The sequence below is a fragment of the Felis catus genome, chromosome A3 (genome assembly GCF_018350175.1).
Source record: "Felis catus isolate Fca126 chromosome A3, F.catus_Fca126_mat1.0, whole genome shotgun sequence".
NCBI lineage: Eukaryota > Metazoa > Chordata > Mammalia > Carnivora > Felidae > Felis > Felis catus.
In genome coordinates this window covers 101,285,969-101,357,410 of record NC_058370.1, presented here as the reverse complement: position 1 = coordinate 101,357,410, position 71,442 = coordinate 101,285,969, and the positions used below count along the sequence as shown (strand labels likewise).

Genomic DNA, 71,442 nt, shown 5'->3' with positions numbered 1-71,442 from the left:
TGGTTGCACAAGAGAGCATGGTGTATCCAAGGCACTGCCAGGAGATCCTCCCAGATGGAACACTTAATGGCTGGGGGATGGGGGTTTAAATGGCCTCATCATTGCCATTTTCTTAGTGGTTATTTCATTGGCTTTAGACTACAGAGCTCCTATGCTCCCCACTGCTGCAAATTTTTACTGATTTACTCCTTGATAAGTGTTTGAAAAGTTCTTTGGGTAGGTGGCAGGTGAGGTGGGGTGGGTGGGGTCTCAAGCATGACTTGAATTTAGTCCAGCACTCAGTCACTATGGCCATTAGACAGACACACACTAGCTGTTAGTCAGTTGCTATTAGCCTACATCATACAGATGCCATCTCAGACCACATGGCACTCTGGGATTTGGATAAAATTAGATTAATTTCCCCCAAACCCCTCGCTAAGATTTCTGGGGGTCCTTGGAGGGACTGTACTCCCATAGACACTCTACTCTCTGATACAGACAGTCCCTGACCTATGTTCATCTTGGGAGTTTTTGAGTTTACAATGGTGTGAAAGTGATACTCATTCAATAGAACCCGTACTTTGTGACTTTTGATGCTTTCCCAGGCTGGTGATATGCAGTACGATCGTCTCTTGTGATTCTGGGCTGCAACAAAAAGCCTTGGCTCCATCAGCCATGGGATCGCAAGAGTTAAACAATCCATACACTAACAGCCATTCTGTACCCAGGCAAACTTTTCTGTTTTTCACTTTCAGTACAGTAGTCAATAAAATACATGAGATATTCAATACTATGTCATATAATAGGCTTTGTGTTAGATGATTTTTCCCAGCTGTAAGCTAATGTAAGTATCCCGAGTACATGTAAGGTGGGCTGGGCTAAGCTACGATGTTCAGTAGGTCAGGTGGATTAGACACATTTTTAGCTCACAATGGGTTTGTTGGGATGTGACACCATCGTAAGTTGAGGAAGTTCTATACTGTTTCAACTCCGGCACATCAATCTGGAAATGAAGCTCAGCCCTTCATCATTTTCTATTTGCACATGTATTGATTTATAAATTATAATTTACTGAAGCATTTGAGATAGCTGGGGAGAGAATAAAAAAAAATGGATAGAGATTCACTTTGTGGCCAATGAGCAGCTTCAAATTCAACATTAGCTTTCCTGGAAGCCCTTGGTGCCTCACTGTCACTGGGGGTGTCTTTGTGACCCATCACCCCATACCCACTCAGTGGTTCCCCCTCCTTTTTGCCTGCTGCACTGTTCTTTCCTTTCCCTGATGTCCAGGTGGAGAAAGAAGACACAACCAAGCCTCTCCCTGGGTCCTGCACAACCCAGAAGTCCTTCCCCATCACTACCTTAGCCCTGGTTGACCACAGACCGTAGGTTTCACTCACTCTCTCCCAAGCAGCTTCTTTAGCCATTCACACACACACACACACACACACACACACACACAGTTCATATCAGAGAGGAATTCTGATGCTAATTCTTAAGACACTGGATTTTTGACTTCCTTACATATACATATATAAAATAAAAAATCATTGTCCCACACGGAGGAGATTAGGGTCTACTATGGGCACCCTCGATACAATAAGACATACATAAAGGTACATAATCAAGGTTCAGAACAAGATGAGAGGATGTGCCCGTCATCCTGTGAGCCACTCTCTCACTGCCAGCTAGGTGCAAGGGCATTTGAGGTAGCTAAAAATGCCTGTGAGTTCTGGACATACAAGCCTGCTTAGTGTTCGCCAGGGACCATCCTGACCTGTGGCCTGGAAAGCACTTTGTGTCCTGGGCATTGTCAGTGGAGGAGGACTGAGCAGAGAGGGCAGAGGTGAGCACCTCTCTGCGCTGGAGGGAAAGGTTGACTGGTGTTAGGAGCCACATGATGGCAGGCAACCAGTGCCCTGTGCACATGCCGCTCAGAAGGGAGTGATCTCTCCACAGAAGGGAGGAGGACTTTGACATTGAGCACATGGGCGGATGAGAGGACTTCTCAGGTACTTTGCCGGATCACCATGTCTCAGATTCTGGAGGTTTGGGAGAGGATGTGTGAGGGAGTTGGAAATAACAGAGTGCGCCTCTACTGTGGGCTGACGCACTTGCATGAGTGCCGTGCTCCTCCTTAGGTTTGTCTTCCTGCGTCCTTGGCACGAACCTTCGTCCACTCACCTGTCCCCTGGCTCATCTACAACCAGAACCTGAGGGCTGCTGGGTCTCCAGAGCAGACCCCCAGGAGCCCAGAGTTGGCAGGTGGGTAAGTGAGCATGTAGGCTTCCGGGGGATCGTGCTGCAGACGAGAACAGGCAGGATCTGCTGGCAGGGGAGAGCACTTCCAGGAAACAGAGGACTCTGGCTGTGATCTCCCTGGTGCAGGCTGGAATGGCAGAGTAGATTCTCCTGGTGCAGGAGAAGGAGAAAGAATGGGCAGGGATGGGAAGACAGTGGCTGGCCCTGGGGTCTGGGGTCACATGTTGCCAGCCCTGTTCACCTCCTCTCACACTGGAGATTCATCTAGGCATACATGCCCGGTTACACACACACACACACACACACACACACACACCCTGATCCTGGCTGCCCAGCCCCAGGGTTTCAGTGATTTGAGGGGATAATGGGCCAACCCGACTACTCCATGTTTCTTATTTTCCTTTAACAAGAAGATCCATGGCCTCATTATCCTTTGATGGTTTTTATTTGCTGACTCATCATGAATTGGACGCTTGCTATGTGCCGGGTATTGGGAATACCAAGGAAGAAATGAAAAAGAATACAAAGAGAAATAATCCCAGTAGGATTTGGATGATAGATATTTGTGAAGTGCTCCAGGAGCCCAGATGGTTTATAGAGGAGGTGAACAGGTGGAGGTGAAGGATGGGCAGAGTCTCATCGGGAAAGCAAACCCGGGCATGGGCGCCCTTGACACCTTCAGCTGTCAATATGTACAGCCCAGCACATACTACCTGCTTTCTTTCTCCTACCTCCTCTCTGCCTAATAAAGTGCATCTCAATTTCCATACACCCCATTTCCATGGTTCCCATCTGCCCTTCAGTACGTAGTACTTTGACATCTTTTTTTTTTTAATTTTTTTTCAACGTTTATTTATTTTTGGGACAGAGAGAGACAGAGCATGAACAGGGGAGGGGCAGAGAGAGAGGGAGACACAGAATCGGAAACAGGCTCCAGACTCCGAGCCATCAGCCCAGAGCCCGACGCGGGGCTCGAACTCACGGACCGCGAGATCGTGACCTGGCTGAAGTCGGACGCTTAACCGACTGCGCCACCCAGGCGCCCCAGTACTTTAACATCTTTAAACGAAGACTGACGTGGATTGTGCAGAGCTTACAATTATCAAGAGGATTACCAGAATACAAAATAGCTCTAGGGGCTTATGACAACTTTGTAAAAATTAAGTTTGTGTAATGATAAAAATGGAAGAGATCATAAGGTTATGTAAATAAGATGAAGGTTTTTTGTTCCTTTTTTATTATTATTAGAGAGAGAGGGGGCACAAGTGAGTGAGGGTGGAGAGAGGGACAAAGAGAAGTGAGGCCAGAGGTGAGATTCAAGCTCACGAACCCTGAGATCGTGACCTGAACCAAAGTCAGATGCTTAATGACTGAGCCACCCAGACGCCCAATCAGGTGAAGTTCTGAGTTTAAAGGGGTTCTTTGGTATTTTTCTGTGTATCTACATCTCAAAACACGCGCATGTATATGCACACACTTACATACATATGCACACATACCTGTGCATGCAGGAACATATATGTGTGTACATATATGTAAGCATACATATACACACCAATTTACATTTCATGGAGGATTAGCACATTAAAGTCGCAGGGACTTAGGGCTTTGCACTTGACTGACCTCCACTAATGTTTGCTGAATTAGAGCAAACCACTGCTGTGCCCATCCTGGTTTTTTTATCGTTGACCATTGCTCCTAGCAGTTAATGTTTGAACCTGGCCATAAAGGAGTTGACAGCTGCTGACCTATGGCCAACATTCGAAGCGGAAGGAGCCCCCTATAAATCAGCCCACACTGGACATCGCAACCCACAGAGCTGCAGATCAGCTGTGGAGGGAGCCTCATCGCCACCATGAACTTCTCCGGCAAGTACCAACTACAGAGCCAGGAAAACTTTGAGGCCTTCATGAAGGCAGTCGGTAAGTGCTGGGCGGGACGCCAAGGCTGGGGGTCGTGACGATGAGGGTCTGGCCCTGCCAGGGGTAGCGAATCAGAGTCTCGATGCTGGGATGGGAGGAAAGTTTCAGGCTCTGCACAGGCCAGAGGCCATATGGTGCCTCCTCTGCAGATATCTGTGGCTTGTGCTAGTATCACTCACTGGACGAGGCTACTTCATAGGCAAGTGGAAAGCACCGAGCTAGGGGCTGATCTGGATCGAAGCGATCTCTGCTGGTACCTCACTGTGTGAGCCTGCTCATTCATTCATTCATTCATTCTTCTAACATTGATTCAACTCCAATCATATGCCATGTTGGATGGATACCAGGGAGACAGAACCATGAGCCACATTTCCAAGTCACAGTTTACAGACAGACAAAGAGACAAGATAGATGCAATAAAGTATCCCCTGATGTGTACTGAGCACTGACTCACTGCCAGGCACCGTGCTAGGCCCTTCACATGTAATAAATCCTCACCACAAATCTCTAAGTTGGGTACTAGTATTTTTCCCATTTCACAGTCAAGACAACTGAGGCCTAAGGAGGTTAAGTGATCCTGACCAAGTTCACACAGGCAGGAGTGTCTGCCTTGGGATTTGAAGTAGAGGCTGGTTCCAGAGACCCAACTCTAATCCCCTGTGACTCCCAGAGTCATGTGCAGAAGGATGAGGTGCTCGCGGGAGGGCATGGATGGAAGGCTTGGTGGTGGTGAAGGTGAGCCTAGGCTGGGCCTTGGAAGATGAGCGAATGTCCCCTAGGGGACAGGGAGAGGGGAATGTGCTCCAGGTAGCGGGAACCCTCTGAATAAAGGGTCGATGTGCCAAAGAAGGGTGCCCAGGAGGGACAGGGTGGGGAAGACAGAAGGCAGGAGAGGAGGACCCTCAGGGATAGGCAAGGGCTAGGCTCTTCTCCTATAGGGTGTCATATCATCTCTCTCTTTCGAATCCTTTACCTGGGCCATAGGACACTCCACCCCCACTGACACTGCACGTGGACCTCAATTTGTTTAACAGTATAGATATGGCCTGAAATTTGTGAAGCTCTGTCCCAGGGTGAGGGACTCCCACTGTGCCTTCCTCAAGAGCCTCGACAGCAGAGGCTGAGGCAGGGGTAGGGGAAGGAGGCTTTGTGGACACAACCCCAGCTTGTGAGTGTTGCCCCGGCACCTTATTCGTAGCTGCTCCTCTCACTCTCAGTAGGGACCTGGCTCAGAAAACGAACCGTGAGGTCAGTCTGGGTGTGGAGAATGGCACGCTGACACTCAGAGAGCAAAGTCTGGCGTGAGGAGGGAGAGCGAGCGAGAACCAGGGTGCTCACCAGAGGACAGGTTCTGCGGGACCCAGGAGTGTCCTCTTTACAACCCTCCTGGCAAAACAGCAGACCGTCAGGTCAGACCGAGGCAGGCCACCAACCTTTCCCTTCAGAGGTCAGCCCATGTTGCTCACAGGACTTGGTTCGTGCCTGCGGTCTCTGGGGGGGGAGCACGGTGCCTCCCTCCCTGCCCCGCGCCACAAAGTTTCTCTGTGACCGTCGCCTGGCAATCCCCACCTCTGCTCATCTCTGAACCTCACATGGTTTCCACCAGGTCTGCCTGACGAACTCATCCAGAAGGGGAAGGACATCAAGGGGGTGTCGGAGATCGTGCAGAACGGGAAGCACTTCAAGCTCACCATCACCACGGGGTCCAAAGTGATCCAAAATGAGTTCACTTTGGGGGAGGAGTGTGAGCTGGAGACCATGACTGGGGAGAAGGTCAAGGTAGGAGGTGCCCCCTCGAGCCACCCTCTGGTTCTGGAACTTTCCTTGGAACCTGGCCGCAGGGCTTCATCCCACCAGGCTCTCACCTCACAGTCCCCACCATGGATACCTTATCTCTGAACCCACTTCTGGGCTGGGAGGCAGAAAGACAAGACAGCTCTAGGGAAGAAACTCTAAGAAAACCCTTCCTGTTTTCCTGTGACTGTGTGGGTACTCTGACCCAAGAACCCGAGCTCTCCCATGTGGAGGATATGGGGGGACCAGTCACAAGTTCTCCCAGGCCCAGACAAGCAGGAGTCAGCGAAAAACCCTAAGCAGAGCTGTGATGTCATCCCTGAGCCCAAAGGAAACTGGCCTTGCTGAGCCTAGAGCTGCTGGTCGTGGGGAGAGACTTCCTGGAGGAGGGGCTGGCAATATCAAGAATACCAGAATACCAAGACCCCAGGCAGGCCCTCAGACTGAGTCCGAGCCCCTGGCCTCAGCTACCTCATCTGTAAAATGGGCACAGACACCCTTCCCTGACTGAAGGCAGTGGGCAGGGCACCATCATTCCGCTGGGCTGTGGCTCAGGGTGTGCAGTAAGAGCTGGGTGTAGACTATGGGAGTGGTCAGAAGGAGATGGCAGAGAAATCCAGGGGGCAGGAGGCTCCTCACTAGAGGCCTCTCTTCCCCCCTGGGAAAGTCCACACACCCCAGCACAGCCAACGCCACAGAGCAGCCATCTTTACCCTTCCCCTCCAGACAACTTTATGCATCGGCCTCAGCATGCTGGCCTTTTTACCTCTTCTGATGGCCTCTTATTTCCGCTTCTCCAGATATAACATCACAGCTCAGGAAATCTGTAACAGGAAATTGTCTTGAGAGGCCCATAGTAAGGGGCAAGCCCTTATGGGTTTTACCACAATGTCTTTTTTTTTTTTTTTTTAACGTTTATTTATTTTTGAGACAGAGAGAGACAGAGCACAAATGGGGGAGGGTCAGAGAGAGGGAGACACAGAATCTGAAACAGGCTCCAGGCTCTGAGCTGTCAGCACAGAGCCCGACGCGGGGCTCGAACTCACGAACAGCGAAATCATGACCTGAGCTGAAGTCGGCCGCTTAACCGACTGAGCCACCCAGGCGCCCCCACAGTGTCTTTTTCCAATTGTCCATCCTGGAGGCAAATTTCTAACTTTGGCCAGGGTCTTCTGTTACTTGCTGGGTTTCTGTTGCTTCTTCCTGGACACATAAGGCTTGAAACAGAGACCACGATAGAAAACATAAACGTGCCAGAAGGAATACATACCAAAGCTAAATATGTGTTTTCCCAACTGGCCAGTAGTTGGAATTTTGCTACTACCTCTTTCCATCAGCTTGGACAGTTCAGATTTTACTGATTTTATTTTAGTGCTTGTAGTCGACACCACTTCGGTGTCCTATGTTCATTTCTAGTTCACATATCATAAATCAAAAGTTTTTGGGGCCCCTGGGTGGCTCCTTCGGTTAAGAGGCCGACTTCAGCTCAGGTCATGATCTCACGGTTCGTGGGTTCGAGCCCCGCGTCGGGCTCTGTGCTGACAGCTCGGAGCCTGGAGCCTGCTTCGGATTCTGTGTCTCCCCCTCTCTCTGCCCCTCCTCAGCTCGCAATCTGTCTCTGTCTCTCTCAAAAATAAAATTAAAAACATTAAAAAAAATTTTGAAAAATGAAAGTTTGACAAAAGGAGCCCTGGCATTTTCTTTAGGTTTTAAATTTTTATCTAATTTGTATTTATTTTTGAGAGACAGAAAGAGGCAGAGTGTGAGCAGGGGAGGGGCAGAGAGAGAGAGAGACAGAGACACCGAATCTGAAGCAGGCTCCAGGCTCCGCAAGCTGTCAGCACAGAGCCCAATGCAGGGCTTGAACCCAGGGGAGATCATGACCTGAGGCAAAGTCGGACGCTTAACCAACTGAGCCACCCAGGCGCCCCTTCTTTAGCTTTTAAATGAACCTCCCATCTTCAGAGCTGGAGAACAAGGGGGTATGCTAGGCTGAGGTTGCCGTAAGCAGAGACCCCTGCAGGGGAGGAGCCAGCCTCATTAGCGAGAAGACGCTCCTCACAGGTCATCTCTTCTGTCTCCTGCAGGCAGTGGTTCAGATGGAAGGTGACAATAAGCTGGTGACAACTTTCAAAGGCATCAAGTCTGTGACCGAACTCAATGGCGACATAATCACCAACGTAAGTTGGCCCTCTGAGCTTATGGTTCCCGGTGCTTGAGGGGAGGGGAGAGGTAGAGTGGGGAGGAGCTCTGTCACCTTTCCCGTTGTCAGTCTCTGCTACCACTTACTGAGGACCCGTTATGTTCGGCACTTTACACACATTCTATCTACCCAACAACCCTAAGTTTTCTAAGTGGGGAAACTGAGGCAACACATAGCCAGGGAATGGCAGAACTAGGGTTCCTCCGATCGGGGCCTGTCACACAGGGCCGTCCTCCACAGCTGTACCCTGCACAACCCTACAGGGAGCCACTCCCATTATAGATGGTGTAGACTTGTATTCTTATTACCATCTTGAAGTGCATGTCAGTTAACCGTCTTGTTCTGACAAAACGAGTGCAGTGTATTTGGATAGTTTCCCAGCAGATAGAAGTATAGTATCTTGAGGAAGGGGCGTCCTTTTTTAATTCACCCAAGACCCCCCATGTGTTGGAGGTGGGCCCAGGCTGGTGCTTCTCTGCCTCTCCTGAGTTCCTTCAGTCTGCCCTTCCGTCCCCACTTTACAGGTCGGGGTTAACGCCCCGCCCTTCCTTCTCTCTTCATTGCTGTCTCCTTTCTTCCACCCATACCCCAATGGGATGGGGGAACAAGAGGTGCTTGGTAGGACGAGCCACTGTTCGTGCGTGGCCCACCTTTCTCAGTCGCCACTGGGATGTGGCCACAAGACTTGCTCACAGGCATTTACGAGGAGAATCATATTCATAGCAGCTTCGTGGCAGCTTATCAGAATGGCACACACCAGTTGTGCAATCCTCCTTGGTGCCTGACTGTCGACCATGTCCTATCCCTGATTTGGGGGTGAATAGTACAGTGTTTCTCCTGCAGTTATATTCCCGTGGCTCTTCTTTGCTTTGGGGAGTAACAGAAGGCAGAACACTACCCAGGGAGTCTGTTGCACCCCCGTTCAAGTGGGAAAAATCCCTCAACTAGGGAGGGTGTGAGAGTCAGCCAGGAAACATGTGGTCCCACCCCTGTTGGACACATTCACAGCACATCAGGAAGGCGCCATAGGAGGAAGGGAGATGAGCCTAGACTCAGTTCTGGCCAAAGTCCTTTGATAGGCTTTTTTTGTACTTTGATATGCATTTGATAGCTCCCCTAATCTTTCCCTCTGCTGCGAGGGAGGCAGGCTGAGGGATTTAATAGACAGGCTGACCTGTCCAAGGTCACCCAGCTAATGAGCTATAGAACCATGGTTCAAACCTAGTTCTTTCCATTCTATTCCATTGCTGCTGAAGCTAAGGGGCTCCTTTGTAACCCTGATGACGTTACCCTGTGTCATTGTCACAGACCTGTTCAAGAGAACCAGTGGGGGGCAGTGGTGGTGGGGTCGTGTGGGAGAAAGGAACGTCCCTCAAAAATTCAAAAACTGGTTAATCCGATGGTCCAATGCTTTTATATGCTTCATAGCTCTTTGGGAGGAAAATTTCGCAATACCTACTATGTTCCAGGCTACGTGCTTACGTGTGTTTCCATGCACATGTGCTCTTGGTCCTCAACATGTGTTTGGTACGTAGTAAGCAGGCACTCAATGAAACTGAGAAATCGGACTGGACTGGACCCATTTGGATGGTCTTGCCCTAACCGCCATTGATATAGAAAGGAATTCACTAAAAGGCAGGACAACTCTCCACATGAGGAAGTGAAGTGACCAAGATCTGGCATGGGAGCTTAGAAAAGACCGCCAACCCTTCCTCTGGGCCTATAGAAAACTTCAGGTTGTTTCTCATGCTAGCATATTTGGGATGATTTTGTAGCCTTCATTACCTTTTGCAACTCCACATCAGATGAACATTTTGTGATTTTTTCTTTTTTGACTTTCAGACCATGACACTGAATAACATTGTCTTCAAGAGAATCAGCAAGAGAATTTAGACAAGTCTGCATTTCATATTCTTTTACTGTGTAAAATTAATGTAATAAAGTGAGCTTTGTTTTAAAAAAAAAAAAGTATTTTCTTCTCGACAGCCTGTCATTGATGGCGCTATGAGTATTAGTGTGCATTGACCACCTATATCTTTGTAAACCTTGATCATCTGCAGGTTCCATCCTGCTGGGTCAAGTCTGAAGGGTGATTCTCACCCTGAAAGCGGACCCTAGGCTGCCCACTCAGGTGACCCTACAGGGAACCCAAGATATGGCTGGATGTGTATGGCAGCCCTGGAATGACGTTCCTGGTCATCCAGACAGGCAAGGAGCTGGAGTAAGAGGGTGTGCTGGCTGCCTGTGGGGACAGAGAACAGGAATGCTGCGCAGGCAAAGGGGAGCTATGCCTGTCAGTGTGGTCACGGTGTCCCCGCCCACCAAGGGACATGAACCAAAAGACCAGGCTCTGACCCACCAAATGAACAATTCACTCTCCGGGAGAAGGGCTGATGGAGGAGATTAGCAGGAGGCATCAGAAGTGGACAGAGAAAGGCCAGGTGGACATTCCCTCTGTGCTATGGGCAAAGGCAGAATGTGGAAAAAAGATTTCTCTGAACAGCACTTTGTATCAGGCTCCGGTAGCCGTTATAGGTTGAGTTGCACCCCGCCCCCCTAAAATTCACATGTTGAAGTCCTAACCCCCAGGACGGCAGATTGTGACCTTATTTTGAAATACAGACCTTGCAAATATAATTGGTTAAGTTAAAAGGAAGTCATGCTGGGGGCGCCTGGGTGGCGCAGTCGGTTGAGCGTCCGACTTCAGCCAGGTCACGATCTCGCGGTCCGTGATTTCAAGCCCCGCGTCGGGCTCTGGGCTGATGGCTCAGAGCCTGGAGCCTGTTTCCGATTCTGTGTCTCCCTCTCTCTCTGCCCCTCACCCGTTCATGCTCTGTCTCTCTCTGTCCCAAAAATAAATAAACGTTGAAAAAAAAAATTAAAAAAAAAAAAAAAAAGGAAGTCATGCTGGAGTAAGGGGGACCCCTAATCCATTATGGCTGGTGTCCTTATGAAAGGGAGACATTTGCAGACAGAGACATCCACGCGAGGAGTATGCCACACGGAGATCGGAGTTATGCAGCCACAAGCCAAGGATGTACCAGAATCTAGGAGAGAGACCTGGAACAGATCCTTCCCTACCTCCTTCAGAGGGAGCATGACCCTGTCTTCACCATGATCTCAGACTTCTGGCCTCCAGAACTGTGAAATAATACACTTCTGTTGTTTACGCTGCGCAGTCCGGGGTACTTTGAAATGGCACCCCTAGCAAGCTGATACGGTGCTCATTCCCCACATCCAAAGAACTGCCAAGCCCAGACACGTCTACCTTCATCATGTCTTCCAGCCCCAGAATGGCACCAGCCCACAGAGCACTCTCAACAAAGTTGCCTTAAATATGAATGAACCTGTCACATTTCCCACCTCCTCTCTTCCCACTTCCAGAGTTGAAACCCCGTAACTTGTTATGTGGATGGTTGCACAGGCCCTATGGCATCTCCCCACCTCTCTCTCTCTCTCTCTCTCTCTCAGCTACAAATCTCCACCCTGCTAATAGTCCTCTTCCATAAAAATAGCACTGATCATAAAGCCTCCTAATTCATTGCCTCTCACATGAGTCAAACTCCTCAACCTGCATTCATGTCTCTATATCAGGAGGCAGGAAACCTTTTCTATAAAAAGCCAGAGAGTAAATATTTTCAGCATTATGGGCCATCCAGTCCCTGTCACAGCTGCCCAGTTCTGCTCTTATAGCACAAAGCAGGCCCAGGCAATACACCAACAAATGGGCATGGCTGTGTTCCAACAAAACTTTATGGACACTGACATTTAAATTTCATATCATTTCCGGGTGCCTGGGTGGTTCAGTCAGTTCCATATAGAAACAAGTGGCAGCTGGATCTGACCCATGGACTGTAGGTTGCTGACCCTTGCTTGATTATAGCCTGCCCTGCCTTATTTAGCTTCAACCCTTTCCTATAATATACATTCCAATCAAGCTAAACAATCTCTCATTGCCCTAGCAATTTAAGTGCCGCCTCCTTCAAGAAGACTTCCTGAATTGCACAGCTGAAAGTACTCTTTCCCTCCCTCTGGCATTTTATCTACACCAGTTTATTGGATGAAATTCTTCCTGCCTTGCACTACAGTATTTGACATATGTGGAGTGGGGTCTTAGAAAAAGAGGGAGCCCATAATTTGGGGAACTGAGGCACACTTAAGGAAAGAGCTTCAGAGCTTCAGTAAGAATTCAGAGGTAGGAGATACAAGAAAAATAAAAAACCCTAAAGCACACTACAATATGCCATTCACAAAAATAAGTTCTAGACGAACTAAAGAGCTAAATGAATAAATGTGAAACATTAAAAACAGACATAGTAGATAAGTCAGTATATATTGACGTATAGGTGCAAAAACCATGAAGAAAAAGATTAATCCATATTACAAAGGTTTGTATGAAAAGAGACTATAGACACAGTTTCCAAAACAAGCAACCACGTGGGAGAAATTACTTGTGACTTACATAACAGAGGTTGACACAATAGAAAAACCTCTTCCAAATCAGTAAGAAGCCCAACAAGTCAATGGGAAGGTGGGGTGAGCACATTAATGGGCAATTCACAGTGTGAAACATGCTTAGTCTCAAAGTAATCAGGGAGGAGGGTTTTAAGAGGAGATACCATATTACAAATCAAATTAGTAAAAAGTAAAAGGATTGATAACAAGGAGCGTTTGCAAGGCTATGAGTCAAGAATGGCTCTCCCATCACTGGTAGAGATGTAAACTGTGTAACAGTATCTATTAATATTTTCTAAGTTCCCTAACACCTAGCAATGCCACTCTTGTATGTCTTCCTAGAGAAGTGTTTGAACACATATATAAAAATGCCCATGAGTAAGAAAGGGCTAAACTGTTGCATAGCCATACTCTGAGTTATTGAACCCATGGGGTGGCCCGTGGTCAGGCTGCGTGTTGTGCTTCTCTGAGACTGATGAGGTACTCCTGGGCAACGTGAGGTTGGGGGATTTGTATGTAGTGCTGGGCAGGGAGCGGGCAAGGCAGCTTCCAGAGGTGCTGTTAACCCTCACGCACTGGATGTTATCATCAGCACTGTGCACACCTCAGTCCAAGAGCTTACACCTCTGACTGCCCTCATATATGTTCCTCTTCTCTCTGCCACATGCCCCAACTATGCTGATTCCCTCCTGCATTCTTTTTTTTTCTTTTTTAATGTTTATCTATTTATTTTTAAAATTTTTTTTAACGTTTATTTATTTTTGAGACAGAGAGAGACAGAGCATGAACGGGGGAGGGGCAGAGAGAGAGGGAGACACAGAATCGGAAACAGGCTCCAGGCTCTGAGCCATCAGCCCAGAGCCCGACGCGGGGCTCGAACTCACGGACCGCGAGATTGTGACCTGAGCTGAAGTTGGATGCCCAACCGACTGAGCCACCCAGGCACCCCAATGTTTATTTTTGAGAGAGAGAGAGACAGGGCATGGGCAGGGGAGGGGCAGAGAGAGAGAGGGACACAGAGAATCTGAAGCAGACTCCAGGCTCTGAGCTGTCAGCACGGAGTCCGACATGGGGCTTGAACCCACAAGTCCTGAGATCACAACTTGAGCCGAACGAAGTCTGACGCTTAACCAACGGAGCCACCCAGGTGCCCCAGGAAAGATTTCCTTAATGGCGTTTTTAACTACTCGTTCTGCTACTCGTATGTAGCGGACCACGTTTTTATAGACTGACAACACTACAAATGAATGTGTTCTTTTAAAGTTAAGCCAATTGCCCCGGTATAAATATTCCCACCATGGCCAATACCAAGCTATCGACGTGATGTTGATGAATGCAGAGTTTGGAAGAGATGTGCACAGTCCGCTCTCACAGGCCGGGAAGAGCTGGTTCCCACATACTGCTGCTTGCATCTACCCTTGACCTTCACTTTCCTCTTCGGGGAAGGGACCCTGGACAGCACCATGGCCGGAGTGCCCATGAAACACTTAGGATGAGCCAGGCACCATTCAGAGAGCTTTCACATTTTAAAAGTTTAATTCTCACATCAACTCTGTGTGGTAGGTAGAAATGAGGAAACTGAGGCATGGGTGAAATCACCAGTCCAAGGTCATGCTAACCTTAGGAGAGCTGAGAAAGGAATGTCACTTGTCTCTGCATCCATAATCTTAAAAACCACACTATTCCCTAAAACTGCATTGTCTAATACAGCAGCCAGTAACCACGTTGGCTTTAAAAATGAAATTAGTTGAAATTAAATAAAATTTAAAATTCAGCTCCTCACTCATACTAGACACATTGCTAGAGCTTGAAAGGTGTAGGGGCTAGGGGCTACGGTACTGCACAACACAGATATGGTATATTTTCATCATTACAGAAAGTTCTATCAGAGAGTGCTGCTCTAAACAGACTATCAGAAAGAAAGAAGCCACACATATTTGCTTGGAAATATGGACGATTTAATGGCCTTTGATGACCGCTATAACATAAAAACTCAAAAATACGCAGTGTTACTTGTCTCTTCTGCTCTGAGATGAGCAAAGTCATTCACTTATTCATTCATTCAACGCATATTAACTGAGCACCTAGTCCCAGGACCTGTGCCAGGTTCTGGGGATTGAAAGACAGAGAAAGGGACACAGCTCCTGCCCTCCAGGAGCTCACAATCTGATGGAGGAGGCAGACAAGGAAAAAGGCAATTATTAGTCATGAGGACAGTGCGATGGTGGGGGATTCGAGGGTGATGTGAGAGACTGAGATAGGCAGCCAGCAGAATCCAAGGCACTCAGGGAAGGCTTCACAGAAGGGGTGACTTCCTAACCGGATGCTGAAAGATGAATAGGAGTTGGCAGGTTTCAGATATTTTAGATAGAATGTTTCAAAATTCAAAGAGAGGCCCAGGAGAACATGGGTCACTCAGGGACCCATGAGTGAGTGGGTTTGACTGGAGTCTAGGATGCAGTGGAAGCAAGTAGCTAGAGCAGAAGTCAGTCTGAGGGGCAGATGTGGGGGAGGGGAGAAAGGAAAGAGAAAGAGTTTCGTTTTGGATGTGACGAGGGTGGTGTGCCTGGACGATATTCGAGGGGGTATGTGGGGCTGGAGCTCAAGAGCAAGGTCTGGGAATACAGATTTAACACTATCAGCCTCAAGGTGGTGATTAAACAAAAGGCCTGGCTGGGCTCATGCAGGGAGTGCGCAAAGCAAGATGAGCACGGACCAAGAATGACCAGAAGGAACAAACCCGATCCCAGGAAATACGCCAATGTTTCCGGGGCAGGTAGAGAAATGGGGTCGGGGAAGAAGAGAAACCACACCAGAGGATCATCACAAGAAGTGGTATCCAGATATCAAGGGCTGGGAGTGTCAACTGTGCAAAGAGGCCAAATAATATACAGACTAAGGTACCCGCCCACCAGAGTCGACCTTGGTATGAGCCATTTCAGTGGAGTTCAGGAAGCCAGCCTGCAGTGGGTTCAGGAACAAATGAGAAGTCAAGAAAGGCAGAGAAGAACTATGAGAAACAAGTCTTTTATTTTTTTTAATGGTTATTTATTTTGAGAGAGAGAGCATGCAAGTGGGAGCAGGGGCAGAGAGAGAGAGGAAGAGAGAGAATCCCAAGCAGGCTCCACGCTGTCAGCATAGAGCCTGATGCGGGGCTCGATCTCACAAACCATGAGATCATGACCTGAGTCAAAATCAAGGGTAGGACACTTAACTGACTGAGACACACATGTGCCCTGAGAGATAAGTCCTTTAAAAAAAAGTACTCCGTGGGCTCCTGAGTTAAGTGTCTGACTCTTGATTTCTGCTCAGGTCATGATATGATCGTGAGATTGAGCCCCATGTTGGGCTCTGTCTGCACTGAGCATGGAACCTGCTTGGGATCCTCTCTCTCCCTCTGTCTCTGCCCCTCCCTTGCTTGCACGCTCTCTCTCAAAATAAATAAACATTAAAAAAAATACTCGGCTGTGAAGATTATGATCAAAGAGCCCTCAGCACGTTTGTTGAGGGCATTGAAGAAGGCAGTGGGCAGAGCAATGTCAAGGATCCATGGTGGTGAGGGAATGAAAGGTGAAGCAAGGCCCTGAGGACATCAGAGGAGAAGAAGTCCACAGCACAGGTGGAGAGTTAGCTTTGTGGGAGGAGAGGGGCTCCCGTTCCACGAATGTGGGAAGGAGGAAAAGAAGGTCAAGCACAGACAAGACGTGCATGAATGTGGGAAGAGGATTGAGGGAGTCCCATCTTCTGGCCTCTGTTTCTCCATGAAGCAGGAGATGAGGTTCTGCTGAAAGCAGAGGACTCGAGGACAGGAGCGAAGGCCTCAAATAGCTACTGGGCAAAAGGGAGAGACAGCCAATGCAGAGCACATGAAATACTTCTGGGCTGTGCCCAAAGGCCAGCTGAGGTTGGCAAGGAGTCTGTAGAAGTGCATGTTTTCAGAGAGCCACTGTTCTCTCTGACTGTTCTTAGCATCTCCAGGAGCAGCAGACAGAAAACAAGACAGCCAAATTAATCCAGGGTTGAGACTCTGCCAGGCAGAAAGTGACAATGGGCAGAAGCTTATTTGGAAGGAAGCAAAGAAAGTAGCAGGGTGAAACACTCCAGTATACATGTCATATAGTAATCTGGGGTGGAGAAAAAAGAGAGGCGAAAAGGTAGGAAGCAATGACCAGAAAGTTAAACATCAAAAATGGAGAAATTGAGGCGCCTGGCTGGCTCAGTCAGTAGAGCATGTGACTCTTGAGCTCAGAGTTGTGAGTTCAAGCCCCACACTGCATGTAGAGTTTACTTAAAAATAAAATAAAATAAGAATGGAGAAACTATGGCCAGGAGAGGGTGCTAATGGAAAAACTGGAAAGATATCTGTAACTGAGTAAATAAAGAATTTGTGAAGCAAGAGGACTAGATGATTTTTGTGAGGGGACATTGAAGACACCAAATTTGAGGCAGAGGGGGTGGAAAATAAGACCATGAATATGGGAGCATGACCGGCGGAATGGCAGACGACAGTGACAGAGAAGGGTAGTGGGTGGGGGGCAGGTTTTATAGGACGCAGAAAAGCGATTATTTCAATGTGCAGTTGGGCCCCTGGAAGAATGCTGGTGCCATCTGTAGGTCTGTTGGTATGAAGGCTTGGAAGAATGGCCAATCTTCCTGTGAAAGCTTCTAGAGAAGGGGGTATCCTTGAAGAAGAGCCAAATGCCAGACATGAATATTGTGCAAAGACGTAGCACATTCACAGAGCTTTTGGACAGTTTTTTGGCATATTTGCAGAGCCACTGGAAAGGTTAAGAGGGAGGCAGTGGGTGGTTTTGAGGATGAAAAAGTAGGAACAGAGGAACCAACACTTTAGGCAGAGATGACAAATATGGGGCCTGGAGGCATCGCTTCCAGATGGTTAGAGCTCTGGGGTCAAGGGTGGCCCCGGGTGGTATAGAAGAGTTGGTGACACTCCCCAAATGGATAGCTTTGCTCCAGGATTCCCCCAAAACATTGGTGAGAAGTTTAGGACCCCAGAAGGTAATAGGACAACTAGATTTGGCTGATCCCAAGACCCTAACTCTTGGGTGGAAACCACAGCAACCTCCCAGGAAATGATGACAAGTCAGTCACGTCCCCAAGGAGATCCTAACCTAGGTGTGCAGAGTCCGGATTAGACTTTCCCCCTGGTGAGACTTGCAGAGGCCTCGGGGGATGGGCAGTGAGAGAAATTAAGCAAGAGAAATCATAATTATTCCTTACTAGGAATAGAAATTTGCTCGGGGCCTATGATGACGCCTAAGCCTTACATGTAACCAAATAAAACCTCCCCAAACCAATTCTGCTGAACCCATGACCATCAGGTATGTGTGTTTCCAAGCTTCTCCTTCAGCTTCACCCTGCTAAGACTTCAATCCTGGTTGACCAGTGGCCAATAAAATCTCAGATATTGTTCAAGTAGCACCCACATCACAGGGAATCAAGGCTTGACAGTGAGGATGGGTGGGGGGAGACACTCCCTCTGTGTGTTTTAGAAATAGTTTCAGAATAATACTTGGAATCCAGACTTTAAACTGAGGCCTTGAGTGGTTTGGGCAAAGCCCCACCTATTTCTGCACATTCATCTCATTCTCATATTTACTAAGAGGTTTTGGTTCTCTGAGTAGAACTCAAATGGCCCAAACATCACCCCTTCTTTATAATCCCACACTAATCTGAGGAAACTAGACATCATCCATCCTAGTCGGACAAGACCTGAGTATTCCAGACCATGAGTAAGACCAGCAGTCCCTGAGATACCTGCACAGGTGGGTCAGCAGTCACCTGAGACTCCTGGCACCTGCCACCCTCTTAGCTCAAATATCATCTCCTCCATGACACTCCTCCAAATGCGTGTGCGCACACACACGCACACACGCACACACACACACACACACACACACACACACACACACCAGCCACCTGCCCTCCACTGCATCCCCCCCCATATAGTTTACCATTGCATTTATTATTATACTGTGCTTTAATTGTTTACATTTTGTCTGCCCAGCTACATTTGAAGCCTCTTTATCCCTTGGGTCTACCACCCAATAAATATTTACAGGATAAATTGGGCTAGGCTAGGCTGGGCTGGGGTCGAGTTCAACTGAATCGAACTGAGTTTAAATGGACCAAAATGAACTTAGGAACATAGAGCAGTATACTCCCACAGCAACAAGCGTGAACATGACCCCGACTTCCTCATCAAGGGTCTTCCCAGAAACCTACCACCTCCAGAACGTCTCCCCAGGTCCCCAGCCACGGTGCCCCTCCCCCACCAGGCCGGTCCTCATTGCTTCTTATGGAACAGAGCCGGGGCTGGCTCATTGCTGGGCTCTGCCATGACCTGCATGGGCTGGTTGTTCAGGGCGGCCTCACGCATCTTGTGGTACATGAACTCGTTCTGGCGGAACATGCGCAGCTCCATCTCCGTCTGCATCCGCATGGCCTGTGGGACATAAATACACGATAAACGGTGATGACAGGTCACCAGGACGTATTGGCCTCTGACCTACCTTCGCCCCTTTGGAAAGGGCAGACAATGGGGTAAATGACTCCCAGACTCTGAGATTCAGCTGTTCCCACTCAGAGGACACACAGATACACACACACACACACACACACACACACACACACACACACACACACATCCTCTGGGGGCTTGAAGTTCCGGGAGTGGGCTCGGTTTGCTAGGGAGAGGGAGGCAGACCCCCGAGAAAGTAGCTTGAGGGATTGTTCACAGCAGAGAATGCTTGTTCACAGAAGCTGACAAGTGGGGATTGGGTTTGAACCCTGGATCCTGCACATAGGTCCCAACTAACACTGTGGGACCTTAGGCAAATGACACCTCCTTTCAGACCTCAGTTTCCTCACACATAAAGTGGGTGAGATTCCTTCATACGTCACAATGGAACAAGAAGATTACAGTTTGTGATGCATAGAAAAGCCCCTGTGCTCCCATATTTCCATGCAAGAAACATTTACCAAGGGCCAGGCATCATTGAGGCACTAAGGATACAGCAGTGAAAAAGGCAGAGCCTTTGGCAAACTTAATATACTATACGTAAAGTTAGTCTTCTCAGACATTTTATGACACTGAAGTCTGTCCTCTTTCCCTGTACCATACTGAATGAGGACCGTCCTTTGAACCCTGTCACCCTCAAATAAACCAGCTCTTCCAAACACAAAGGAAACCCCAGCTATTAAGACCAGGCCATTTGCTAGGCACTGTTCTGAGTGCTTTTTACACATTAACTCACTGAACCCTTATCACAACCCTATCCTTTTTCTCCATTTTACTGATGAGGACACTGGGGCCCACACATTCCATGTTTGTACTCACACAGCTAGAAAGTGGTAAAGCTGGAGTTCAGTCTCAGCAGCCTGATTCCAGGGCCTATGCTCCCCAGCTCTGCTCTATGCGGCACAAATTCTAATGCACGTGGCCGCACGCATACTGCTGGTTAGGCTTTCTCAGTCCACACTTGGAGCATCTCAGGGTTCAAACCTCAGCTTTGCCATCCACTCGCGACGTGACCAGAGACAGGTTAATCCCCTTCCCGGGGCCTCAGTTTGCTCGGATGTAAAACAAGGGGGGTGGTGAACTAAAGCAGTTCTGAATTCCCTTCTGCTCCAGCAGACAATCTATGGGACTCCCCAAATGCAGAGTCCAGAACTCTGGGGTCTGCAGCTCCCATCCTTAGAGAGCTCAGACCAGACAAGGACGCCCATCTCTGAGATGCTACTTGCCTCTAAGTCCTTGGTGATTGGGTGGGAGGGTCCATGTGTCACCAGGAGAATGGCATAGGCTTTGCAGATCATCCCGTGCCCCACCTCAATGTTCCCAGCATGCCAGTTGGTCAGCCCTGCCCGCATCACGGCCATGCCCAGCTGGGCATTGTTGGGGTGGTAGAGCTTCCTGTGGGGGCATAGCAAATAATTGTACAAATCATCCCAACCTTCCTGAGAGGTGCACGGTATTTGACAGCTCACCATGTACCCTCATTGATTCAGTCCATCTGCTCTCCCATCAGCACCATGAGGTATCTACAGCCCATTGGGCAGGGCCTGAGCCACAGAGAAGATGGGCAGTGACCGAAAACACCGAATGGTGAGGCTGTGAGAGCTGAGACTCTGACCTGGGCCACCAAGGCAAGTCCTCATGGGGAAATGGGGTCAGGATTGGACTCTGAACTAGAAGACAGGAGGCTGGGAGCTCTCAGGAGCACCCCAGCCTTCTCCCTGCAAAGTAGACATTCAGGGGAATAAAAATAACTTGAATGTCCTTTTTGGGACAGAACTGTATTCTCACCTCCTTGGCACGGTCCTAACAGAGCTTCCTTTTAGCATATTGTACAGTCTTCCTGGCTTTTGTTTATGAGGAACATTCTCTCCAAAAAAAATGTACCTTCTTGTGCCAATATACTCATTTGGTCAAAGATACAAATTCACATGCCAATGTGGACATGGAAGGCAAGAGAAAGACATTGGCAGAGGGAAGGCAGGAACTGTGCATTTTCTAATTTATAAGCAAGGATGGCTAACACCTTTTTTTTTCTTTAATAAAAGAAAGGTCACAGGGTTGCCTGTGCTGACTGCCAGGGGGAAATCCTTTCGAAGCACTTAAAAGCAAGCTGAACTTAGCCTTAAGAAAACCAAACGCAGAAGTGGCCACCCAAGTGGTAGATGTGCTAGAGGATTTGGGAAAGACCAGGGATGACCCATAGGCATCATCTCGGGTACTAACTCTGATCATTCGGTCAGTACCACTCAGAGCACCACAGTAAAAAGACTCAGTTGTAAAGATAAAAAGGACTGGGCCACCTGGGTGGCTCAGTCAGTTAAGCAGCCAACTCTTGATCTCGGTTCAGGTCATAATCTCACAGTTTGTAAGTTCGAGCCCCACATCAAGCTCTGCGCTGACAGTGCAGAGCCTGCTTGGGATTCTCTCTCCCTCTCTCTCTCTCTCTCTCTGCCCCTCCCCAATTCATGCGAACACACATGCTTTCTCTCTCTCTCTCTCTCTCTCTCTCTCTCTCAAAATAAGATAAATAAACTTAAAGATAAAGAGGACCATGGTCGATTACTGATGCCTCCCGTGGGTGCAGGAGGGAGACACAGCAATATGGGTGCCATCTTTGCCATCCCTGGAATAGACACTTTTCCAGGAGACTTTCTGAGACCCAGCATTGTTACCTACATATAGCCATCCACCATCCTCCTGGCGTAGTGCGAGGCCTCCTCAAAGGCCTGGAGGTAGGAGAGGACCTCTGAAACAGTGCTCAGCATCCGCAGCGTGTAGAGGTTGGTGTCGGCAAACACCGGCTCCTGCTTCTGCAGGCACTCCCGGCACAATTTCACAACCTGGAGGAGACACAGGACCTGTCCGTGACCACGGCACCGCAGCATGCACTTAGCTCACATATGGGGGCACCACGATGACACTAGACATTCATTCTTTTAAGGCCGAGGAAATGGCTGACAGAGGTGCAGGAGCACCAGTCTGTGATCTGAATAGCAAAATGGCCCTATTTGGCTACGATGCAGGGATGGAAAGGGTGACAGTGGGAGATATGGCTGACATATGACAAAAATGAGTTTTCATAATCAGTAGGTAGCAGAGAGTTATGAAAGACAGAGAGAGAGAGAGAGAGAGAGAGAGATTGACTGATTGATTGATTGATTGACTCTTACAATAATGCAATGAAATAGGTACTACTAACATTCCCGTTTTACCAGATGAGGAAACTGAAGCACAGAAAGGGTTAAGTGCTTTGCTGAAGTCACGCAGGTGGTAAAACATGGAGCAAGAATTCAAACTAAGCAGCCGGGCTTTATCTGAACCACCACTCCTGGGACTCTCCACCCTGGCTGGGCTCTGGAAATACCTGGAGACATTTTTAAACACAGCAGTGTCTGGACCCTACCCCAGACCAAGTGAAAGCAAATATCTGGGGGAGGGACCCTGGCATCTGTAGGGTGTATAAGCTCCTGGGTGGTCCTTATGCACAGAGAGTTTGGACAATCATTCCCCGATGGAAGCATACAAGATGAGCTGGCAGAAAGGGAGGCTCCCAGGAGGCTGGGAGACCCACCAGGAGGATGTCACCTTGGTTCTGGTAAGGAATAAGATGGGCCTGACCCCACTGAGCTTGGAGTCAGGCTTTTCTGACTGATTCCTGTGTCCACATGGGCTTGGGTTGCATCCTACAAAGTCAGACGGTCTCTAGATTTTAGTTGTTCATTGTTCCCCCTTCGCTTGCCGCTGTCATGGGAGAAATGTCACACAATTCCTTCCATCTCAAATGAGCGGAAACTAATTTTGCTCTGAGACTCTCCCAGAGTCCCATGGGTGGGGGGTGTGACTAACTGTGGACTGACCATCAATCCATCCTGAAGACAATCCTCTTAACCCCACGGGGCCAGTGTCCAGGTCTACACCTGGTCCTGTTAGGTTTGAATGGAAGGGGAGAAATGAGAAGTCAGAAGATTGGAACCAGCGGGGCCCTCCTGATTGCTTCAGCTCCTACATCGTGCCTCTGACATAGGTTTCCCACATTGTACAGTAACACCCTGCTGGCGTGCCTGTCTCCCCACCCATGAGAACTCCTGGGAGACAAGGAGCATGTCTCGCGTTGGTCACCCCACCAGTAAGGGCTCACAAATGTGCAATGAATGAGTAAATGAAGAGGATGAAAATAAAGGAGAAGCAGGTGGAAATGAAAACAAATTCATCTCTCACTGCCATGCCTTGATGGCTTCCAAACCCAGCTACATGCCTGGGTTGTTGAAAGACTGATTCACAGTCGCTGTGTTCTGTTGCAGATTTGACGAATCATATCTTAGGGGGCGAGACACGGGAATCTGCATTTCCAACAAGCTGCCCAGGTAAATCTGATGCAAGTACTCTGCAGGTCAGTGTGTGGCAGTGGGTCTCCATTTTGGGTGCACATTGGAATCACCTGAGAGTTTTAAAAATCCTGACATCTGGGTTTTACCCCCAAAGAGATTTGGGTGAAAATGTCCTGGGTCGGAGCCTGAGCATCAGGAGTGTTCCACGATTCTAGTGTACATCCAGTTGACAATTCCTGCTGCTTCGAGAGCCAGGGCTGAATGCTCAGTTGGTAGAGACTGGAAACTGTAGCCAGGACATGCATTCAATTAGGAAAAAGCAGGCGACCCACTGCCATTTCCATTTCTCCACCTCTGACGCCAACCTGAGATATCACAGACCCCCCAGGACATTTGCCAGGCTGCCTGTGCTCTCCTCAGACCCAGTTTCAGTCGGTTGAGCAATCACTGAGAACATATCCCCAAGAGATGCTAAAGGTTTAAGGGCAAGAAGAGTCATGGTGCAAACCAAGGGCTGTCCTCCAGAAAAACAACCTGCTGGGTAGCCTCCTCATCTCCACCCCTCCCCATGTCCCTCCCATACTAGAGAATCTTTCTGCCCTCTTCCCCACCCCATCCCTATAAAAAGAATTCTTACCTCATGGTATAAACCCTCAGAGCGAGCCTTGTCAATTTTTTCCAGTGTATCCTTGGACAACTGTATCATTTCCTTTACCGCTTCCTGAGAGGGCTGGGAAAAAAGGAACATTGAGTTAGAGACCCCCTCACGAAGCAACCCATTGCATCTTTGAATAGCTGCCATCTTTGACATTCAATGTAGGACAAGATTAACGCTTTCCTCATTCTGAATGCTTCATTTCCATAAATGCTGCTCAAGATCCCTATAGCTTTTCCAGCTCCCTCATCATGCTTCTGACTCACATGCATTTTCGACTGACCAAGCCCCAGCACCTTGCTGCCAGACAATTGTTCCCCACCTGGTGCTCATGCCTGGGTTTTGGAACCCCAGTGCAGAATCTGACATTCTCATTCTAGCACCCAGAATATCTTCCATTATTTGTCTTTACTTCAAGTCAACCACGTGTTCTACAGGTAATGCCCTCGCATTTTAGTCTTCGCACAAGTCATGGATTTAAATACTGACTGGCACAGGACTGAGGACAGAAGCTTACGGCTTAACCAAAAAATCGTGCTCCAGTTTGCCATTGAGCTCATTATAGAAGGGACTTGTGGTTGTGGGCATTCAAACCCTTCCAAAGTATCCTTGCACCCAGTTCCTATTTCTTTGTCTTGACCAAATTATATCATGAGAGAATTTGTCAGCTGTCTCTGTGAAATCTAGACTCATCAGGTTTACCGCATTTGCCTACATGGTCCAGTGATCTTATTTTTCAAAAACCAAGGTTTGATATTTCAGGCAAGGAGGCACCATAATTAAAACCCCACGAGGGCATCATAATTTTGAATAAGAAGTGCCAAACTTCTCAGTGTCCGAAGAAAAAGTTTACTTGCTGGGCTCATCCATATCAGAAACTCTTCTCCGGAATACAAAAATAAGAATTTTTTTCTTTTCCTTTTTTTTTTTTTTTTTTTGCCTACACAAATCTGATAAAACTTTTTTCCAAAATGAAAAAAACTTTGTTATTTATTCCGACCATAAAAATGATATATAGAAGTTGTAAAAAAAAAAAAAAACTAAACTAAACTAAAACACGTGAAAAAAGCATGGAGAAAAAACAGAAATCCTTGGAATCCACCCAAAGATGAACATAGCATTTTGAGGAACACTTTCCAATGCATATATACAGGAATAATATTTAAAATATTTAACAACTGGTACAGGAAAGGCACTGACCAATCAGAACAGACACTGACCATAAGCAGCCACACATTTATACAGCTTTAGCAGTATATCCTGGCTGAACCACCTGTACATGTGCACATGCGTGTGTGTATACGCCAACAGCACCAAATATTTCTTCTAATTGGAACAGTATCAGATTTCCGTCTATAGTCTGTTTCTTTCACTCAGTACGTTATGGATATTTTCCCGTCAATATAAAAATACAGCACCACGCTTAATGATTATAGACTTTTCCACTATATAAAGCCAGAATAATTTATTCAACCAGTTTTCCAATTTTTTCACTGTAAGGAATTGGGTCCAATGGCTCCATTTCGATTTGCTGCTTACGTTGTTTTGTGAGATCATGACCTTCACCAAACCACCAAAAAGTAACAAGAGGATGGGCATCTGTTCCCATAAAAATACAGTCCCTTAATAGATGGAGATCAGGATCTTCCCTTGGTCTCCCAGCTGTCCTGAGCCAGTTCTATACTGAGTATCCACCTTGCAGTATGAGAGGCCCTGGCCAGGACAGCTTGCTTCAGGGTCAGGATCTTCTAAGGAATGGCCTTTGTATTTATTCTTCTACGCACTGCACTTTGGCTTCCGCAGAGTTCTTAACTAACTAAAGTGTTAGTTAACTAACACTACGGTTATGACTACCCTCATTTCCTTCTGCATCTGGCCTCCCTGGAATCCTTCTGCATCTCTGGGGTCTTGCGTGGCCTGACGCCAGCAAGTGTTGCATCCACCAGTGCTGTGATTTCTGCTCACAGGCCTCACTCCTGACCCAACCTTTGTCTTGATCTTTGATGTGGCTCAGATTTCTGGCTTCTGGCTACCCTCTAGCCCCAGAGTACTTCTTCGCCTTCTGTTAACTCGGATCGTGTCTTGGTTCCAGACAGGTCATTCAAGTGCATATCTGCTTTCCTAAACTCATTTGAATCAAGCACCTAAGTAAGAGGGGGTCTATGTCTCATCTGGTTGGGCAGAGTTCTGTAACTGGTAGTCCAGAGGTGTACCATCAATCTGTCAAACCTAGATTTTTCCTTTCATCCATAGCTTTTTGCTCAAATAATGGCGCATTGAAGCACTTCTAGTTTATGAGCACTAATCTCTAATCTACAGTAAGTTCCATCATCTTTAAAACTCAAAATTCGTAGGGAATCTTCTGGAGAAATCAGGGTAGAGCTGGAGAATACCAAGTGGTCAGGTATTAATAAAAGTCTTGTTCAATTTGATGTTGTAAGGAAGAGTGTTACTTCAAGCTTTGGAAGTGAATCAAATTTGCTCAAGGAGGCAACTGCCAAGATTCTCAAAACAACCTGGCTAGTAGGTTGTTAATTGCATGTGCAACATGTGATAAAGCTATTCTGAGAAAGGAAATAGGGCTGTTCCATTTGGCTCCACTTTTCAGAGTAAAGGCAGGAAAGCATGATCTGCAGATAGGATTTTAGCAACCCTGCAGAGAGAGACTCTCCTCCCCGGAAATACAAAATAAATAGAAAACCAGGAGGACAAGAGTAAGGAGCTGGAGCAGAGGGAAACGTCAGTGGAAGAGGAGCCAGAGGAAGAGGAGGAGGAAGACTAGGAGGAAGGGGAGAAGTCAGCAGATGGGGAGGAATCATCAGAAGGGAAGGACCCACTGGAGAGGGAGGAGCCAGAAGTAGAAGAGAAGAGGGAAAGAGGGATACTGGTTCCCCAACGTTGAAAAACTGGCATGTTCCTATCGTGAAAACCAGGGGTGAGAACTGAGGAGACAGAAAAAGAAAAACCTAAGCAATCCAAACAAGGAGGGCCCAAAGCTACAGTTGAGGGGAATGTTAAACATTTTGGTGTTATTTTCGCATTTTGTAAATATTTGGTTTTGACTTTGATCCAGGTTAACATGCGCACACATATTAACGAGTTAACACATACATGTATTAAGGAGTCAGGAGGCATTCTGATGCGAATCAAAAGTTTGAGGAGGAGTCACAAAGCCTGGATTACTGGACAGGGCTTATCAGGCTGAGATAACGCCTTATAAACGCACTTAAAGAAAAGCAGCTTTGACAACCACATAGATAGGATAAGCTTGAAAAAACTGCTAACAGTGCAACTCCCTTTTTACAGATGAGGACACTGGCTCAAAAGGAAGATGCTTGCCCACACTCAGAAATATCCAGTGTCATAGCCCGAACTCTTAACACTGGCCTCCTGGCTCATTTTCCAGTATTCTTTCTACTACATTATAATGGCCTTGAATTTGCCTTAGGATGCACTGCTTTTTAAAAACTTATACTCAATATTTGGGGCACTTGGGTGGCTCAGTTGCTTAAGCGTCCGACTCTTGATCTTGGCTCAGGTCATGATCTCATGACTCGTGAGATCGAGCCCTACACTCGCTGACAGTGCAGAGTCTGCTTGGGATTCTCTTTCTCCCTTTCTCTCTGCCTCTCCCCTGCTCTCTCTCTCAAAATAAACAAGCATTTAAAAAAATAAAAATAAGTTAAACCCAATTTTTTCTAATGAATTTTTTTGGTTGACTAATTTTGGTTTGGGTTACTTTTATTTTGTTTATTTATTTTCATAGAGAAACCAAATTTTACATAAAAACAATAGAAAGCTTTTGCTTTGAATCCAGGTAGGTTCAAGCAGAAATCATCAATCTTTTATATCAGGAGAGACGCCAACTCTGCAATTCCACACTGGAAGACGTGGGCATATCGTCACCAGCTGGTAGCAGCGTATCTCAAGTAAAGAGAGGAGAACCAAGAGCCACATACTGCGTGGTTGTATTCCTAGCCAGGAGCCTTCATTCCTAGGTCTCTTTACCTGAGGCCTTGACCTCTGGAGGCCTCCTTCCAGAGGAGGAGGAGGGAACCTTGAAGACTCTCTCCCCCACTCCAACTTGGTACCCAGTACTTTTCTACCCTTAGCCCTTCCCCCACAGCTTCTTCCACCCTCTCCCCATCTCAGGTCCATAAAACTGCTGAACCCCTTTGGCTGAGCCCCTCAGCAGGGAGAAGACCCCCACCTGAGCCTCCACCTGTGCACTTTTCCATGGGGGAAAATGGAACAAGAGGAGTCCAGTTTTAGCCTTTTGTTTATACCATTGCTGGGCTCTCTCCCAGCTCATCCAAGCTCCTGAAATCCCCCTCAGGAATCCTTTAGCTGCTTGGTGGTCTCACCAGCAACCAGGCAGCAAGCTATTCAGGATTTAAGCATATTACCCAATCCCTACATTGCCCATTTCCATGGGACTAGGAATATCTTTGTGATAACCAGGCAAATAATCTCTTTGCCCATCTGGTCTCAATATATGAAACTCTCAGCATTACTTAACCAGCAAAAGGGCACAGAGAAGAACTAAAATTTACTCAGTGTCCACTCTGTATGCCACTCCCTTTACATTTATCACGTTGTTCAGTCCCCACAGTAACCCCTTCTGGTGGGTGCCGTCATTCCTATTTTACAGATGAGAACACTGAGCAACTTCACCAACGCAAACACCTGGCAAGCGGTGGCCCCAGGATGCTAGCTGGGGCCTTTCCTCTATGCCCTGTCCACCACCCCACAGCACCTTTCTAATAGTCACAGGCTGGTTCCCTGCACGGATGAGCTGTGAAATCCACCCTTGCTGGCTCCCGGAGAAGATGGTCGCAGACGCCCCAGGAGCAGGACTACAAGTACCTTCGGGTCATCTTTCACCCCCAGAAAGAGGTCATCCTTTAGCTTTTTTTGGCAGTGCTCACACGTGCAGTCAAAGTAGTACTGCTTCTTCAGCTGCCTCTTGCGCTCCTCACTGACGTTAAGGAAGTCGATATAGGATACGGTCAGCTCCTCTCCTTCTGAGATCTTGCCCAGGGCCCGGAGCTCAATTCTGGACAAGGTAGAGGAGAGAGTAAATCAAATACAGGGCTCTCAGAGTGGGGTCTCTGCTCTCCAAGGTCTCAGGGAGTTGAGTCTTCAAGACAACTCCCAATCCCACCCCCACCCCCAAAGGACCCAAAGGACAATTTTCTGGATAATTCTGCTCTACACATTATAACAATCAAATCTGCTCCATTCAGTTAATTGCTCTGAAATCCAATTAAATGGATTCCCAGGAGAGGGCTGGGCACAGTCACAAAGCCATACGTAGCTTCCCCGCCTGCAATTATCCCTGTACATTTAGCTACTGGATGCCTGCAACAAAGGAAGGGAGAAATAATAAGGTAAACATTCCAAACAGGAGAAGACTCAACAGTTGCCTCTGCTTAGTTTAGAGACTACTCTTTTGAAAGTACATACATTCAGTTACCCACAATTGTGGCCTGTTCTGGGTTCAACATTAAGCCCTCCCTCACCTACCCCTCAGTCCACTGGTTCTGGTCTACGTTATGGAAAGAGACAGGCCTGGAGATCGCTGATGACGAATAAACAAAGGCTGGCTCTGTTAGCCTGCTGCATTGTTCATTTTGTATTTACCGGGGGACGTGGGTTTTGGTTGAAGGTAGGTAGCAACAGCAGATGGCATTTCAATCCCCTTCCAGCCTAGACCTGACCCTCTCATTACCTACAGCACTACCACCTTACCAGGTAACAGATACAGAAGGTGCTGAGGACAAAAGCCCCACTCACTGCAGAGCTGACATCCAGCTAAGCCAAACAAGCAGAGCAGCTTGTGGGCCTCTCAATCATGCACCCTCCACCACAAGGCCAGGAACTACAGAGAACAACCGGGGAGCCCCGCAAACTGGCTGCCTAGCTGTGCTCTTGTGTCCCCCCAGGATCTTCTCACTGCCCAGTGGGAAGCCATCACCCAGAGAGTGGGTGGCAGGACGCAGAGGGCTGGGGAGAACATCTGCAGACAGGTCTGTGTTTATTTCCGCTACCTCCCAGAGAGGCTGAGTCAGACACCATGTGACTGGCAGCCCGTTCCACACACTCTGAGGTGACAACCAGGTGAGTAACCACTGACTGGAAGTGACAGGCATGTCCAAGTATCTTAGGTGGCCACTTAAGGTAAAAAAGCCTTCTCCCAAATCGGGGTACACTGACATGCCAAATAAACGTGATAATATATACAAACAATTCAGAGGGAGCCTGGCAAAGTCTCAGTGCCTGTTCACGTGCCCATGGGACCCCTTTCTTTTCTTCCTCACCCCAATTTTTGGCAGCAGCTGTTCCCGCCATGGTGAAAGGCAAGAGCGAGAGGTGAGTTGTGTGATTCTCCTCACAGCCCAGCTTAGAATCCTAATAGTCTCAGCTGCAGGGGATCAACGTCCCCATTTCACAAGGGAGGGCACCGCCACCCAGAGAGGGGAAGGAACTCCCCCCATGAGGTCCCACAGCACTTTGGCAACAGTCAAGACGAAAAATCGAGTGCCATTCACACGTCACCTCAATATAATCCTCTCCGTAGAGTGTCCTCAGTCTGCCTCCCAGGTCTGCCATGCACAGGGAAAGAAATGCACCAAAGCCTTTGACTTCAGAGCTCTGCCAATGTTCTAAATCGTTCCATGGGAACAACTTCTGGGCCAGTGTTGAGTGTGGATCTCTGGCATCTGGCCCTGGTAAGGTAAGTAATTCTGCCCCCACCAACCCCACACGGCTCCATTGTGACATATTCCCATTCAACAGTGATTCAATGCCAACTGAGTGAGGATTCCCAACAGCCTTTCTTCCTATCACGGCTCAGTCAGTTCTTGCAAGGTCTCAGAGTATCTCAAATTAGCTCAATTATGTAGAGAATTTTCAAAACCAAATGAACTTAGTGTCCCTTAAATATGAAAATATGCATGCCCCATTTCACCTTACTTGGGATTCGGGGTCAGGGGATGAATAGCAATCATCAGTCCATTCTCCCTTTTCCATCTTTAATGCCTGCAATTCTGGAGTTCAGCTAATTGAGGCACACATATTTAACGTATTTAACGTATTTATAACTTATTTAACGTATTTATTTCTTGAAGAGATTAGAAATGCAGTGCAGAGCCCCAGAGACTTAAAACTAGGAAGGTCCCTAGAGATGTGCTCATCTTGACCTTTGCTTTACAGATGTGGGACCAAACGCCCAAGGGATGACGGGAATCATCCAAAGTCACATGTAATGCAGACCAACGCATACTCCAATGCAGCAACCACTCCTACCCCTGCCTTCCCAGAGCCCAAACTCCCATGCAGAGTTTTGTTCTTAATCTAAAGAGCATTTCAAGTACTTTCAAACCCAGCCTGAGAAATAGATCCACCTGGGGCCATTTATTTGTCACTAAGAAAAGTCAAAGCAAAATCTTACCTAAACCACTAATTCATAGTTGGCCAGAAACATTGAACAAATAGCGTAAATAAATATTTATCAAAAAGATTGCAGCTACGGGTGCTATTTTCAGAAGACAGTCTGGGTGAGAAATTGAGGGTTATACATAAACACAGTCCCTTTAGTACGTCAGTAATATCAGCATCCTCATGTTATATAAGCAGGACTTCAACGGACAGCGTGGGTTTTGCTAAGGTGATGTGGACTAGAAGGGACTGGCATGCTTTGGGATTGGGGTAGTGAGAGAAGCAAGGAGTGAAAGACAGGAAAGAAAAGAAGCAAAGGCACGGTGGGGAGTGGGTGGGTGAGGAACAAAACGATTAATATATATGCATTTAAAATATAGCATTCAGCAAAGACCAGACTCTGGGCTGTGGAAGGATATTACAGCCAGAGAGCAGCTTCGGAGTCTCGGGAGGGGGCGGCCCCAGCAAACCAGGCAAGTGAGGGAGATGGGTCAGAGGGGCAGGGATGCTTGCAAGGACTGACCCACCTCATCTGGGTGTGAAACATGGATTTCACTGCCTCATGACTGAAAGACAAAACAGACACCCGAATGGAAATCATTACCATTGGCTGGTCCAGTACAGCTAGCAAGGGAGCACAGCATTCCAGCTTAGGCAATGAAAGCTTTGGCCATCACCACCACTTTATCCCAGCCCCTTCCAGTGGGGGCTCACTTGACAAGAAGCAGACTGCTATAGTGGAAAGTGCACTGGATTTAGAATGAGAAGTTCTGGGTTCAAAGGTCCTCAGCTCTGGACAAGTTATTTCCCTTTCCTGGGCTCACCGTCCTCAACTGCAACCTGGTAATGGGACTACCATGAGACAGTGCATTTAATAATAGGTGCTAAACCCTGTATGGGTGCTGTTATCTCACTCACCAGCATCGTGGCCTCTTTGATGTCTATCTTGGGGACTGTGTGAACTGCAAATGGAGGTTGGTTCGGTCACATAGGTAGTATGTAAAATTCCATTGGGTTAGAATTGGGTTCTTTCCACTATGGCAGGCAGCTAGACTATGACTGCAAAATCACCTTCTTTTGCACAACAGCCAAGAAGCCAGGTAAATATGGCTGCTCAAAATTAGTGGATGCAAAGAAGCCAGAGCAGACATCAGATTTGGTCTGAAGAAAGGGTTCCTGGGCTCCTACAGCTGTTACGTGTAGTGACGAGGGGAGCCCTGGGTCAACACTGCTTAGGGGAGTGGTGTCCCAAAAGACCAGCCCCATACATGGCTGAATTTGATCCTCAGCCAAGCAGGCTAACCTGGGACAACAGCCCCTCTGAGGAGTATTCTATGAGGTCCACGTCAATGACCCCAAGAGGCTTAGCAAGGGAAATGCAAATTCCGGAGAAAAATGATCTGGGTCCCAAATAAACTTCTCTGTCTTGAGTAACTTTCTCACTTGCTTAGAGCCTGGTGTCATGCAGGCCTTTGTTTCCAGAAATAGGAAGGAAAAGAGAAAGCAGAGTCCTTGCTATATTGGGGTTTAGGCTTGATTCTTGACTGAGAACCAGAAACCATTGTCTCTGGTTTCCAGGAAGTTTGGGGGCAAAGCAGCTCATTGTTGATGGCTCAGAGTTGACTTACACCTGTCATAAAATCTTGTCTCATCTCTAAGAGCAAAATATGTAATATTGCTTAGGCCTCGTCCTCCAAATTCCCCCAGCCCTGAGTCATGGACAGCCAGGCTCTCATTCTGTTTGCTGACTTCTCCATTTATGCCCATCCCAAGATCCATTCTTTATCCTTCTGTCCCCTGATCTGTGCCTTGGGAGTTGGGGGTGAGGGGGGATGACCTCTGGGAGCCTCATCACCCAGAGTCCTTTGCTCTCTGGCTTCTGGTTGGAGTTTGGCCAGTGGGAGGGGATCAGAAGATGGGAGGAGAGGGAGGCTGGGGTATTTAATTCTCCTGGCTCCCTCTCTGCCTGGCCATGGTTCCAGCAGTGCCAGTTTTCTCTACCAGTACAGCCAAGCCACTGGGTGGGGAGTAGAGAAACGGAACTCTCCCATGCTACAGCTCTCACCAGATGCAGGAACAGTACTTCCTCCACCTGCCCCTCCAGGTCTGGAGGTGGTAAGGATTTCATACTATTGCTAGACCCTGCACACCTCACCATTCCTTGTTAGTTTCTTAAACTTTACCCCTACTTCTGTAAATTTTCCTGTTATTAAATTATCTTTGGGTAAACACTGAGTGTACCTTCTGATTTCTGCTGGGACCTTGACTAATATATGCTTCTGCCAAGCACCTTCTCAGTTGATGTTGTTCTGCAATGACTGCCTGATAGATAATCCCAGGCTTTGAGCTTTAAAACAGTAGAGGTTTGGAGCACCTGGATGGCTCAGTCAGCTAAGTATCTGACTCTATATTTCAGCTCAGGTCATGATTTCATGGTTCGTGGGACAGAGCCCCACATCCATGCTGACAGCATGGAGTCTACTTGGGATTCTCTCTCTCTCTCTCTCTCTCTCTCTCTCTCTCTCTCTCTCTCCCTCTCAAAATAAATAAATTACCTAACACATCTAGGCAGCTTCAAGAAACATGCAAAGACTCAGTTATTACCCATGTGGAATCCTTTGCTTTCTCATTACCTTTCTCTTATCCACAATTATTCTAGAATGAAATGTTTTTTATTTAAAAAAAATTTTTTTTTGTTATCTTTATACCCAATGTGGGTCTTGAACTAATGACCCCAAGATCAAGAGTCGCTTGCTCATCCAATTGAGCCAGCCAAGTGCCCCTAGAACAAAATTTCTATTTGCTGCCCAGTCAAAATCCATGCTAGTTCAGGTTCCACAGTTTGGTTTAGGTCAAGTAGAGAAAACACAATAGGGTCCACATCCCCATGATACCATCCCCAGTTAAAGACATACTCACTTGCCATTGTTAAATATAACGGTGCAGTTGGGCCAACAGTCATGGTTCACCAAGCCCAGGTTGGGGAAGATGCCCACACCCACTGCCTGCAGGCCTCTCTGGTCACTGAGTGTGAAGCCATTGCAGCTAATCTACTCAGAGGAAAAGATAAAAGAGTCGATTAACAGACATAGACCAAGGACAGAACACCATCTTGTCTGTTCAAAGTTCAAGAAAATAGAGGACTCAGTCTAATCCTGGAGATGCTTAGAGAGTCTGCAACAAAACAATTAATCTCTTGTTCTCTAGATGACTCCAAAGGACCCTCAAGGTGAGCACCCTGGGAGAGTACTGTACTTGACAAAAAACAAAGCCACCTTGGAAGCTTTTGGTAGCTGTATTCTAAAAAGGCCAAAGATGGAAACGTTGGTTCTGAGAAGTCTCCCTCTTTTCCTGTTTCTGGGTCTCACATGAGTTTTCCCCAGTATCTATTTTGGTTTTTCTCCGTGACCTGCTCTGCCTTACTCTGTGTATGTGTGTGCATGCACATGCGCATGTGTGTGTGTGTGTGTGTGTGTGTGTGTGTGTGTGTGTGTGTGTAGATACAGAGGGCTGTGTGCCTCCCCTGCTTCCTTTGCCTACCCACCCTCAACTCCTATAGCTGCTCATAAAATTGACACCTCTTTTTGATTGTTTTGGGTCTGGTGGATGGATATTTTTTACTCCTGTTCACAATTTTAAAATCTGTTGAGTGTAACACTTAACATATATCTTTGAATGCAAGACAAATCAAGTTGGTTACTACTTATGTGGCACTCTATTGATTTCCTTTCCCCCCAAATCACTTATTCTTTATAGAAACAAATTCCAAATACCTTTTCCGAAAAAATGCATAAGAATAAATACAACCTAGAATACATTAACCACTGCACACAAACGTCTGCTGTCTGCATAAATACGTATGTAAACATGTGCTACACTGTGCTCATGCATATGCATGCATGCACTCACGTGGCTATGTGTCATAGATATTGCAGGAATGTCCCTTTCTCCATTCAATCTCGCCAGTCATTCAGCAAATACATGAAGTCAAGCCTGTCAGTACCACTAACAAGCTGTTACCTCGGGCAAATTTCCTTCTTCCCTGAGCCTCAGTTTTCCCATCTGTAGGTTGGACTAGATGATCTCTAAGAGTTCTTTCAGCTCTGCACTTTGGTGATTATGTGGTCCTGTGACTCTAGTCCCTGGACCACTTTAGGGATACCCAGGATCGGTCTGTGACACCCATTCACCCCAAGGCTATAGAGCATAACTGCTAAGAGTAAAAAATCTAGAATCACCTGCCAGACTGCTTCTACTCCTTTCTTGGATACCAGCCCATTATCACTATGTGGGCTTTGGAGATAACATAGCCTCTCCAGGCCTAGGCTTCCTATTCTATAAAATTGGAGTGCTAAAAGCAATGATTTCATCTTGTATTTAAAGATTGCATAAAATAAATATATGGAAAGTTATGATGGTTAATTTTATGGTTAATCTGGGCTGTAGTGCCCAGATATTTAGTTAAACAGTATTCTGTATATAACATTTAAATCGGTAGACTAGGGGTGTCTGGGTGGCTCAGTCAGTTAAGTGTCCAACTTCGTCTCAGGTCATGATCTCACAGCTTGTGAGTTTGAGCCCCATATCAGACTCTGTGCTGACAGTTCAGAGCCTGGAGCCTGCTTTGGATTCTGTGTCTCATCTCTCTCTGCCCCTCCCCTGCTAGCTCTCTCTCTTTCTCTCTCTTTCTCTCCCCAAAATAAATAAACGTTAAAAAGTTTAAATCAATCAATCAATCAATCAGTAGACTCTGAGTGAAGCAAACTAGCCTGCATAATGTATAGGTGGGCCTCATGCCATCAGCTGAAGCCCGTATTTTTTTTTTACATTTTTAAAAAATACAGTTTATTGTCAAGTTAGCTAACATACATTGTATACAGTGTGCTCTTGGTTTCAGGGGTAGATTCCCATGATTCATTGTTTACATACAACACCCAGTGCTCATCCCAACAAGTGCCCTCCTCAGTGCCCATCACCCATTTTACCCTCTCCCCCAACTGCCCCATCAATCCTCAGTTTGTTTCTGTATTTCAGAGTCTCTCATGGGTTTACCTCCCTCTCTGTTTAAAACTATTTTTCCCCTTCCCTTCCCCCATAGTCTTCTATTAAGTTTCTCAAGTTCCACATATGAGTAAAAACATACGGTATCTGTCTTTCTCTGACTTATTTCACTTAGCATAATACCCTCCAGTTCCATCCACATTGCTGCAAATGGCCAGATTTCATTCTTTCTCATTGCCAAGTAGTATTCCATTGTATATATAAACCACAGCTGTTTAAAAAATATTTTTTAATGTTTATTTATTTTTGAGACAATGTGAGAGACAGAGTGCAAGCAGCGGAGGGGCAGACAAAGGGAGACACAGAATCTGAAGCGGGCTCCAGGCTCCGAGCTGTCAGCCCAGAGCCCGACATGGGGCTCGAACTCACGAACCATGAGATCATGACCTGAGCCAAGGTTGGACACTTAACCGACTGAACCACCCAGGTGCCCCAAAACCACATCTTCTTTATCCATTCATAAGTTGATGGACATTTGGGCTCTTTCCATGATTTGGCTATTGTTGAAAGTGCTGCTATAAACATTGGGGTGCATGTGCCCCTATGAAACAGCACTCCTGTATCCTTTGGATAAATTCCTAGTAGTGCTGTTGCTGGGTCATAGGGTAGATCTATTTTTAATTTTTTGAGGTACCTCTACACTGTTTTTCAGAGTGGCTGCACCAGTTTGCATTCCCACCAACAGTGCAAGAGGGTTCCTGTTTCTCCACAATCTCACCAGCACCTGTTGTTTCTTGAGTTGTTAATTTTAGCCACTCTGACTGGTGTGAAGTATTTCCCTGATGATGAGTGATGTTGAGCATATTTTCATGTGTCTGCTGGCCATCTGGATGTCTTCTTTGGAAAAGTGTCTATTCATGTCTTCTGCCCATTTCTTCACTGGATTATTTGTTTTTCGTGTGTTGAGTTTAGTAAGCTCATTATAGAATTTGGATACTAACCCTTTATCCAATATGTCATGTGCAAATATCTTCTCCCATTCTGTCGGTTCCCTTTTAGTTTTGTTGATTGGTTCCTTCACTGTGCAGAAGTTTTTGTCTGGATGAGGTCCCAATAGTTCATTTTTGCTTTTATTCCCCTTGCCTTTGGAGACGTGTCGAGGAAGAAGTTGCTGTGGCTGAGGTCAAAGAAGTTGTTGTTTGTTTTCTCCTCTAGGAGGAGATGGTTTCCTGTCTCACATTTAGGTCTTTCATCCATTTTGAGTTTATTTTTGTGAATGGTGTAAGAAAGTGGTCCAGTTTCATTCTTCTGCATGTTGCTGTCCAGTTCTCTCAGCGCCATTAGCTAAAGAGACGTTTTTCCATTGGATATTCTTTCCTGCTTTGTCAAAGATTAGTTGGCCGTATATTTGGGTCCAGTTCTGGGTTCTCTATTCTATTCCATTGGTCTGTAATATCTGTTTTTATGCCAATACCATACTGTCTTGATGATTACAGCTTTCTAATAGAGGCTAAAGTCCAGGATTGTGATGCCCCATGCTTTGAGTTTTGTGGGTTTTTTTTTCAACATTACTTTGGCTATTCAGGGCCTTTTGTGGTTCCATACAAATTTTAGGATTGTTTGTTCTAGCTTTGAGAAGAATGCCAGTGCAATTTTGATTGGGATTGCATTGAATGTGTAGACTGCTTTGGGTAGTATTGACATTTTAACAATATTTATTCTTCCAATCCATGAGCACGGAATGTTTTTCCATTTCTTTGTATCTTCTTCAATTTCCTTCATAAGTTTTCTATAGTTTTCAGCAGACAGATCTTTTACATCTTTGGTTAGGTTTATTCCTAGGTATTTTATGGTTCTCAGTGCAATTGTAAATGGGATCGATTTCTTGATTTCTCTTTCTGTTGCTTCATTATTGATGTATAGAAATGCAACCGATTTCTGTACAGTGATTTTGTATCCTGCAACTTTGCTCAATTCATGCATCAATTCTAGCAGTTTTTGGTGGAGTCTTTCAGGTTTTACATGTAGAGTATCATGTCATCTGCAAAAAGTGAAAGTTTGACTTCTTCTTTGCCAATCTGGATGCCTTTTATTTCACTTTGTTGTCTGATTGTTGAGGCTAGGACTTCCAACACTATGTTAAACAACAGTGGTGAGAGTGGACATCCCTGTCTGATCTCAGGGGCAAAGCTCTCAGTTTTCCCCATTGAGGATGATTTGAGTTGTGGGCTTTTCATATATGGCTTTTATGAGGTTAAGGTATGTTACTCCTATCCCAATTTCTTTGAGGGTTTTTATTTTTTTTTTTTTAAATTTTTTTTTTTTTTTCAACGTTTATTTATTTTTGGGACAGAGAGAGGCAGAGCATGAATGGGGGAGGGGCAGAGAGAGAGGGAGACACAGAATCGGAAACAGGCTCCAGGCTCTGAGCCATCAGCCCAGAGCCTGACGCGGGGCTCGAACTCACGGACCGCGAGATCGTGACCTGGCTGAAGTCGGACGCTTAACCGACTGCGCCACCCAGGCGCCCCATCTTTGAGGGTTTTTATTAAGAAAGGATGCTGTATTTTGTCAAATACTTTTTCTGCATCTATTGACAAGATGATATGGTTCTTTTCCTTTTTGAAGTCTATAACTGAACAAAGACTGACCTCCCCCAAACAAGAAAGGATTCTGCTAGCAGACTGCCTTTGGACTTGAACTGCAACTCTTCTCGGGCCCTCTGCCTGCCAGCTTACCAGCAGGTTTTGTATTTACTAAGTCTCCACTATCACAAGAGCCAATTCATTAAAACAAATCTCTTCTTCCTCCCTCCCTGCCTCCCTCCCTCCCTCTCTCTCCACACACACGCACGCACGCACGCACGTGCGCGTGCGCTATTGGTTCTGTTTCTCTAGAGCGCTCTATCACAGAAGTTCTGGCACATGGTGAGGACAGGAGATGTAGAGTATGATCATGCTATTGTTGTTATTACAGTAACCTCCCCCCTTAGCCCACTCATCAGCACCACAGAAGGAAGACCCGCCAGTTGGAAGACATCTACCCCCAGAACCCAAGGCCTGAACCTGCTGATCCATGAAGCTCCTACCCCCATGCATTGGCCTCTTATGGCTACAAGAGCTCTGGTTTTGCTGCTCCAAGGCAGCTCTCTCCAAAAGTCCTTCCTCTTGTCTCCCTAATGTCCATAACACACAACTCCAGGCTCTCTATTATCCTGCCTACCATACCTGGGAAAAGGAAGGATCTCATTTCCAGAGTGACTTGGGCAACAAGGGATGGTGATTGGGTCTTTGCTCTCAGTATAAACAAGAGAAAGTAGAAAGCACAGATAAATAAGAAGGTCAATTCCTATCCAAATCTACCATGCAGGGATAACCAACAGTTTGTGTGTGGGATGCCTGCTTCTGATAGGGTGGGAATGACTTTCTGGTAAGCAAGGCCAGAACAACAGAAATGGGATGAAAGTTCTTCACTTTGGGCCTCTGACCCCTCTGGTCCTTCTCTCGGCCTCCCCTCCCCCGCTCCAGCCTGGTAGCTTCTGAATACTTCTTGGTTGACCAATCCCAGCTGCCACCTCCCACCCCCGCCACCTTATGGGGGATCATACCACGCCAAAGATGTGTGAGATGTACTGCATGCTGAACTGCTGGCTCTGGGGTGGCCAGTACTGTAAGAAAGTGTCCACGTCCACCCGCAGCTCCTTTTGCTCCTCCTCCCCGAAGTGCTCCACGTGGTTCTGCAGGTCATCCACAGCCACCAAGCAGCCCTCTGTGAGCCCAGTGCCCTCTCTCTCCACCCGCCACATGATGCGGGCCGCCAGCCTGTGGAGAGGGGCAGGGTTAGGGATGCCCCAGCACAGTCATTCATTCAACAAACACTTACTGAGCGCCTAATGCATGTCAGGCACAGGGCTGACCTACATATATGGAATTTCTTTTTATCGTGGAGCCTTTATTTTATTTTATTCTTTTATTAATTTTTTTAATATGAAATTTACTGTCAAATTGGTTTCCATACAACACCCAGTGCTCACCCCAACAGGTGCTCTCCTCAATGCCCATCCCTCACTATCCCTTTTATAGTGGGGAGACCTTAGTTTAAAAAATAATAATTTAAACTAGCATTAAGTGCAATGCAAAGAATAAACTAGGGTAGAATAAAAACATAGTAGAGGGTGACTGGGGGAAGGGATGCCAAGGTGATTAGGGGAGGTGATATTGAGGATGATACTCAAGCTGAAAATGGAATGACTAGGAGCTGGCTCTGTGCAGATGGGAAGGAGCAGTAAGTACATAGACCTTGAAGAAGGAATGGGCTTGGAATGATGGAGAAACAGCAGGAAGTCCAAGGTGGGTGGAGCATAGTGAGTAGGGAGTGGAGAGCAAATAAAGATGGAGAGGTGGGCAGGAGCCAGGTCATGTGGGGTCTATGAGACCATGAAAAAGGCATCTGGGGACACTGAGGTATGGCAGCCTGGGTCTCTCCTGATAATATGGCTAACTGAGATGAGCACTAGAGAAGGAGTCTAACAACCTGGGTTCAAGTCCATTTCCACTTACTGTGTGACCTTGGGCAATTCCCTGGACCTATCTAAGGGCCAGGAAAAGATGATAATACATATCCCCTGATATAATATTTGGAAGACAAAGTGGTGTAACAGATGTCTACATGTGTGTGAACTTATCTGTAGTCTTAGTGATTAAAGAAAGAAGTGGGAAAGACAATCTGGGTGGGGAAACAGTATAAGAAAAGGCTCGGAGGCAGCTACAGGCTTGGCATATGCAGGAAGCAGGGAGGGGAGGGGGCTGGCCTGGCTGAGGCAGAGGGCTCTGAAGGAGGAGGGGAGGCAAGGTGGGATAGGAGGGAGCCCTGGAGAGCACAGGGTATGGAGTGTGAGACAGAAGGGTGCAGTTCATCTTGAGGACAGTGAGGGTTACCTATTTGGTAGCCTATGCCCACTAGATGAAGCCTATGAATGAGGGGCATTTTGGCAACTCTCGGCTACTCCTTGAATGCATGCTGGCCAAGCACCTGCAAGGGGGTGGGGGCCTAAGGCAGATCTTGTCCCTGAGGGACCTCCTTGGCAAATAACAGGCCCGTTTCTCCTCTCGTTTGAGTCACAGAGTTATTTCTGACAAGATGCCCTGCTGGCAATCCCAGGTGCCTGGGAACTGAGGTATCTCCACATGGAGCTCAGGACAGCACTGGAGAAAATATGGCTCCAGTAGGGTGTCTGTTGCCTCCAAATATTAGGGAAATGGTCCCTAAGTGTCCATCAATGGATGAATGGATAAAGAAAATGTGGTGTGTGTGTGTGTGTGTGTGTGTGTGTGTGTGTGTGTGTAGATATATATATACACATATATATACTGTATATATAATATATAAATATAATATATGATTATATAATATAAATATATATAATATACATGTGTATATAATATATATACAGTATATATATATGTATAAAATGGAATACTATTCAGTCATGAGAAAGGAGGAAATCCTTCCATTTAAGACAGCATGGATGGACTTTGAGGGCATTATGCTAAGTGAAACAAACCAGACACAGACAAAAACTGCATGGTATCAGTTATGTATGGCATCTTAAAAAAGAAAAGAAAAAAGTCAAACTCATAGAAACAGAGGAAAGTGGTTTCCAGGGTCTGGGTAGTGGGGGAAACAGGGAGAGGCTAGTTAAAGCACAAACTTTCAGCTAGGAGATAAATAAGGTCTGAGGATCTAATGTAAAACATAGTGACTACAGTTGACAACACTGTACTGTATAATTATAATCTGCTGAGAGAGTAGAACATAAAGGTTCTCACTTGGGGAAAAAAAGGATAAATATGTCAGGTGATAGGTATGTTAATTAACTAGATGGGAGGTGTCCTTTCACATTGTATACACACATCAAATCATCATTATGTACACCTTAAATATCTTATGATCTTATATGCCAATTGTACCTCAATGAAGCTGAAATTTTTAAAACATGAAAACAAAATAAAATTGCAAAAGAACATGTTTTTAAAGAAGCAGGATTTCAACAGGTGGAACTACGGGGATGGGGAGGCTGACTGAGCCATTTCATTTTGTAGTTTCCTAAAAATTACTAGGATATGATGATTCCATTCTGTATTTGAACTTCCCACCCTACCCACTGAAAATGGTCCCAACTTCCCCTTCCCCTTCTCCTCTGCTCTCCAACACCACCTCCCAAGCACTGACCTGCAGCCCTATCTTGCGGTGTTGGCCCTGAGATTCCTGGCCGCAGCCGCCCTGGGGATGCCACTAACTGTTGTGAATGTCTTTCGCGTATAATGAGTGCAGAGGGCTGTGTGCATAAGCCAAGGGACTAGTGGTCTATGGTTACTTGAAAAGCTCTGCATTTTATCTTGGTTTACCTGTCTGTTTTTTCCCTTTGTTCATTTGTTTTGTTTCTTAAATTCCACATGAGTGAAATCTGACTTATTCCACTTAGCATAATCCTCTCTAGCTCCACCCATTTTATTGGAAATGGCAAGATTTCACTTTTTGATGGCTGAGTAATATTCCATTGTGTATATATACCACATCTTCCTTGTCCATCCGTCAGTCGATGGACACTTGAGCTGTTTCTGTAATTTGACTATTGCAGATATGCTGCTATATAACCACAGAGAACAAAGTGATGGTTACCAGAGTGGTGGGTGCATGAAATAGGTGATGGGATCAAGGGGCGCACTTGTGATGAGTGCCGGGTGATGTATGGGAATGTTGAACCACTATACTGGACACCTGAAAATAATATTCCACTGTGTGTTAACTAATTAGAATTTAAATAAAACCTTTAAAAAAAAAGCTCTGCTTTTTTGTGTGTTTAATTCTGCTGGAATTAAATAGCTCAGCTGCTGTTGAGCTCTAGCTCATTTTGCCAAATCTTCAGAATTTTTTCTTTCAAGAGAAACCAGAAATCCTAACTTTTTTAATGTGGAATTTTCCAATTTTTTTAAACATTGGCAGATCAAAAATTTTTTTTTTTAAAGTTAAACACTAGGGAGCCGTTGAGAACAGGTCTGCAGTCAAGTCTAGACGGGTTGTGGACTAAAACCATGGCCACAGACACCCAGTTCTAGATGGGCTCCCACACCTAAAGGGAGTGCACAGAGATGCCCCTATCCAGTCTCTCTGAGGCTCTACCCTGATCTGCACTCAGCCTGGCTTCCTTGGGCCTGGGAATGCTTGTCACTAACGCCTTCCCCACCTGACACTTGGGAATCCCAAACACTAGCCCCGGGGCCCAGCTCTGACCTGATGTTCTCATTGGGCACCTTCCCATATCTCTTGATGGCCGAACACTCGTTCTTGTGGTTCAGCCAAGCATCCTTCTGGCAGGTGCGGTCACAATAGTGGGCGAACTTGCACTGTCCACAGCGATGAAGCTTCTCCTGCCTCTTGAAGCAGGTATGGCACACAAAGTTAACAAGGCTGGGAATGAAGGGAGAAACAAGTGATCGGGGGTGGCACAGCAAACAGGGACTGCACTGGACATTGGACCCCAACGTGGGGACACTACTGCATGCTGCATATAAGCCTTTCAATTTAATTCCGCAAGTGTAGATTTAGACCCATATGCGGTAGGCACTGGGAATACATAACCTGCATGAGAAAGCTATGATAGCGGCCCCATGGGGTGTTCCTGGAACACACTGGAACAGACACTTGAGGAGCCCAGGAAGTCTTCCAGGCCAAAGGAGTAGGTGGAAATTCCTCATGGTTCCCTCGCCAAAAGCCACAGGTCACTGGTACCATAGCACTCTGTGTGACATGACCCTCTTGTTCTTGAAAGGCAATGCCCCTTTCCCTTGAAGAATAAAACTCATAACTACCTACAATATGATGGGACGTGAAACATGATGTATTTTTTGCAAAATGGGGTCCGCGCATTCTGATGTATGTCACAGTTCCGTGTGTTTTGCAAGAGTAACAATTACAAGGTTACTGATGTCACGGAGGTTACCCGCTGTATTCTCCTGACTCAGAGAGAGAGAGTGGAAGTGACACGGAAGGTCATGCCTGCCCACTCAGTGGGAGAGGGAGAGATGAATAGGCAGATGAGGTTCCTTACCCCGTATTTCCCACCCCCCAGTGTTCCCAAGAGAGAGCTTCGTGTCTCCCAGGTTAGAGCCGTCTTTCAGGCAGAAAACAGCACAGGCTAGTATGATGGAAACCTAATACCAAGAGTGAGTGAAATCTGGCGTGATGCGCAGTATCTCAGTATCTCTGCAATGTGGAGAAAAGAAACCCTGGCCACTGAAGCCGAAAAATGATGAAAACAAGCTCAGCAGTCTGCGCAGAAACGCTGAGCTCCCTGGGAAAAAATGGGTATGTGAACTCAGACTGGAGTTTATGGTCTATGTAGCCGAAGGAAAGTGGGTGCAGCAGGGCAATCAAGCAAGATTCAGTGACCAATGCTAGGGCGCTGGGCTCAAGGAGACCAAAGGTCAGGCCCTGTGGCCCCAGGAGGGCATCAAGAAATGGAGAGAGGTAGAGAGCCAAACTGAGGGCACTGCTCAGGCTATTGCTGTAAGCTAGGTCCTGGGCTTCCTGGAGTCCAGTTTTCAGCCACTGGGTGGCCAACTCAACACACTGCTGTGTCCCCATCTGCTGTGAGGTATGTTGCTTATAACTTGTTACTAATCATGAAATACTCATGGGCATGGAAGGTTAGTGGTTATAAGTTTAGAGCAGGTTCAAAGTTATCCCCCTAATAATGTCTTCCTCACTCCCATGCAATCCCTTAAGCTTTCCCAATGGGAGAGGAAGAGTAGAATCACACTAGCATATTTAGAATATGCTATATTTGCACAGAATCTGCAGCCCATCGTAGCTATACCACAGAGGGTATTCCCTGCTTGAGAAGGTCATTTGTCATGAGCGCTCCAGCAGAACAGAGCAGATAGGCTCATGCAGGACCCTGACCATTTAGTTGAATCTTCAAACCCCTAGAAATGGGGAGCTATGAATTTCTCCTATCTGCCTCAAGTCAAGATGGCATTCTCTGGCAGAAATGTGAAGTTCTTCAGCAGAGACTGAATTGCTGAAGAACCCAAGTAATTTGGATCCCAGTGAGGCTCCAAATCCTGTCTCCTGGCCACTCAAGGGTGGATACTGGGTCACAGAGTTTTATAATTACAGGGCCAAGAACAGAGTATGGTATCCAGGTGCGGTGCTATAAATGCTTTCCTGCAAAAAACTCAGTTATTTGAGATAAAATTAAAAATCTAGTCACTGGTACGTCCCAGGTTTTCTCAAAGGCACACAGCCAAATCAGAGCTTCCCTCCATTTGTCCATATGATGCTACCTTTTTTAAATAGCTTGAAGTATGACTGACATACATATCCAGAATCTTTAATTTGGTAGACTCTGACATGTGCATATACTTGTGAAACCATCAACATGACCAAGACAGTGAACCTATCCACATTCCCCCAAATTTCCTCATGACATTGAATTTTTTAACCTGAAGTGGGGTCTTCACCTTTATGGTATTCCAAACGGTCAAAATCATTTTGAGCTTTCAGTTTTTCATCACTTATAACAGTATGCTAAGCCATGAGTCATCTCCAAGTCTGAGAGCATCTCTTAGTTTGGGATGGGGAAGGAGGAGCAGATTCTCGCCTCTGGGGTATCAGGACTCAGACCAGGAATACAAACCCAAGGCAGGAAAGAAAGGGAAATGGTCTGGAGAGGGGAGAGTTAGAAGCAAGTATGATCATGCAGGCTGCCACTTGTGACTTGTCACTTGGAACTCCATGCCTATCTGCCCTAGGGATGTCCATCAGGGAACAAACCCGCACTGGATTGCCCTAACGTTTTATACCCAAACTGATATTTTTAGAACATTCAAGCATTATATCCTCATATTTTTATTTGTACACATATATTCACATTCGTATACATCTTTCGTGTTGAAACTGGAATTTACACCTACCAAATATTATGCATTGCAGTTCTCGCACCATTTCACTGTTTCACATTTTAAAAAGGACCACAAACTCCAGGTGGTCACCTAGAATGACAAAAGTTCTTCTGCTTTATCTTTATGAGCTCCACTTATTTCTTTCTTTTTTAAAATAAAAAAAAATTAATGTTTATTTTTGAGAGAGAGAGAGAGAGAGACCGAGCATAAGTGGGGGCGGGGGGCAGACACACAGAATCCAAAGCAGGCTCCCGGCTCTGAGCTGTCAGCGCAGAGCCTGATGTAGGACTTGAACCTATAAGCCATGAGATTATAACCTGAGCTGAAGTCAGACGCTTAACCAACTGAGCCATCTAGGCACCCCTGGGGTCTGCTTATTTCTAATACACTTAAACTTCAGGAAGAGATAATAGCATAGGGGTTGGAGACATGAGCTGTGGCCTTCATAAGCTCAAGCAATTGTGAACCTTAAGAAATTGTTCTTGCAACAAACCTGTAGTGTTTGGGAACATGTGTTAGGGGCCAACTGAGAGTCTCCCGGATTAGCTCCCAGGCAGAATACAATGTTTATTAAGGGTTAGGTGATTTTAAAATGTGCCAGTTCGAAGTTTATGCCACGGCAATTGTTTAGAACTTAGATAAACACAGTTTTTCTTTTTTCCCAAGGAAGAGTATTTTATCCTTGACATTGTTTAGAATTACTGGTGCATGGTGATAATAAAAACAGAACCTTTTAGTCAGGTTTTTAAAAGTCAGTTCTGTTATTGTTTTTAAATTCTGTGCAGACAATGCCCCCTTACTGTCTGCCCCATGGTTGGACCTCTGGCATTGCCCTTCCTTTCGTCCACACTGCCTGTGAGGCTCAAATTTTCTTAGTCTGGCTCATAGAGGGACAATACATCTGTCCTGGAGCCTGCATCCAGGCCCCCATAAACTGACCTAACACACTTCTTAATGGAGCCTGATTATAGAATAATCAATCTGCCATGAACTATAGCTATAATATGTCCATAAGAAATTCTAGTGGAAAGCCCCTCACATCTTCCAAGTCACTAACAACCATTTTGACAAGGAGAAGGCTGGAGACTAGAAGGACGATGAGGGTAGGTTTGAAGCAGAGCTGGGTTTCTCGAACTTCCGTGTGTACACATATCACCGGAGATCTTGTTAAAATTCAGGTTCCAATTCAGTAGGTCTGGAGTGGGGCCCAGGATTCTGCATTCCTCACAAATGCAGTCTAACAGTGTAAAGACTTCACCCCAGACTGGATGATAGAGAGACCTCTCCAGTCACTATACAATCAATTATCAGTCCTTGAATCAATTCAGCTACCATCAATTCATCAGTTCAACATTTCACATCATCTTGTCTCATCAGAGTCTTCACACTTTTCTATAATAAACTTTTAATTACTTTTCATAGAAAGAAAATGTGGTCAATTTGGAATGATTCTTTTTCTTATAGTGAACACATAGCGGGTTCCAAATGTTAGCCATCCAACTATGCAAACTATTTCCAAAGGCTTACACACCTGTTTTATAACCCATCCTACAATTTTGCTAGGGCCTGAAGTTTTTTTTTTTTTAACATTTATTTATTTTTGAGACAGAGAGAGAGCATGAACAGGGGAGGGTCAGAGAAAGAGGGAGACACAGAATATGAAACAGGCTCCAGGCTCTGAGCTGTCAGCACAGAGCCCGACGCGGGGCTTGAACCCACGAACTGTGAGATCATGACCTGAGCCGAAGTCGGATGCCTAACTGACTGAGCCACCCAGGCGCCCCAAGCCTGGAGTCAAGTTTTAAAGGCTAGTGAAAAAGCATTGGGAGTTATCTCCTAACTTAGATCTCCTTAGGATGAGGCTGACCTTTCTCTCCATTACCTCACCTGCCAGTAAAGCTTAGCCATGAGGCTGGAACCAGGAAGGACGAGGGGGGTAGGTCTGAAGCAGAGCTGGGTTTCTCGAACTTCTGTGTGCACACACATCACTAGAGATCTTGTTAAAATTCAGGTTCCAATTCAGTAGGTCTGGAGTGGGGCCCAGGATTCTGCATTTCTAACAAGCTCCTAGGTGATGCTGAGCTGTAACTTTGAGTAGCAAGAATGTAGAGATGAGAGAAAACCTGCTCCTTCTGGTGGGGTGTGCCAGGAAGTGTCAGGCAGGCAGAAAGGGGAAAGCGTAATTAAAAAAAAGAAAAGCCCATCTCTCTGGTCTCCATCTCCTTTAATAGTGGTGGGATGGGTATTACAGAAGGTCAGACCTGGAACCGGTCAGAGCTGGGTTCAACTCCGGATTCCAGTATCTACCTCAAGCAAGTACCCTAACCACTCTGGGCCTTCATTTCCATACGTGAAAATGGGAATAATAATACCTAGATCTTGATGCCTTTTTAAAAAAATTTTTTAACATTTATTCATTTTTGAGAGACAGAGACAGAGCATGCATGGGGGAGGGGCAGAGAGAGAGGGAGAACAGAATCCAAAGCAGGTTCCAGACTCTGAGCTGTCAGCACAGAGCCCTACTCGGGGCTCCAATCCATGAACCATGAGATCATGACCTGAGCCAAAGTCAGACGCTTAACTGACAGAGCCACCCAGGCGCCCCATAACAACACCTAGATCTTGATATCTTGTAGACAAATATTACTTTTTAATGAAACATGCTTACTATTTTTAAAAATTCAAGCAAGAAGAAGAGTACAAAGAAGTTCCCAAATCCCACCACTATCAGATTAAATGTAAAGTTAGCCAGCTCTGAGCCTGGCACAAGATAGTGCTCAGTAGACGACAGCCGGGTCCACCCGCCCATCTGTCACATGGGGAGGTTGGGCCAGGTGATCTCAGAGCTCCTGCTGTCCTCTAGCATCCACTAATTCTCAGGCAGCCACCAGCGAGAAAGACCTCCAGGCTAGCAGAGAACCCCTGTAGGAGGGGCAGGTAATTCTCTGACAGAAATACCTCCCCTCATTCTTACTAACCCCAATGAGAGAGAGAGAGAGAGAGAGAGAGAGAGAGAGAGAGAGAGAATCCAGAAGACAGGAAGTCCTAAAACCACTTTTTGGGTTGCAGGAGAAAGATGCTTCTTCTAGCCAGGCTTAGCCAGGCAGCCTTCAGGAAGTCCCATTTTTCCTCCTAGTCTCTTTCCCCAGTGCCCACAGAGGATGTTAACTCCCACCTACACAACCCCCTGCAATTTTCAAAGAGATGTTGTAAGCAATTCTCCTTTGTTAAACCTTCACAACAACCCTTAGGAGTAGTGATTACTACCCTCCTGGGGATATGAGGATCCTTATAGGGGTCCCTCATGTCTGCCACTGCGCCCAGCACAGAGGACAGAGGAAGTCCCCAAAGCCCACTTTTGGGCTCTGTCTGCAGCCCTGAGCGTTCTTTGCCCTGGCCAGCGGGCCCCCACTCACTCCTTGCTCTGCAGCCCTGCCCTGGGTCATGTCACCTGTCAGAATCAAGAGGGCTAGAAGGGCAGCTGCTGCTCAACTCCTTATATGGAAATAGCCAGTTGCTGGACAGATAAATGCCAAGAGAAGGCGCCTGCAAGGTGGACAAGCCGCCTAAAAACACAGCCAGAAAGGACGGAACCAACAGCTCTTGTTTTCTGTACTGCTTAAAGACTCTCAGCCTGCCAGGAGCTGTTCCCTCAAAAACCAAGGGGGAAGGGGGCACGTCCTAAAGAACATCCCGCATTCCTCAAGTACCCAGAGGATTTTACAATATTTTAAATTCCTCTCTCCTTCCTTCCTTGTCCCTTCCACTCTACTTTCCTTTTACAAGTATTTATTGGGCATCCATTATGTGCTGTGCGTTGAACTTGGTAATACAGGGCCTTAAAAATAAACAAGACACAAACCTTGCCTTTGAGCGGTCCCTAGGCTGAGCTGGGGCATAAACACATATAAAAGCAAGGTGAGGCATGCCATCTAGGAGTGCAGGTAACTCCTGCAGGGTTCAAGGGAAGCCTAACTCCCACTGAGGTGGGGGAGGCGGGGAATCTGGGAAGGCAATCATCTGTGAAGGGAGGAGGCACTGTTCTGACCCTCTAAAGATGGGCCGAGTTTGTACTCAGAGACCGTCAGTTCTTCCGTGGAGAGGCACTGGCTTGAGTCAAAGGTGTCCATATAGGGGCACAGGTACATACAGGAGAGACGGGAGTAGCTATCTGACAAGATCACAGGATGCACCACGCTGGGAAATGAGGCTGGAACAATGACCGGAGGCGAGGGGACCTGGAATGCTACTCTCAGTAGTATGTCCTTATTCTGCAGGCAAAGTGGGAACCACTGAAGGCTCCTGCAGAGAAGAGACACCCACCCAGAGTTGGAAGGCTCATTTTCTTTTCCCCATGGCATCTACTTAATGTTGTTTTGAAATGGCCCATGTCAACCCCTGAGGGGCATCGCTGGATTCATGTTTGCACTATACAGACCTTAGCTTAAGAAGTTAAGGGCGCCTGGGTGGCTTAGTCGGTTAAGCGGCCAACTTCGGCTCAGGTCATGATCTTGCGGTCTGTGAGTTCGAGTCCCGCGTCAGGCTCTGTGCTGACAGCTCAGAGCCTGGAGCCTGTTTCAGATTCTGTGTCTCCCTCTCTCGGACCCTCCCCCATTCATGCTCTGTCTCTCTCTGTCTCAAAAATAAATAAACGTTAACAAAAAATTAAAAAAAAAAAGAAGTTAGGTGATACTGCTTCCTTAGGTCAGATCTAGGTATTGCCTATTTTTTAACATCTCTTCTATATTCAAGCAGCAATTCTTGAGCTTTCCTCTGCCACAACTCACACGAAGAAGTTCACACTCCCAACTCAGACCTGTCTGCATTTCCAACACTATAGCTGTGACCACACCTCATTTCCCATGCTTAAAACACATCTTCAGATGCACATGACTGAAGAGGAAATCACTGTGGGGACAACCTGGCATTTGATCTCATTTATATTTAAAAAGCAATTATTTGCAAACTTCTGCATTTAAGGATTAAATGCGTTTCATAAAATGTAGCAATACAACCTGTAACGGGGCATGTGACATGTCACCACATCTTGCACCTGCAACTAAAACTGTCAAACTAAAGACATTGTGAACCTGGTTGGCTCAGTGGGTATAGCATGTGACTTTTGAGCTCAGGGTTGTGAGTTCAAGCCCCACGCTGGGTATAGAGCTTACTTAAAATAAAATAAAGACATAGTTTTAAATCTGCTATGGTTATCCGCAACATCGAGTGTAAATGTTTAACACTGTAAATTGAACAATAAACAGTGATTCATTCATTTCTGAACTAACTGTTCAGGAATTTCCCTAATCCTTCTATTAAATGATTTCCATTTATAGCATCATTTGCTCCCCCCCACCCCCCCCCCACCAGCTGTTATCAGATTAAAGGCCACAGTGTGTTGGTTGTGTATGCCACACTAATCCTGCTGTTCCCACAAGCCCATATAGAATTACACTGGCTAAAAGCCCAGCTGTCTCCAGTGGACCTGAAGCTCATAACTGGTCCAATTTTCAAAAAAGCCTGGCTGGCATTAATTTCTCTTAAAGTACTCTACTTTTTCTTATGTTCTTATCATTGTTTATTCCTACATATGTGTGCATAATCTCCTAGACACTTTCAACTGCTTATACAGAATCACTTAGGAACCAGTCAAGTTTTTACTTAAAGAAATTTTTGTAAAAATCCACTATCCTTGCTCCTTCTTAACATTTTTTTTTTTTTTTGCGATGAATTGGATTAATAGGAAATTCATCTTATTGGTTGTGGTAGGTTGAATAATAGCTCCCCCCAAAATGTCAAGGTCCTAATCCCTGGAACCTGTGAATATGTTACACTACATGGCAAAAGGGACTTTACAGATGTAATTAAGGTTAAAGACCTTGAGAAGGGGAGATAATCCTGAAACATCCTGGCGGGTCTACTGCAATTGCAAGGGTCCTTATAGGAAGGAGGCAGGAAGCCTCCTGTGTAATCACATGTATATTCCTGGTTTTTACCTAGGAGTCTCTGAATCTAACCATTCTCAGGTCCCAGAACCAGATTTTGATTGTTCTGAAACTGATGGATGAGTATCGTTTCCTTTATTAAGACTAAATATTATTAACTGGATTGACAAGGAAAGAAGAAATTAAGTCAGCGATGCCGGACCCACTTGGGGTGGGGGGCAGTGATAAATAGACAAGATCTCAGGAATCTTAGTCCTGCCCTATGGCTTGTCCATCCATGTATGACCTGGGATGGCCTGCCTGTCTCCTCACTAAGCCTCAGCTTCCTGATCTATAAGAGAGGACTGAATATATCCAATGGGTCTCAACCTTCTTTGGGTTGAAAGTGATTTTGAAAGTGATGAAAGCTATACACTTTCTCCCCAGAAATAAAAAGCACAGATGCACATCCACATAAACTTTGATCTTTCAAATATAGTTCTCTCCTTAGCTAAGGATCCATGGACCCAAAGCCTAGATGCACTCTAAATTCATAACGTCTGGGACTGTTAAAAAGGAACCATTTTTAACATTTTAGCATTTTTGGTTCCCGGAACTGCTCATGAGCACCATTCCCATGCCATGTCTTGTGTTTAATGCTAAAATAAAAAATGACCAGAATAAGCTCCATTTTATATTAGTCCAGCACCCCTCTGTTGCTGCACCGGAGTCCTTCACATGTACTGAAAAAATCATGAAACCCATAGAATCTCACGCTAGAAGAGATCTTCAGGGTCAAATGACCCAATCCCCCTCTACTGCCCAACTCCCCAAGGACCTCATCTCTGCCAGGTTGCCACCAGAAACTACAACACCTTGGAAATAGCTTCCCATCTCCAGACAGCACTGGTAGCCCTGGTCTCCCATTAGGCAACAGAGGTTCGGTGTCAAGGGCCTAAAAGCTTACAGGTGACCCAGGAAAAGGTTTGGAATTCATCACACCTTTGAATAGTCCCCAAATTTTCTTAAAACACAAAAAAATGCAAAATGGAAATTAATAACAATTGTAATAGCAAAGTTATAAAAACCCATTCAGAAGTGGTAAGCAAAAACTACCTTTTGACATATTGTGAGGTGGAACCTCTAAAGGTAAAGGTGTCCATGGCCTACTTCATTCTTAAATGTCTTGAGCTCTAACTAGCACTTTCCCCACCACACATCCCATTTTGACCAGAAATAACTTCTACTCAAGGTGCTTGGTTCTCACCCTTCTGTCAAGTACAAAAATAAAGTTTAGCAAACGACAGTTTGTTATTTGTAGATGGCTTTTAGGAGAAGAAGTTCTCCAATGTTATTGTAAAATATGCTTCAAATTCCTATCCTGGTCAAATCTGATTCTATTCCACATTGGCCATGAATCTATTTGTTTGTGGGTTTTGTTTGAAGACGGTGATGGTGATGGTGGCAATGGAATTGTACTCAGTGTGATAAATGGCGCCCCATGGACCTCAGTCTGTAGGTCCACTGGGCTAACCAACTGATTTTATAGTTTGGAAAAGATGAAGGTTCTACTTCAGAGAACTGGAAGGGTCCTTTCAAGACCAAACAGCGAAAAGATAAGGATTGAATCTTGCTGAAGGCCTGAGTCAGTCTTACGGCTAAAACCATTTATCTTCTCATTCCCCTTGACAGAAAATGAACTAAATAAGCTAAAAGTGAATAAATTCAATGAAATGAATGTGAATAAAATTCAATGAAAGTGAACAAATTCAATGACAATAAGTAACTACATAAAAATAAGCTAAAAAAAAGAAACTTAAAGCTTAGGCATAATTTTAATATATATATTATATATATATAATATATATACACATATGATAGAAAAATGAATAGGTTTTAAAATAAAAGACATGAAAAATAAATAAAGTCAAAAGTAACTGAGGACTAGAAAAAAGTTAAAATCAAAAGGGCTAATAAACCAAAATGATTCATAAGAATTCAAACAATTTAGAAGTTCTGAACATTAAGGAGTAATAAAACAAATGAGCTTTGTTTTATTAAGGAGTAATAAAACAAATGAGGAGTAATAAAACAAATAAAACAAATAAACAAAGTTTTAAAATGAGGGCATCAATAGAAAATAGACAAATCACAAAATAAGGATGTAATGATCAATAAACAGATTTTTTAAAAAAAATCTCACTTCCTTAATCAAAAAATTCAAAACAAAATAGTACTAAGTTTTTATAGGTGAAGTCGGAAAATACAAAAGTAAAAGTTAGTTTTCTGTGTTAGCCAGTGCTTGGATAAGGAGGCAAATGCTATAACCCTCGTGGAAAAAACTAGTATAATCCTCTTTGTGGGGGGGGTGATTTGGAAATCTATAGTAAAAGACTCAAAACTGTCTTTTCAATCCAAAATATACACTTCTAGGAGTTTATCTTTAATAAATAATCAGAGATGTACAGAGAGATCTATTAGGAAAACTGAAACAACTTTGACATCCAAGTTTGATGGCACTTGCTAATCTGATATATAACAGTCAAAAAGAATACTATGCAGTCATTAAACATTCCTTAGAATTTTTAAATGCTAAAATATTTGGCTCGGTCAGTTAAGCATCTGACTCTTGATTTTGGCTCAGGTCATGATCTCACAGTCTGTGGGTTTGAGCCCCATGTCGGACTCTGCATAACAGCATGGAGCCTGCTTGGGATTCTCTCTCTCCCCCTCTCTCTGTCCCTCCCCTGCTCATGTACTTGCACTCTCTCAAAATAAATGAACTTTAAAAAAGTAAATTATATATTGTTTAAGAATATGTACACATGTGGTAAGACTATTTCTCAAAAGGCAACGGAATAAATAACATAAAATTCAGGCTACTAGTTACCTTTGGGACAAGTTGGGGACAGGATAGGGGAAGATAGAGAAGATACAATAGAATCACATACTCTAGCTAAACAGGATGATGGTTTTATGGGTGTTCATTTTTATGGGTGTTCATTTCTTGTTATGCTTCATAACATATATAGGTACATACAAGTCATATGTTGTTTGAAAGAATTTTCATTTAAACGTTGCGCTCAACTAAAAATAAAATCTTTCCTCATATTTGTGTTTGGAGGGTAGGGCAGGAAGCCTGGCTTGCAATAACATGGATTAGGATGTATCTCTTCTATAGAATGATTAAAATGTGCCTCTTTTGTGGGTCACTCTCAGTCCTACCTCCCCCCTCAGGTTTCTCATCTACAGTGGCTGAGTCTCCCCAGGAGGCCACAATGGGAGGGCAGGATGGGCAAAGCTTTCCTCCCATGCCTTTCCAAGCTATCTTTGGTATACCCAAAGCGCAGCCCCTTCATGTTTGCAGTGACATACTTGGGAAAAATCACTTTTTAAAAGTATCTCTTTTAGATTTTTTTTCAATCATCTTAAAGATCGTTTACCCCAATCATCCCAATTTTTATTACTGTAATAATAACATAACATTTTGCTAGCATTCTATCTGCAATGTTCACTAAAGTTGTTTTGTAATGATTACTTCTAATGAATGATGACTTATTTATACCAAGAAAACCATGTAAACATCAGTCAGAAAAAAAGTGGTAGGAGAACACGCAGCCATTAAATACTATGTTTATGAAGAGAGTACAGTCACCCAGAAGTACTTAAACTATGAAACGTAAAACATCATAGTTTCTGTAATAAGATCCCAGCTGTGCAGTACAAATGAAACCTACCTTTTAAAATAAATGGTAAGGAAACAGACAAGGGTGTTTAGAGTTAGTATCTTTGTGTGAAGATACTAAAGATTTTTTTCTTCCTTAGTTTTCTTTTTATAATGGAAGGAAAACCCACTCAACTCCACTCTTAAAAGGGACACTAATTGGCTATATTAGCTTTTAGGGAACTAGAGGCACCAATGGAGGTATTCTATACAAGGCAGTGTGGCGACTCAGTGGCGGCATCAAGACGAGTGTTCCGAGTTTCTGTTTTCTAACTTTTTTGTCTTTATTCTGAACCCGACTGACTCCTTTACCACACTCACCTCCATGAACGACACACATACAAGTAAATTAATAAAGCCAGACAGACTCCTGTTGAAGAGGTACAACTGTCTCCTCAGCCCCCTCACATTCCACAGGTGGCAGTCAGCCACATACTCCATTCACTGCCCTCTCCCTGCGGGTCCTGGTAGGCAGGGAGAAACGAAGATCTGAACGCTAATCGAATTATCTCTGAAAAGCAGTGCCCGTTCCCAGGATGGTCTATACAGCGAGCCAACCACAAAGCCTACAAATCAGAGGCCATCTTGATTCAGATCACATCAATGTCAGGCAGGTCACCCAGCTTTAGGTGGAGGGAACATTGTCATAGTTTAATCACTAGGCAGGTTTTGTTTTGTTTTGTTTTGTTTTGTTTTGAAATAAAGATTTAATACTAATTTAAAAGTTTGGTCAAGTATAGACATGGTTGTGGGGAAATGGGAATGTAAATTTAACAGAGCCACTTTGGAGGGCCTATTAAAATAGAAACAGCACCCTCTGGAACAATTCCCCTTCTAGCCATATATCCTTGAGAATAATCGCACATGAGTGCAAGTGGACATGGTCTAGGATTTTATTTGCAGAAATGTTTGTTTTTGTGAAAAGCTAGAAACCACTGAAGGTCTCTCATTAGGGAAGTGGATAAATAAGTTTTCATATATTTATTGGGTAGAATATCCACAGCAGTTGTAATTGGCGATCCACATAGCATATGGATCAACACAGATAGATCTACATGGGGGTAAAAGAAACAGATCTTTGAGGATTTAAAAGAATTATCTATAGACTTATAGTTCCCATGAGGGTAGATATCAAAAACATGTTCAGTGAAGACAGCAAGTTCTAGAATGACATCTGAAGTATGATATTGCTTCTATTGAAAAAAAGAAAAAGACAAACTACAGTGCTACATTCTTGATAAATGAAGATATACGTATGTACTGGTACAAGAACATTCTAGAAGGAGGCACATTAAAATCATAACAAGTATTACCTCTGAGGAAAGACAGGAGATTGGGATTGGGAGTAGGAACGGTAAAAAGGGATTTCGGCTTCATGGTGATATTCTAATGTTCCAAATGTAAATGGATTGTAATGTTTACAATTACTTTTTAAAAGTCTCAGCAATTACTTTACGCTGTGATATATTTATTATACTCAAGAAGCTAAAAACATGGAGCCTTTTGTAAGAAAATGTTTCCTATGGGGCGCCTGGGTGGCTCAGTCGGTAGAGCATCTGACTCTTGGTTTCAGCTCTGGTCTATCTCACAGGTCATGTGTTCGAGCCCTGCGTCAGGCTCTGTGCTGGTAGTATGGAGACTGCTTGGGATCCTTTCTCTCCCTCTCTCTCTGCCTCTCCCCTTCTAAGTAAATCAGTAAACTTAAAAAAAAAAAAAAGAAAGAACGGACAAAAGAAAGAAAGAAAGAAAGAAAGAAAGAAAGAAAGAAAGAGAAAGAAAAAAGAAAGAAAGATATTTCCTATAGTACCACACCCACCTCTCCAGTGGGCTCCAGCACACCCACTCAGCCAAGTTCAATGGTATTGTGAGAAAGTACCCCAGCACCCTGGCTCACCTTTACAACCCTCCTAGGGACCAGAGCAAATCACATTAGTGATGACTCTTTGCAGAAAAAGTTAATCCAGAAAACAGCTGTCAGAAGTGCCGTTTTGTTAAAAATTATCAAATGGCTTCTATCCCTTTCCCTGAAGATTTTGAGAGCAAAGTGTTTTAGAGTTTGGCACCGGCCAAACCAACAGAGAAAAGAAGGCAACACCCCACATTTCATACCTGTCAAAAACCACTGCGGAATAAGCCCGCTCGGCGAAGATGACATCCGCAGCCCAGAACTCCTTAGTGGCCTTCAGACCCCTGCCTTTGCCCTCAGAAGTGAAGACCTCCACGTTCTCCATTCTCCCTATTGTCATTTCAGAGTCTTTCAGGCAGCTCGGCAGATATTTAACACGGAGCCAAGTCCCCTGTCATTGCTATTTCAGCACCTTCAGCATCCCAAAGAGCAAGCCTATAAATGGACAAGCACCTCCCCTTCCCTACCCCCTCTCAGCTATGGGGCCCTCACCTCCCCCTCTGCCACGCTTCCTGGAGGTGGGAATGGGGCAGGCAAGAGAACGGTGATCCGAGAAGGGTCACGTTCATCACCAGCAAAGCTGGCAAAGCAGAAATGACCACCGGCTGGTGCACCTCTCGAACTGGACCTGAAAATTTTTGCAAAATTCCTTTGCAAGAAGCAGCTCAGTCCTGGATGGCGGTTGTGCTCAGCTTCAGTTGAATAGGGAACACTTGGTCAGTGGGGTATTTTTAGCAGCCAGATGCCTCTGTCAATCCCAAGCAGACAGCTGAAATGGTCCAAGAGAAGAGGTGATGCTTGCTGCTCTGGGAACCTTCAGCTGTCAGGCTCATACTTTCTTAAAGTGAGATGGGCCCCTTGTCCCCCTCTCCCCTCCCCCATAGGTGGATTGCTTGCAGAATACACCAGATGCCCAACTGACCCCCTTCGCACATACAGAACAGTACTATTTAGGCTCCAAGTGACATCCCTCTTCTCCAGTATTACCTGGGACTCCCACAGCACCCCCACGCAGGGCTCAGAGGTCTGGGAGCCCCCTGATGATACAGGGGTGCTGGACGCAGGCTAGGAGAGGAGATAGGCCTTGAAAATGAAAACCCTCATTTCTGTCTTTTTATCAAATCTCCCTTAAACCGTGTCTGTTGCCAGGAGAACACCAACATGCTCTGTCTTTCTTCTTTCCCAGGAATAAGGACATTGGAGGGAAAATTCTAAAGTGTCCATTGACCTAAATGCCACTCTTCTTTTTTTTTTTTTTAAAGTAAACTCTACACCCAACGTAGGGCTCGAACTCACAACCCCTAGATCAAGAGTCACAAACTCTACAGACTGAGCCAGCCAGGTGCCTCTAAATGCCACTCTTCTTGATTGCCAGACAGCTGTTCCCAAGGTTGAAAAGACAAATACCACGTGGTTTCACCTATATGTGGAATCTAAAAAACAAAACCAACAAAGCGGAAACAAACTCACAAATACAAACTAGTGGCTGCCAGAGGAAAGAGGGGTGGGGGCATGGGCAAAAGGGGAGAGGGAGACACAGTCTTCCAGTATGGAATGAATGAGTCACAGGGATGAAAGGTACAGCATAGGGAATATAGTAATGGTCTGTAATAGCCTTGTATGGTGACAGACGGTAGTGACACTTGTGAGCACAGCGTAACATACAGAGTTGTCAAATCACTATGTTGTACTCCCGAAGCTAATACTAACATTGTATGTCAATGATACTTCAATAAAAAGAAATAAAATAATTTTTTTAATAATAAATAAATAAAACAAGGCTGGATGCCCCAAAGAGTAAACATCACATGCTCCCAGTGGTTTAAAAAAAAAAAAAAAAAAAGATTGAAAAAGAGCTCTTCAATCCAGGTTGACTTCAAATGAATACCTGGACCCCCATTGCCTGGCAACTCGGAGCTCCCCTCAGGAAGGGAGTAGACTGTTCTCTAAACACTATACCCCTGGAACAGGTTCAGCCCAAGCCAAGGTCAAGAAAGAAATCTTGCTGCTCCAAGACAGAAAGAGAGGGAACATCAAGCTCAATGCTTTAGTTATATCTGTGGGTCTTGACCTTATCAGAACAAGTATTATATTAAAGCATGGTCAATAGGGGGCACCTGGGTGGCTCAGTCAGTTAAGCACCTGACTCTTGACTTCAACTCAGGTCATGAGTTCAAGCCCTGCGTGGGGCTCCATGCTAAGCATGGAGCCTGCTTGGGATTCTCTCTTTCTCTCTCTCTCTCTCTCTCTCTTTCTCTCTCTCTCTATCTCTCAAAATAAATAAATAAGCATTTTAAAAAAAACCTTGAGGGGCGCCTGGGTGGCGCAGTCGGTTAAGCGTCCGACTTCAGCCAGGTCACCATCTCGCGGTCCGTGAGTTCGAGCCCCGCGTCAGGCTCTGGGCTGATGGCTCGGAGCCTGGAGCCTGTTTCTGATTCTGTGTCTCCCTCTCTCTCTGCCCCTACCCCGTTCATGCTCTGTCTCTCTCTGTCCCAAAAATAAATAAAAAAAAAACGTTAAAAAAAATTTTTTTTAAATAAAAAATAAAAAAAAATAAAAAAAACCTTGAAAAATGAAAAAAATAAAGTGTGGTCAATAGAATAAAGGCCCACCCCCCACAAAGATGTCCAGGCCCTGCTCCCCAGACCTGGGAATATGCTACCTTACACGACAAAAGAAACTTTGCAAGTGTGATTAAGGATCTTGAGAGAGGGAGATTATCCTGGATTGTCCAGTAGGGCCCAATGGAATCACAAGAATCCTTATAAGACGATGGCAGAGGGTCAGAGTCAGAGAGACATTTGAAAATACTATATTGCTGGCTTTGAAGATGGAGGGATGGGTCATGAGACAAGAAATGCAGGTGGTCTCTAGAAACTGGCAAAGGCAAGGGAGCAGCTTCACCCCCTTGGACCCCCAGAGGGAAAACAGCCATGGTGACATCTTGATTTAAGCCCAGTGAACCCAGTTTCTGGCTTTTGACCACCAAATGGTAAGATAGTAAATTTATGTTAAATCACTAAGTAATTTGTTATGGCAAAACCAGGAAACAAATATATAAAATATTATAGTTTTTCATTCTAGTAAATATTTTATAACATCCCTTTTGCTACTCTGAAATGAAATGGCATACATAATTTACCAGCTCTTATACCTAAAAAATATAAATTACTATATGTTGTAGTCTGAATGTTTGTGTATCTCACTCTCCTCAGCCCCCAGCCCAAATTTCAAAATATGGAAGTCCTCACCCTCTAAGGTAATGAATGGTATTAGTAGGTATGGCCTTTAGGAGGTGCTTAAAAATTATGAATGTGGAGCCTTCGTGAAGAAGAGGCTCGAGAGAGGTCCCTAGGTCTTTCTGTTATATGAAGACTGTGAACGATCTAGAAGAGAATCCTCACCCAACCATGCTGATGCCCTGATCTCTAACTTCCAGCTTCCAAAACTGTAAGGCATAAATTTCTATTGTTTATAAGCTACCCAGTCTGTGGTATTTTGTTATTGTAGCCCGTACGGACTAAAACATTTACCTAACCTAATAAGGGAGTGATAAAGTGAAAGTTAGCCTATAATAAAATAATATATAATCATGCTAAATTAAATATGTCAATGAACTCACTATGCATATGCTTGGGCACAACTACACTAGAAAACATGATACAGCGGTCATATGTTTGTACCTTCCAGTAGAATCGCTGTGAGAGCGAGAGCCGAAAACGTAGATTGATTCTGGGGACACAAATATCACACAGGGCACGGTTGTCTGTGACGTGATTTTCTGAAATGGTGAATGACTGTTACTTAGTCAAGTTCTGAATGAAAGAAAGCATAATCCTTCAGTTAACAAGAGGTTGCCTTGGAAAATTCAGGATATATTAAAAATGATTCTGTGATTATTTATAAAACAGAATTCCAGACTCTGACAATTATAAACAAAGTTTCATATACCTAAAATGTACATCTGTACGTTTGAGGCTGTGTAGGACAGGCAAAGAATCTTCAATGTATGACTGTTCCTTTCTTCCCAAGCTATCCTGCATCTGTGGCCAGGATCAATGAGACAGGGGATGTTGGCTCCAGTTATTAGGCCGGTGACAAGGACATGTCCTGGTACATGTCCCCGCTATACTGCTTATCAACATAAATCCTCTATAATAGTTTTTTCCCATCTGCCCCCCTCCTGTTTTGTTTTCCACTGGGACCCAAAACCTTCTTTGTGACCCTGGTCCTGCGCACAACATGCCAGCACCACTGCACAACCAAGAGTTGCCCCGTGACATTTCTAAAATGGCCCCTAAGTAGTGGAACGGCCTTCACGAGAACTGCTGGTCTTCATGACCAGGAAAAATCCATCTAGAGTTTTGGAAGGATATCTTACTGCTCTACTGGAGATGCTCAGCTGAAAAGACTCAGGAAGAACCTAAGAGCTCTCTTCAACATCGTATACCGAGGTGTGGAAGAAACAGATTTATTCCATGTTTGCTGAAAGATCCAACTAGGGGGCAGAGTGGACATAACCATGTGACAGTGTGGTGTGGTGGCTAGGGTCACAGACTTGAGCTTCAAGGACCTTCAAAGTCATATTTCTGTCAAGCCCTTTTCTGCTCCAGGAAGATGGAAACTTTTCCCATTGTTAACAATTTTAATGGCCATCCAGTCTCTTTCTTTCGTGTGTCTGGATAAAGAAGGGTGGTGAGAAAGGGAGACAAATGGGACAGCTCAAGCCAGGGGACTCCTAGTCTGGAAGAGAGATCTAAGCTGGGAGATTTCAGACAAGAGGATGACAGGAATAACCACAATGGTTCTATGCACCTCTATTTCGGCTGAACTTCCCTTGCACCTCAGGCCACACATACATGCCAAGAACGTCACTATGGCTACCAAATACTCCCATACCCTAAGAAAGGTGTGAGAAAATTGTTGCAGAAGATGCTAAGCCAGGGCAATGTTGGGTCCCCAGTTGGGCACCTTAAGGGTAGAAAAAGGTGACATGAAGAGGCCAAGAATGGGGGCTGCTTTTGGAGTTTTAACTATCAACACTTGGGCTTCAAGTATCGTCTCAGTATAAGCTCCACTTATTAATCTGTATCTCAGGTAACATCTGTTCCCAGATCCAAGTTGCAGCTCCCCAATCTTCAGCCATAACCTGTATTCAATTATTGTCCTCCTGAGCCTCGAGCAAATAATCTCAGAGGACTTGAGAGTGATTGCGTTCCCTTCAGTTTGATATGCTGCAATGGAAGGAATTTGTACAAATAAGTGTGAAGGTGGAGACATAAATGAAACCCAGAAGAATGGTTTTTGAAAGCCTGGGACAGTTTGTATGCCTGCGTTAACAAAGCAGTGGCTGATCTACTATACTTGGAAAAACTTCAATCATCCCTTCTATTGGAAAGACTCACTGGCTGGGCCACACACCTACAAGAGACCACCATCTAGTGGTAAATCAAGAGAACTGCAAGATTTGTTTAGTAAAAGAACAGTCCTTTATCACTGGATTTCACCCCCTTTGTACCTGGAAGTAAGGTTCATTTCCACCTGGGGTCAACAAGTTTTTTTTGAAACCGTGAACTAAGCATGGCTTGTACCTTCCTTAATAGTTGGGGGGAAAAGTCAAAAGAATACGTTGTGATACATGAAAATTATATGAAAGTTAAGTTTCAGTGACCATAAATAAAATTTATTAAAAAACAGCTATTCCTGGGGCGCCTGGGTGGCGCAGTCGGTTAAGCGTCCGACTTCAGCCAGGTCACGATCTCGCGGTCCGTGAGTTCGAGCCCCGCGTCAGGCTCTGGGCTGATGGCTCAGAGCCTGGAGCCTGTTTCCGATTCTGTGTCTCCCTCTCTCTCTGCCCCTCCCCCGTTCATGCTCTGTCTCTCTCTGTCCCAAAAATAAATAAACGTTGAAAAAAAAAACAGCTATTCTAGGGGCGCCTGGTTGGCTCAATTAGTGGACCATGGGACTCTTGATCTCGGGGTAGTGAGTTTGAGCTCCACATTGAGCACAGAGCCTACTTTAAAAAAAAAAACAGCTATACTATTCTGTTTACATATTTTCTATGGTTGCTTTCACACTGTAACAGCAGAGTTGAATACTTGCAACAAAGACCATATGGCCCACAAAGCTGAAAATACTTACGATCTGGCCTTTTACAGACAATGTTTGCCAACACCTGCTTTAAACTAATAACAGTTTAAAGCTGGCAATGTTAAATAAGCAAGGGGCTGCTCACTGCCTTCAAGTGAATTCACTGGCTGATTCATTCATTCATTTTATAATCCCTAGGAGTGACAGATTCAAAGAAAAAGTTCTTGCCTACATCTAGCTCTCACATTCCAGAATGACAGGGGCAGGTCTCCTCCTTAACAGTCCATTATATCCTATATAACTACATCATTGGCAAAACTTCAAACCCTCGTGGCACTTGGGTGGCTTGGTTGGTGGAGCATCTGACTCTTGATTTTGACTCAGGTCATGATTCCAGGGTCATGGGATCGAGCCTCACATTGGGCTCCATGCTGAGTGTGCAGCCTGCTTAAAATTCTCTCTCTCCCTCTACCCCTCTCCCTTTGCCCCTCTCCCCCACTGTCTCCCTCCCTCTCTCTCTAAAATTAAAAAAAAAAAAAAAGCCTCCAAAAAACCCCTTCAAATTCTCCGGTCTCTGTGTTCCTAACAAAAGAGCATGCTTGCTTCCATCTCTCTTCTTTTGGCTCCAAGAAATCTTTGGCTGCAAATTGCTTTCTTCCCAAGAATTCCTAAGTCCACTCCTGTGTAGTTATCAGCACATTTATCAGCACTGTGCTCAGTGCCTGGATAAAAGACGAGTAACACGCAGCCCCTGTCTTTAAGATACTGACCATTTAGAAAGGATTATGGAAGAGCATGTAAAGATGCTGAGAGAGATACAGGAAGGGAGGGGAAAGGATATCCAGGGCAGCCTGAGGAGTCAGGAAAGGCTTCAGAGAAGTAGCCAACAAAGATAAGAAGGGAGTGAGACAACCAGAACTGGAGGAGACCATTTCAGCCCCAAGGACACATCAGCACAAGCAGAGGTGTGGAGGTAAAGAAATGGCAGACGTACAGACACCTACAATAGGTTGGGTACCTTGGAGCTACAGGAGCACGCATATTATATTTCTGTTCACCATTCTAGCACCAGACCATTGCCCTTGTGACCCACTGTTTCATATACGTTTGCAAGTTTTCTAACATAAATGTCTGAAATTGTGTTTTATTAACATTACCTCGTATGTTTTTCATAATACCCTTCGAAGTGGGTATTATCAAAGCCTCTATTTAAAAAGCAGCAGCATCTCATAAGTATAAACCCCAGAGAAACTCTCACATGTATGCACAGGGAGACTGCACAAGTACATTAGAACAGCACTGTCTATAAAAGCAAAAATGAACAACAGGCTCCATGTCTGTCAAATGGCTAGTTCATGGTGTTTTCATGCAACAGAATGCTCTAAAGCTGTGAAGGTAAATGAATTAGAACCTCACATCTCAGCATACCTCAATATCAAAATATAATAAGTGAAAAAAGTTGCAAGGGAATAAACAGTATGTATAATAACATTTATGTAAAGTTTTAAATCATGCAAAGCAATATTTCATGTTCCTTGGGGACACATACATATGTAGCAAAAGTATTAAGAAATGAATAGGAATGAGAAATGCTGCATTCAGGACAGAATTTACTTCCGAAGGGAGGAGGAGTTCATTAGAAGTAGGGAGAAGGCATTCCAGAAGAGGGAGCAGCATATACAATAAACTGAGTTACGCATTAATTTGGTATTTATAGGAATCAGTAAAGGTTTAACGTTGCTAAATCATAAAGTGAAAGCAGGGTGGGGAGGTGAGCAGTAGAAAGACAGAGATCAGGGTGCCCAGAAGCCCAGTAGTACTCCTGTTTGACTTTCTCCAACAGACAACGGAGAGCCAAAATGACTTCTACATAGAAGGCTTTGGCAGTAGTATGGAGAGGACACTGGGCTGGTCAAGTCGGAAGGATAAGTTAGGCATCTCTTGCCATGGTTCTAACAGGAGATGATGGGCACCTGAAATTAGGCAATGGCAGTGTGACAGGGAGGGAGAATCCATTCAAGAGAAACTTTGGCACCCTGCACCAGGAGTCATGCCCCTCAAAGGGGAAATGGGTGGAATACTGTGCAGCGGTGAAACAAACACCTAAAGGCAACAGCTTGGATGAACCTCAAAATGTTGAGTGAAAACAAGTTCCTGAATACTGCATAGAGAAAGATACAAATCTTATGAAATTCAAGAATCATCCAAACTGTTTTTGGCCGCATACGTATGGAATAAAGATATAGATATGAAAAGAAACTACAAAGGAGGGTAGTGATTTCTCTGGGAGATGGGGAATGAGATGAGGTGCGTTTGGCTGTGCGTGTGAGTGCGCGCATATAGGCATATATTGACGGAGGGCGACAAAAGTCATTTACGGACCAGTGACGACAACGTATCAGGACCAAGGCTTCTGCTTACTCTAACTCTGTGCAATAAAGGCCCTAACAAAGGAAAGACAAACAGATAAAGGAGATGACGTATTTCTCTGATACTTTGGAGGAAGAATCCGGAGGTTCCCAGACTTTTTCTTTCTTAGTCGGTTTTAGATTCACTCACCCCAGGCGAGCGGCTCCACGCGCTCTCCCTTCCCTCCGACAACGAGGGGAAAATCCCCGGGGAAAGTACACGAGACGGAAGGGACACAGCCACAATTACAGCCGAGACCCCCCCCCCCCAAAAACCCCAGCGAAAGGGGCCGGGCTAAAGGGGGCGGGGCTAAAGGGCCTCCCTGGAAGGGAGGCACCCGCGCAAGCGCAGTAGCGCGCCTTGCCGCCATGGCGTTGGCGCCGTCCAGTAAGCCGCCGGTGGTGGCGGAGACTTCCCCTCAGGAAGCCTGGTCTCCGCCTCCTCCTCTCACCCCGCCTGCTCGGCGGCGGAGGCGGCGGTGGCGGCAGCGCCTGTCCCTGCCTCTCCGCCACCTCCACCCCGGCCTGTCCCCCGGCCGGCGGCGTTGGCGGGGAGGGGGACAGTAGTTGTAGACGCCCGCCCCTGCCTCAGAGAAGGTGAGTTCCCGCCCCGGCGGCGGGGGCGGCCCGGTCTTCAGCCCCTCAGCTCCCTCCGCGGCCCAGTGAAGGCTGGGCGCGCCCCTAGCGTGCGCCATGGCCGACCGGGTCGGGGCCGGAGTCCGTCCGCCCTCCTCACCACCCGCCGCCCGGGGAGAGGGGCGCCACGGCCCCCCGGTGGAGCGTGGAGGGGAGAGGGACACCCCAGCAAGCTCAGGAAGCTGAGGATTGAGGGGGCAGAGAGATGTCCAGGGAGAAGTCTTGACTGGAGTGGCAGGGAAAGGGAAGGAGGATGGATGAGGCAGGTCCGAGGATAAGGAGAGAAACGGCCTGAGACGTGGAAGCGAGGAAACCTCGGCGGGGTGAACTTGAACATCCGGGGAAGTAGACACTTGGGCCGAAGTGGAGTTAGGACTCTGCCCACCGCAGGAAGTAGCTCCGGAGCTTAAAACTGTCGGGGCCCTGGGGGAAGAGCGGAGGGGCGAGGGCGTTGAGAGGTCCCTTTGGAGAGTTTTCCGGGGCTTTTTGAGGATAACACCCTATAAAGCAAGCCTCTGAGATTTATAGGCCTATTTTGATAGTGGCCTGAGTTCAATAGGGATCTACAGATCAGTGTCAAAGGTAGCAAAGTGGACAGTAGTGAGAGCGGTGAAAAACGGAATTTATCCAGACACTCCCGACTGTAGGGGAAAGAGCTGAGCTCCATTTGCATTTGCGCAGAGGTGACTGGGAGTTTCAAAGGGAAAATGAGGGACTGGAGGAGAGGTGGGGGTTCCCGAAGAGTCAAGGAAGTGAGGAATTACAAAGGGGATGTTGTTAGGCCAGCTGTGTCTGGCTGCTGGCAAGTAGGGAGGGACCTTAGGATTCTGTCCTCCCACAGCCACTGGGAGACCTAGGCGTCTCCTTCCCGATGATTACACTTCAATGGAATGGCTTTCAGGTCTTTGAGAAGGACACTCCTGAGTTGTAGGAGGGACACATCCTTCTCAGAGACAGGAAGGATTCACAATCCAAATTCAGTAAGTACTCTTAAAAAGAGAGATGGGGACCTGTTATCAGGTGTTGGCTCTAAAAACAGCAGATTGCTTTTTGACAGCCCTGAGGTTTTTCTTGCCGGAGCTCCAAAGGGGGCTGGGTCATCGCTGGGATTCAGCCTTAAGCTGCTAGAGGCCAAGTTAAAATTTGGTCAAGTCTCCCTGCAGGAGTTTGGAAGGAGTGTTTCTGCCCAAGTTTTCACAGTTCTCACCAACACATTTCCCCTAACACAAAAAGCTATTTCTTCATCATCTCGATCTAACAGATGTTTAAGTTCCTACAAGTACTATATGCCTGTGAACACCTACTTGTCCCAAACTACGAGGTAAGACTGTAAGGCAGTTTAGGAAAGGATATCAGATGGTGGAGCTTGATCGCGTTGCAGGTCTCAGTAAAACATTTCACCATCTTCCGTCTCATCATTTTTAGTACTTATCGTGTTGACTTATGTTGCTTTTTGTCCCCAGAGGGAAAAGACAGTGGAAGCCAAAATATTGTAGAATAATTTAGATTCCTTTTTTCTGGAGAGGCATCAATATAATAACCTCATGAAAATAATTTTGTTTTTACCCTTTTTCGTGATATATTCTATCTTTCTGTGCTATTCCATAATCTTTTACATATTTCACTTTGGTGGAATGGCAAAGTAAAAAAACAAAAAAAGTATACGTTTCTTAAAACATTTTTATAAGCACTTTATATAAATTCCATGCACTAAAAATGGAATGAGGAAGTCATTGCAACCAAATGATGTTCTAGTAAATCTCTGAATGAAGGCAACCTTCGGAAGACTAGATTTAACGTCTTGAGTCAGCCTAGGTTAGTTATCATTGTTCTGAGGTCAAAAATAAACTCTGGATTTAGTTTTCATACCAGACTTACGGCCTCTCACCAACAAGTAAGCCTGAGCAGTTTATAGATTATGTAATTTGTAATACAGTTTATAATTTTTATACGGTTTATAGTTTATACAATTCAGTTTGGCTCTCAGCCAGATCACAGGAAGATTTGGAAACAGTTTCTCATGGAAAAACAAGTTTTTTGCCAGATGGCATTTTTTGTTTTTCGTATGTGTGATGACTTTAAATATGTGCAATTTCTTAAGACTTTGTACAATGTCAGTTCACACAATGCTAGCAGTAACCTTTCTATACGACTTCAAGGTGGTATAATGAGAATACTGGAATAGGAATCTTGACTAGTACTAGGTTCTAGTGCTAGTTTGTCCACTAGTTGTATGACTTGAGTAAGTCCCAAACTTTTTTTTTCAAACGTTCGAAGTCCCAAACTTCCGTTTTGAGTTTTGTCATCTGTGGGGAGGGGGAATGGGATTAGCCCAATTGAGTGGTTCTCAGCCAGGGATTATTTTGCACCCCTACCCCAGAGGACACTTGGCAGACATTTTTGGTTTCCACCACTGGGCAAGGAAGGACGGGGTGAGCACAGGTGCTACCTGGCATCTATTTGATAGAAATAAAATGCACAGGGCAGTCCCACACCCACCCCAACAAAGGATTCTCCTACCCAAAATGTCAGTAGTGTCGAGGTTGAGGACCTCTGCACCAACCAAACTCTGAGGTCCTTAAAATTGTTAACTGGCTTTACAGTTCGGTATTGATATTCTTTCCATGGGCTGGCTGTGTACTGGAAGAGCAGTTCATAAAACACGAAACCTCGACCTATAATGGCCGTCAGGTGGCATTCAAAGAGTGATGAAATCTCTGAGTTAAGATTGAGACCATTCATGAGGATATGAAAAACAAAATATAATTCGCTACCTAAAAATTACCTCTTGTCACATTATTTTGGGTAAATATCCTTCATTAACTGTTCAGTTAACTGCTACCTAACAAATGGTAAATATGTGGCATATTATACTATTTAAAACACTAGTAGAAGTCATGTATTTTTACTTGAGATATTTGTAAAAGCCTTAAATAATTGCCAGGTAAGACAGTACGTAAACAAGAGGGGGGAAAATGTTGCTTGTTACTGACCCAGTATTTTTTTTTTTTCCTTAAAAGACTTGGTTAGGAGATTTACCTTAAATGTATGAATTATTGTGCTTCCAGTTACTAAAATCCCAGTCACTGTCAAGATCCTGATAGGACCATTCAAACTGATTTGAAGAACATCTGCTAAACCATTTTCACCTATAGCTGTAACACTGAGAGGAGCTCCTTTGTATGGGCTTGATGATGAACAGATGTCAGTAAGGATTAAATATTGGCAAGCAGAGAATATGTAGAAAGTGTCAGATTACAAATAGGAAATTGAGAAGTTAAACTCACTCACAAAAACCCAAAGAAATACCGCATAACCAGACTTCTATGAAAAGACATATATATAGAATTTATGGTGAAGTTGTCATAACATTTTCCAGGACACTCTAATTCATTCAGTGAGGTTTCTCAAAAAAAGTTTTTTGGTTTCTCAAGTATTTTTGACAGTTAAAAAAAATTTTTAAGTAATCATATTCCTGAAGGATTAGTAAAAACAAAACCACAAAAATCAATTCCAGCTTATTTGCTTCTTTTCAAGAAATTAAATGAACTTGGTTTTAGAATGAAGGACATTTTTGACTCCTTATTGAATCAGTAACCCATTTACATAGCATTACCTAAAAATGTTTTCCTTTGTTTTCATGATAGTAAGCAGAGATTTGGATCAAATGACAGAAAAATCTAGCTGATAGCCATTGTTGTATTATTCCGAAAACACTTTTTGAGCTCCTGGTATGTATCAGGTACTGTGCTCAGTCCCACGGATATACTGATGAATTAGGCACAGCCCTTTTAAAGAGCTTAGTAGTTAATGTTTTTTTGTGAAATTAGAAAAAGAAAAAACAAAACAAAATGCAGTTTGGGGGTTTTTTGTTCTTTTAAACACAATAAAAGTTTATTTATCTCTCAAATTACGTTAATGGTGAGTGCTCCAGAGCTGGCCTGACTGCTTTCTTCTTCCTGACACACAACTTCTATCTCTTAGTCTGAAATGGCTGCAGAGGAGATGTGGGATGGTAGTGTGAGGCAGTCAAATTCTCCATGGAGTGGGGAAGAAACAGGTTAATTGACAACTTCTAAAATTGGTAAGAAATAGCAGGATGAACACATTAGACAAAATGTAGTCTTAAATGTGGATTAGCCAGGACTCCTGGGATAATCAGGAGTAGTTCATTGTTTTGCATAAAGCTGTGCTCTGTCCAAGACA

At 45.3% G+C, this 71,442-nt stretch overlaps 2 protein-coding genes across 3 annotated transcripts; one reads left to right on the top strand and one right to left on the bottom strand.

Moving 5' to 3' along the window:
- Nucleotides 1-3,975: 3,975 nt before the first annotated feature.
- Nucleotides 3,976-10,131, top strand: FABP1 (fatty acid binding protein 1). Its single transcript, XM_003984236.5, has 4 exons — nucleotides 3,976-4,166; nucleotides 5,773-5,945; nucleotides 8,048-8,140; nucleotides 10,006-10,131. The coding sequence occupies exons 1-4, from the start codon at nucleotides 4,100-4,102 to the stop codon at nucleotides 10,054-10,056; spliced, it is 384 nt and encodes a 127-aa protein (XP_003984285.1). The 5' UTR covers nucleotides 3,976-4,099; the 3' UTR covers nucleotides 10,057-10,131.
- An 8,454-nt stretch (nucleotides 10,132-18,585) lies between these two features.
- SMYD1 (SET and MYND domain containing 1) lies at nucleotides 18,586-58,521 on the bottom strand. 2 transcript variants are annotated; one of them, XM_003984235.5, is made up of 10 exons: nucleotides 58,306-58,521; nucleotides 43,877-44,053; nucleotides 40,191-40,404; nucleotides 34,502-34,632; nucleotides 32,110-32,148; nucleotides 29,009-29,198; nucleotides 24,125-24,217; nucleotides 21,836-21,999; nucleotides 20,386-20,554; nucleotides 18,586-19,084 (listed from the first exon to the last, which is right to left on the bottom strand). In XM_003984235.5, exons 1-10 carry the CDS (start codon nucleotides 58,440-58,442, stop codon nucleotides 18,926-18,928), a joined length of 1,473 nt encoding a protein of 490 aa, XP_003984284.1. In that variant the 5' UTR covers nucleotides 58,443-58,521; the 3' UTR covers nucleotides 18,586-18,925. The 2 variants fall into 2 exon arrangements, with proteins under 2 accessions (XP_003984284.1, XP_044910470.1); XM_045054535.1 differs by lacking the exon at nucleotides 32,110-32,148.
- Nucleotides 58,522-71,442: the final 12,921 nt, after the last annotated feature.

Excerpts from the sequence above, each read along its gene's own strand:
- SMYD1 (XM_003984235.5), bottom strand. The coding sequence starts at position 58,442 with ATGACAATAGGGAGAATGGAGAACGTGGAGGTCTTCACTTCTGAGGGC. Across the intron at positions 32,149-34,501 it reads GTTATATTTAACAATGGCAA|TCATGAGGCAGTGAAATCCA; the intron begins GTGAGTATGTCT and ends TTTGTCTTTCAG. Across the intron at positions 29,199-32,109 it reads ATGTTTCACACCCAGATGAG|AATTGAGCTCCGGGCCCTGG; the intron begins GTGGGTCAGTCC and ends TACCTTGTCCAG.
- FABP1 (XM_003984236.5), top strand. The coding sequence starts at position 4,100 with ATGAACTTCTCCGGCAAGTACCAACTACAGAGCCAGGAAAACTTTGAG. Across the intron at positions 4,167-5,772 it reads GGCCTTCATGAAGGCAGTCG|GTCTGCCTGACGAACTCATC; the intron begins GTAAGTGCTGGG and ends GGTTTCCACCAG. Across the intron at positions 8,141-10,005 it reads ATGGCGACATAATCACCAAC|ACCATGACACTGAATAACAT; the intron begins GTAAGTTGGCCC and ends TTTGACTTTCAG.